Consider the following 72,089-nt stretch of genomic DNA (forward strand, 5'->3'; position numbering starts at 1 on the left):
ACCTTAGAATAATTTCTTGATTTTTAATGTCAGATAAATAAATTCTGGAATAAAAAGAGAAGTCAAATTAGAAATGTCAGCACTCTAGGCTATGTCTTTAAATTTGATGTTTCCAGCAAAGCTTCTTCATTTCCTTAGCAAAGAGAAAAGCTGCATATTTACACCAGAAATAAAATAGCAATTATTTTCACCCTCAAGAAGCAATGTAATATTTTGTAAAAATTTAATTAAGCTCTTGGCAATTCTTGTTGAAGTGCAACAGAGGAGTTTTAAGGTTTTTGAGATACAAATTGGGTTTGAACTACCCAATTTGATTTTTTAATATAAAATAATGTTTCTTTTCCTACATGGATCACTTTATTAAACTTACCATTGGAGTGCTGTGAAATAAACAACTCTTTATTGTTTGTATGGATCTTTAATTACTTGCTTCTTTCATTATAGCAATACACACTATGTGTTTCCGGAAAAACAGGAAATCAGCAAATCCCAGAAAATCATGAAATCTTGAAGAAAAACCCAGACTTACAATTAAAATGTATGTGATAATTAAAGGGTCAATAATGTCTCAGTGTGGAATTATCCAGGGTGGTGACAAAAGTTACTCCAAGAACCAGGCAAAATAGCAATATTAGATTTGTATCCTTGTTTCGTGAGCAAAGGAATTTATGCTTTCCTAAGATTCTTTTGAAAATGGACTGTGCAAGTGTAATTTGCACAGTCTTGATGCTGAAATTTATCAACTAGAATTATGTGATTGTGTCAATACAAAGCTTCCTAAGTACAATTTGAACTTATGGGCTTTCATTAGTAAAGTGGAAGAATGTTGAGATCTAATGTTCTGTAAATCAATGGCAAATCTTCTGTTAAATGTCATAGGTTTAATTACAAATTGCACATTTTTAGTACCACTTCAGGTTTTCTGATATTCACAAATGTAATGTCATGGCTTCTGTTCTTCTTGAATCATTTGGGAAAAATAGTGATGTTGGTTAATAAGGTGGAAAGATACTTTGTTCTCAGGGGGAAACTTTTTGTGCCCACCAAAGATAATTGCAAGTCATGCTATCAGAATTTATTGACTTGAAGTCCACAAAAAATACAGGTTTGAATTATCTCCGCTGAGAATTGCTTTAAAGGGATATTATTGTTATTAAAAGTTGACAGATTTAGTCTGAGTACTGTACCCAAACAGAAAATTGTAGAATTACAGTGTTCAGACCTGCTGAGGACTTTTCAATTGTGATGACACTGATTATTAGATCTTCCTGTTCCTTTTTCTATGGTAAACCGCACACACTAAATTATACTGCAGGAAATTTGTAATGTTTTTCAAGATAGCCAAAGTACTGTTAAAATTATATATAATTTGCTGTATGTATTATGGAGGTATCTTCCAAGATTACTTGCTTCTACTTCAGAATGAAAGTGTCTTGCTCATTTTTACTCCTGAAATCCCAAGTTTTAAATATTTTGGTTTTTAGTATAAAATTGCAGGCCTAAACCAATTAATTCTTTTTTAGAAAAGGAGACTAGATAGAGTAACTAGTAGCTATTTTTTTTCCTCAAAGTTAAATTCAGTTGAAAGCAACATATTTTTATGAAAAAGACAAAAATACAAAAAATAAATCCATCAGAAGCAATCAGCATGTTCTATTGTGCTACAACAATACTACATCAAGTTGCTTTGCAGACAAAAGCAAAATAAGTGTATTTGAAAAATGCTTCAAAAACAGTTAACCTGCAGAATTGCAAATATACACACTCCAGTTATTACTAATGAAAAATATGTCTCATTGCAAAGATAATAATTTATCTAAACTCAGTGTTCATTCAAAAAAAAAAGGGGATTGAGGATTCAGACTATATTTTTCATTAAGAGGGATACAGTTATAACTGTTACGTTGCTTCAAATTCAATCAGTACTTACAGACATTTCTCAGTTAATTGTAGTCATGTAGAAAGAGAGCAAAAATGAAATGATTCTCAGAAAGGAAAAAAATTGTTGTTGCTAAGAAGTGATGAAAAACCCTGCAACACCCCACAAGATTAAAAATAACAGATTTTTCACTTATACTGTGAAATTAGTCCTAGTTTTTCATATAGATCATCTGATCATAATAGCAAATGAAGTACTGTTTTGTGAGATTATTTGCTGAATAATTGATAGAATGCATTTTGTCAGAGAAATCTTCTCTTGCATATTAGAAAATGAAATTTTGTATGAAAATGGTGTATCCGAGGCCTCCAATTACCACAGAAAAACCAATGAAATAGAAGACTATAATGCCTCAATGTCCAGATGGAGATCAGTCACAATGCTGTCCCTCAGAGGTCTGTACTGAGGCCAGTACTGTTTAATATCTTCATCAGTGACACAGGCAATGGGAGCAAGTGCACCCTCACAAATTTGGAAGTGACTTCAAGCTGAGTTGTACAGCTGACACACCTGAGGAACTGGATGCTATCCAAAGAGATCTTGGCAAGTTCTAGAAACAGGCCTATATGGAAATCATATGGAAATCATGGGGTTCAACAACCCTGACTCCCATAGCCTTTACTCACCGGAGAGGTGCTCCAGACCTCTGATCATCTTCATAGTCCTCCTGTGGACTCACTCCAACAGGTCCATGTCATTCTCATGTTGGGGGCACACAGAGCTGGATGCAGCACTGCAGGTGGGGTCTCACCAGAGCAGAGCAGAGGGGCAGAATCCCCTTCCTGGCCCTGCTGCCCACGCTGCTTTGGATGCTGCCCAGGACACCTTTGGTTTCTGGGCTGTGAGTGCCCATGGCTGGGTCATGTCCAGCCTCTCATCCACCAGCAGCCCCAAGTCCTTCTCAGCAGGGCAGTTTTTGATTTATTACTCCTCCAGCCCCTCTTGATACCAGGGGTTTTCCCAACCCAGGTGTAGAACCTTGCACTTGGTCTGCTTAAACCTCACAAGAATCGCATGAACCCACTCATCAAGCTTGTTGAAATGTGGTTAGTAATAAGTAGGAAAAGCAGAACAAAACATGCCCTGTTAAGGGAAATTATGTATCTCTGGGAAATACTTAAAATTAAAAATACCACACAGGTATTTTTTAACATAAGTTTTACATGTGCTGGGGCTTTGCCTGAGGCACAGAAGAATCATTAATATATTAAATGAAAACTAACCCCCAGTATATTTAATCTTAAATATCAAGGTCACTGGTAATGCTTTTTGCTTCCCTTTGCACATCTGTTTTCTGTGTCATGGTTTCAGGACAGAATTTGAAGAGCACCTACAAGACCATGCTTTGGCCATATGCTTACTCTCAGTAGTCTATTTATGACTCATTAACATCATATATTGAAATTACTTAAGAAAGAACCGCAAGCAGTGGAAATTACAAAAAAAGACTGGCATATTTGCCATCATAAAACTGCTTATTGAACACTATCTTCACCAACTCATGTACAGCCCGCTGGATTTACCCTTGCTAGTACCCTTCAAGCAAGTAAGCATACTAAAACTTCTGAATTCCTGAAGCATATGTTTCAAAAAGTCCATAACCCAGAAAAAGTAGGAATTTTTCTCTTTGTTTAGAAGGAGCTGGTTATAATATAATATTTGTTTGTAATACTTCACATAAGGCTCATTGTTAACATCACATGCCTGTAAGAGCAAGACAAAAGGAACAGATAAAGATTTTTCATTTTTCTATGATAACCTGATATTTAACTTTATGTACCAAGTCTTTATTGGATGGAAATAAGCAGAGTCCTATTACAGTCTGTTGAATTACATGCCTTTCAGCAATTAAAAGTTTGAGACCATAACCCATAACTCTGAATTAAATGTTTTTGTCTTTCTCTCTTTACTTTCAGTTTCTTTTCTATTAATATTTTCTTCCAGGTGGAAAGTGTGCCACTCGACAATCAGTTTTCTTTTAAATCTTCACTTTCATTTTAATCTTGTATACCTTGTAGAAACTTATTTATTACATTGTATAAATGGAACCGAATCTTCAGGATTTCTCTTCCTCTCACTTTTAAATGTAGCAATAAAGCAAGTTTCTTATAGTGTGGTTAGACATTTGTATGTTTGCTACTTAGAATTATATTACACTCCCAAACTGTGATGTACACCTATTCTTCTCTTAGTTGTTGCAGTCATGCTGGCATGGTAGCATGGAGGATTGTTTTAGAAAGGCCTTGGGAATGGTAAACTGAGGAAAAGGATACATTCATGTATGCCCCATTGTATTAGAAAGGCCTTGGGAGTGGTAAACTGAGGTAAAAGATACATTTATGTATGCTCCACTGTTTCGGGAAAGTCCCGCTTCAGCATTCCTCTGTAGACCCCCTTCTCCCCACCCCTGAGCAGTTCCCATTGGACCTGGCCCCTGGGGTGGTTCTGATGTGCCTTAGCTGGACACTGTCTCTATTGTTTAATCCTTATCTCTTAATTTTGCTGTATAAAACTGTATCTGGGCAATAGCCCAGGGCCTTTGGTCACTGCAACGCTTCAGGCAATACAATCTCTCTGGACAAGCATACCATTGGTCTCTCTTGGTCTCTTTATCTCGAACCCTTGCGGCGACTGAGGCAGCGCCGCAGCTCGGACCGTGCTAACCCAGCCGCTGCCTGGTAAGTCCAGGGCAGCGGGACCGCGGAAAACCCCGGCCCCGGAGGGGACAGCTAGCCGGAGGGTCCCGGGGGGCCGGGGAGGGGCAGGGGACAGCGGCGAGAAACCCCCGAGAGCAAAGCGGCGGTCGAAAGAGAAGCAACATTAGTAATCTACTTTTCTGTTACTACAGTTCTTGTCGCAGTTAGTCATGTATTGTACTATTTTTTGATCATTGCCAATACTACCAAACCCAGAAAAAAGTGTATGCTAAAATCTCTAAGCAATATATTAAATTGCCATAGCTTTATTATTTTTAATGTTTTTATGTTTTATTTATGTTTTTGAGCAATTTGGTGAGCAATCAGCTACTTAACAGTAAAACTCTAAGCACTTCTACATGAATGTAGCAGTTGCTTGATTTAAAATTTTAATGCAGCACCTTAAAATTAATTCTCTGCCATGCTCAGATTTTAAAGTTTTTTAGAAGAGTGGATAAGGGCTTAATAGGTGTAAGATGATGATGAGTGTTTAGTAATCACCAGAACAGCAAGATGCTGGCAAGCCAAAATATGTTTTTATCGCCTGCAGCTTGTTTATTCCAAATTCTCTAGTTACACCTATATTAAGGAGGGTGTTGTAAAGACTGAATGTTTTCCTCTGGATTTTTTTTTCTGTCTGTATTGTCATACATAACTGATAGTCAGCTGTAGCATTTATTAAAATAAATTCTTATTCTTAGAAGAATAAGAATTGTTTCCTTTCCTGGAGTTTTGTGCATCTACTTACAGGCTTGATGATTTTTATTTTCCTCACGCAGAACTTTTAAAATGTAGATTGAGTTATAAAATTAAAATAGATTTTGTGGCTATGCACAGAAGTGGAAAAAGTACCCCTAGCAAAACCCAACACCCATACAATGTCTAATTTACTTATCCTTTTGCTGATGTCTGTTTTATTTCTGTGTCTGATGCAGAAAATACACATGGTATGTAATTTAACATTTTCTCTTAATCTAGAGATGGCACTTGCAACTTTTTGACTCAACATGTAAGAATAATTTCAGGAAAAAATATCCTTTTACTCAACTGAATTCAGAAGACAGCTCAGAACTGAGTTCATCCAAAGTGAAAAACACAGAGTTAATATCACTTAAGTTTTAATGCAGAGTACATCTTTGTCTGCCTACCTGTTTTGTTTACTTCTGTGCTACTCTAAGATTACTGGGTATAGGGAAGGAAAGGGACCCACCTAAACTCATTGCTCACATAGTAACAAATGCACTTGTGACTGATGAATGTTAATTCTAGAAGGTAAAAGAAAACTTGTACAGTCGTGTGCCAGTGCAGCAGCTGGTAATCTTGGTATTCCGGGGTGATGCATACATTTGGAATGGAAATGCCATTGTACTGCTGCCATATTGTGCTCCTACTCTAAGAAAGCAATAAGGATTTGTCACATGTGTCCTGAATTGTCCTGTTCAGAATTGAATTCTCAGTCCTAAACATGGATTTCATGTACCCAGTGTGATAGATAAAAATGTTTGGGTTTTTTTTGTTTGGTTTGTATTTTTTTGAGGTAGGAAATATTGCTGGGATTTAAATAAAAAAGCACTCCACAAATAACTAATACATGATATCTGAAAAAGTCTTGGAAAATAATATGACCAAGTTGTCTATCTTGTGTCTAAAGACAGCATTGAGCTAATAAAACCTAATCTTAAGAGAATTAAAAAAGGCACAGTAACTGTATATATACTTTTACCTGTGATTTTCAAGATTGGAACTCTATATAAGAGAAGTAATCAGTTATTCTATACTTTAATTGCTATATCTTGCAACAATGAAGTAAATCTGAGGATGCTAGCTAATAAACATAATTGATTTAGGAATTTTAAAACCAGAGAAAAAGCACTGCACAATGTTCCTCTATTCAGATGCTTCTTGTGAATACAATCAGGGAATAGTACAAAATTTTCACACCATGTCCTTTTCATCAGCCATTTTCTCACCTTTGTAAAAAAAAAAAAAAAAAAAACAACAAATACCAATTATGCAACAGAAGTATTCCATTTACATTCACAAGCTTCAACTAGTCCTGATTTATTGCTGGCAGATGTTTTTTAACAAGCAGGCTAAAATTGCAAACATTCCTCATTCTTATGGTATTATTTCCTTTTAAATTTTGCTTTTGGTACAGTATTGCCCCAATATATAAATTTTATATATTATCTCCAACAGATTACAAGACTGTGATCCCAAATGGAATTTAAATATGAATATTTGAAATAGAAAGTCTGATCAAGAGTGTGTTTGTTTCAAAATATTCTACACAGGGATAAAAGGAATTAATTTTTCCAGACACATGCAAGATGTCTGTGTTGCAATCATTGATGTTTGAAAATTTATGCTTTGTATTTCCTTATATAAGGTGAATGTGACTAAATGAATTGTAAAATGGGAGTAAATGAGCACATGGAAAATCACTTTTCTTAGCAACACAACCCTAAAGTAAAAGTCAGGCTCTTTAAAATTATTCTTATTCAAATTACCTTAATGACTCAAAATTAAAAACAAATATTAAATATTGTCTCATGTAGCATTTGAATCTTAAGTTTAATTAAAAGAAATATCATTACATTTTTGAAGTTGATGCCTTATGCAGGCTGACCTAGAACAGAGGCTAGATGGAGTTAAAGAATAAAGTAGGTATTTATTAGAAGACCTCAATGGATATACCCTGGGCAGTAGAAGAACTCAGCCAGGGCTATGCCCAAGATTAACCCAAAATGGCTTGACTGGCCATGGGGTCTCACAATTTTATAGGTTCTGGTTCATTTGCATATTGGAGCTAACTGAGCAATTATAGCTTTAACTTTGAACTCCCCTCCTTGTTTTTCTCTCTTCAGTGCACCATTATTTATGCTCTTGGGCCTGAAATTTGGATAATCTGTCCTTGTCCCCAGCTAGAGAAGGAATTGTTTTGTCTAGCTGCTCTGTGAAGCGAGCTTACCATCCCTTAATGGGAAGCTCAGAACCGCACACTAAAGCAGTACAGAATCTGAAAAATAGAAAAGCTACAATCTGAGGCATCACTACCACTACAAAGATGGAAGAGCATTTTCAGAGTAACTTAAAACTAAAAATAAAAATTCTCTGATTAATCTTTTTCATAAAGCATGATTTGTACTTTCTGAAGCAGGGAGGTCCTTTGTAATGCATTATTTTCAACAACCCTTTGAAATGACAGAGTACTCAGTCATTTTATTTTGGCAATTTTGCAGGTGATTTTATAGGGCAAAAATATTGACCTTTAATTAATGTTAACATTTCAAATTATTGATAGAGAGTCTTAAAATGTTCACTAACAGTGTTTCTTCTTTGGCTCATACAGCTGAAGGTAAAAAATTGCCTGGTTTGCCAATTAGAGGTGTTAATATAACAAAAAGAGATGAACAGAATGAAGACACTATAAATGTGATTATAGGTGGTAGATAACAGTGTCTGCAAATAAGGCTGTGAAATGCTTTCAAGTGTAGCCAAAATGGTTTGCCACTTTAAGGCTAAGTATACAAAAATTGTTCTCCTATTGTGAAAGTGCTGTCTTTTTTTAAGCACTGTTGCAGTCCAAGGAGAAACTTGAAACCCTGCCAGGATCTGGCCTTTGCATCTTTTGCTAACCTTGTAAAAGCACCATCATCATTAATCTAATTTGCAATGATAAACAGATCACCATTCTGAATGTCTTCCTGGACCTTAACAGTTTAAATATTGGACTGCTGTGTCCATACTGACCCTTAAAAAGAGTCCAGTGCTCTCTACTATTCTATGAGGTGACAGCAGGAAAACATTTCCTGAGACGAAAACCAGCAAATTATGAACCTCGGTGTTCAGATTGGGTTAACTGACCCAAATTAACCAGAAGCCAGATACTTCAGGTAATTTAGTGTTTCTCAATCTGTGACAGTCACTAAAGTGGCAGAAGGTATTTCCTAAAATGATTAGTATATTCTGGCACAAAGAAAAAAATAAACAAAAAACCCTTTACTTTGCTCACAATTAGTGACTTCAAAAATGGAAAGAAAATTAATGGAAAGGGAAACCTAATTTTATTTATTTATTTATTTGTAAGTAAAAGCATTTATAGCGACATCACAGAGGATTGCCCCTGCCCCTGCCTCAGTTCTTGAGAGGCATAGCAAGAGTTAGAACAAAAAAAAAAAGTTAATAAAATAAAAAAAAACCACTCCATAAGGCAATCCTTCCTGATATTTTAGCAACTGGCTAAGCCTAATTCAGATTGTACCAAGTCTGAACCTTAGAGCTGGGCATGGTCAGGACAGGACCCAGGAATGGAGGGAGGGAGTTGAGAAGTTCTGCAGTGTTCACCATGGGTATGTCATGATGGGGGGGTTCAGCTACTTAAAGTATCATCATCACAGGTATTGACAAAAAAAACAGGTCTTAGCATGAATTTTCAAAAGTGCAACTTTGTGACAGAACTAGATACTGAGGTTCACTCTATTAGTTACTACTTGGATGAACCATACTTAGGAAAATCAGATTAGAATCAATTTAGAATGATTTACACAGACATCAGAGATGTGAAAGGGCAAGGGTACAGAGGACACAGAACAAAAAGTTGAGGGTGCAAATGGGTTTAGTAGCACTTAATCATTGAAGAATTTAGTATTTATAATGTGATTCAATAAGATTTACTATATAGTGAGTTAATTTCAGATTCATGATTACAAAACTCACACCATTATCAATTCACACACACACACACACACACAGGAACAGAGATGTTCCAAAAATATGTAGATGTGTTGCTTAGGTTGCACAGGTTGACACAAATAAGCCTATTGATGTCTCCCACAGAAGGCATCTGCAAGAAGCAAAACCACAGTCCCAGAAGTGAGGAAATAAACCTTGCCTGTGAGGGAGAAGTGATTTACCTTCATTCTGCATGTGCCTGTGCGGGGTTTATAATTTTCTCTTCTTCCCCCTCCCCCCTTCCCACGCGTTCCCCCCCCGCTCCTGCAGTCTCTTGTCCCGACCCTTTGTTCCCTTGTCCTTCCTCCACGCCACGCGGTCTTGTCCCTGTCCCCTCCCTGCCTTTCCCATCGCTGTCCCCGGGGTTTCCCTGCCCCTCTCCCCTGCCCCCTGTCTGCATTGGCCACAGCTCATGTTCCCCCCCGCCCCGGCACGGGGTATAACCGACCTGCGGGTTGGTGTCCCGGTGTCTCGGGACATGCTCCCACAATAAACATGTGTCTTCACCCGAGCCCTGTGTCACCATTTCGTCTGTTCCCGCGCTAGAACTGAGCCTCGCAGAGTCGAAGGCGAAAAAGCGGCGCTGTCTCTCTCCCCCTCCTGCTGTGTCCCGCCGGTGCCTGCCCAGAGACAGTTGCGAACAGCAACAAATGGTAGCCGAGGATGGTTCTTCCCATCAATTTGTGAAAAGGGGGAGAGAGAAAGGAACTCTGCTGCTGCAAGAGCTCTGCAGATGCTATGAGGAGTTGACGCATGGGGTGGAAAAAAACCCTGAAGCTCCGAGACCGTCTTCTGTCCTTGCCAGCGTGCTCTCTAACCCACCTGGGAGCAGCCGAGCTGCAGGAGCAGCCAGACTGCAGGGGCCGGGAGCTGAGTAGACTTACCCGAGGAACAAAGAGGAGAGTTTGGCAGTGGCTCAATGGATGAGCTCGAAGAGTGGCCCGTCAGGGGATGGCATTTGAATGGAGACCAGAGGCTGACAGTGGCTGAACCCAAAGCTTCAGGGACGAGCTCTGGGTTAACGGGAACACCCAGGCTTCTGGGAGAACCAAACCGTGAAAGAATACATCCTCAGTTCAGCGTGATTTTCCACCACCGAGGAGAGAGATAGAAATTTCACTGCCCGAGCCCGGAGGGTAAGTTGGGTTGGAGCAGGGTGGGACCCTGGCAGGCAGCTGAACTACCTTTTTTCTTTTGAGTTTTAACCACCATCTGCATCCAGATGGGGGCTGTAGCCTTGCATGTCCCTGGCGACCGGGAGGCTTTTTCTTTTCCGAGGAGGACGCAGCCTCGCTCGGTCTTTTTTGGGGTAACTCATACTGGAAAGCTCCTTCTCTTTCTCGGAAAGCTGCCTTTTCTACCCTCTCCTCCCAATTCTGGGGTATGGGGCAGGGGGGGTCGAAAGGACACCAATGGGACAGAATTGTAAATGGCGACACGTTGGCTATGGGAGAATTGTTAACATCCTAAGAGAGGCCCTTCACATCCACGCATTTCGTCGGCTTCCAGCTGCGTCGGGCCCCTCTCCTGTAGATTTCCCCCTTGGCTTCTGTGAAGCTCCCCCTCCCCTTTTCTCCACGGACTTCCCTGAACCTCCTCTCTTGGGGATGGCAGCGGCTGAGCCTCCCCAAGCGCCTTGCTGGACACTGTTATCCTCCCTTAGGGGTGGCATTGGCCGTGCCTCCCCGGGTGAGATGCAGTGCACCCGGCACCCCCTCCCAAGATGGAGCTGGCCATGCTACAGGGATCCCGTTTTCCTGCCTTGATCCTTCTCTTTCGCCCACGTTTTCCTGCCAGCCCCACCCTTCCCCCAATGGCCCTGCACCATCCTGCAGCGAGCCAGCCCCTATTAGGGGGGAGGTGAGGATTAATCCCTCAGTCCTTCTTCTGGCTCCCCCTCTGATGGGAGGGATTGCCGGAGGGGCCCCTCCGTTAGAGGACCTCCCTTTGTAAGAGAGCTTTCCCCTTTGCTGTGGTGGGGGCCCCCTTTGAAGGGAGTGGAGCTGGAAGCCTGGACCAGAGCTCCACTGTTTTTTTTTCCCCTGAAACAGTGGTGCCCAGGTTCACCCTTTATCCCATCTTCTAAATGTACCTTGCCCAAAGTTCCCTTATTATTTCAATACAAGTTTTCCCCATTGCTTGTGATAATTTGGAAATAACTTCTTGGATTGAGTTATATCTTATAGAAGGAAAGATCATCCTCTCTAATTACTGCCCACAATGCTATGCCAACTTCTCAATCAAATAATCAAATTGGAGAAACCACATCGCTGTTTGCTGCCTGCCTCTGCTCTGCTAGAATTTGAAAACCACAAGCATCGCGTCATGAATCCTGCTTTCATCCTCAATACAGAATGTGTTTGTGATAATTTTGTACCCTTTATCTTAAATTGTAATGTGGAAAAGATTTTTGCCCCATTCAGTGCAACTGTGATTGGTGTATTACATTCTGATGTCTCTTTGTAACATTGCTAATTTGTTTTTACCTCAGAACTCCCTTTCCTTTATGTAAATTTAAAAGATTGAGCTGTGGGATTTGTAGTTTTCTCTTTTTCCACCCCCCATTCCCCCTCCCCCCTTCCCGTGCGTTCCCCCCTCCCTCCCGTGGTCTCTTGTCCCAACCCTTTGTTCCCTTGTCCTTCCCCCTTTCCACGCAGTCTTTCCCTGCTCCCCCCCCCCCACCTTTCCCATCGCTGTCCCCGGGGTTTCCCTGCCCCTCTCCCCTGCCTCCCGTCCCACTGGCCGCAGCTCATGTTCCCCCCGCCCCCGGCACGGGATATAACCAGCCCCCGGTCGGTGTCCCGGTGTCTCAGGAACACGCTCCCACAATAAACACGTGTCTGCACCCGAGCCCTGTGTCACCATTTCATCTGTCCCCGCGCTAGAACTGAGCCTCGCAGAGCCGAAGGGGAAAAGCGGCGCCGCCTCTCCCCTGCTCCCGCTGTGTCCTGCCAGCCCCTGCCTGGAGCTGGTCTTGCATGGCAACATGCCTGAGATTAGAATTTTTTGAGAATAATTATGGAAGCATGCCTAGCAAATTTGTAGGTATTTCTTAACCCTTTGCAAGTCCCTAGGACCATGGTTCCTCTTTTGCTAGGTTGATGTTCTGCTGTCTATAGGTTAATTATGCATCATTGAGGGATCAATAAAACACTTCACTTCTAATTTTGTTTAAGCTCCATGAACCAAACACTTTTCCCATAATCGGAATTTCTTATGTTTCTTCAGCAGTGGTCCAAAAGTCAAGTAGCAGCTTAGTTTGCACAGTGGCAAGGGTGGATGTTCCTAGAAAATGACATGGTTTTGTTGGAAGGTATTTTGATGTGAATCCATGGAATTACTTATTGTCAGCAGGTTTTCCTAAAATATGGTAAATAACAACAACAAATAAGAAGAAGATTAATCCAAATTACAAAGCCGAACACTAAAAAATTACCATACGATAAAAAAGCATTAGATAATACATTCTAAATATTAAAGTAATGATAAAGACTTAAGTAAAATAACAGAAAGTATTTTCAGCATTTTCTAATATATTGATCCTTATAACTTGATCCATTTCACTATTTTTGTTATGGGAGGAATTCTATTTCCTTTTGGCTATTAACTAGCATTTTATAAAATCTATCATAACATGAAATGAAATTTCCCTCTAAATAATAGTTAAACACAAGAACATTTGATGAAAGTCTAGTCAGCTCAGTGCCTTGAATCTATACTTCAATGTGATCACTCTTTGCAGTGAGCTAAATCAAGGCAAAGTCAATTAAAATCTTTCCCAAAACCATAGCTGAGAGAAAAAAAAATGTAAAAGAGAATTATTATGCCTCAGTATTTTTTCCAGTAATAATTTCTATTATAGTTGCAAAATATTTCCTAAGGAATCTATAGAGATTTGGTAGATCAGTGAAATATGGTGAACATCCTTCACATATATCAGTTTCTCGATAAGGTGTTTCAAGGGCAAAGGAATTTTGCACTTTTTTCTGATCATTTTATAGTATTCTCAAACTCTGTTTCTGTTCACTCTTGTTTGCTAAATTTTTGTTTTATTAGTTTAGGTTTTCTTTTTTCTGTGTTTTTTTTTTTTTTTTTTTAAATATCCTTTTTTAATAGTGTTTTCAACTATGTCCTTGTTGAACAACAAGAAAGGGAATAAGAAGAAGTATTTACTCAGCTGGTACATCTGAACCACACTCACTGGACTTCTTCAAACTTAAGCTGTCATGTCCAAAAGCATGTACTCCAAAAATCTTGTTAGCTTTTTTAGCATGCTTTGTGGTCTACTCATCTCTGAATTTACTTTGCTCATGGAGCCTCCAACATAACATTCCGCTTCAGGAGGCAATCTCTGAACCTGCTTCCAAATGACGATAATTTGAAACAGATATTTTTGCCTATGCTGTTTACAGAATTTAGCTATTTCTACTTCTCTTTATTTTTTCCTAACTTCTGCGGTTTATATAGGAATAAATACCTCACAGCTTCTTGTACGTCTAATGAAAATGTGACTTCCTCATCAATAGCCTCTTTTTATTCTGCACCTTCTTGCAATATGCTGATGAACATGATTAACATGATTGCGTCCTCAACAGCAGAGCTCATGAAGATGTTCCAAAGAAATTATTCTTATTAAGTCCAAGAATCAGTTGTTCAATAATCAAAGTCTAGAGAATATGCAAATGTAGCATGGTTTACATAATAAACTAAATCACAATTTTAAGTGCCAATAAAATTTGTTCTAATTTCTTGGGAGTAATAAAAGGGAAAAGTGAAGTAATAAACTAAGCATATGATGATTAAGCAACTTTGGACTGAACAATTTCTCTTTCTAATAACTTACATTATTCACATTTTGCTTTGTAGAATATTTATTTAAATTTTTATGACTGCATAATCATGCAAAATAAATTGAATTGCTGCATACACTTACGTGAATTCTAAGCTCAAGTACAAATATAATTACATAACTGACTGTTGTAATTATATGGTCATTATTTAATGAAGAAAATATTATACAACTTTAATAACTTTGATTTTATTTTTCTTTATTCAAGAACATTTAGGTAAACAGATTATGTGAGATACCCATACTGACATGAATTATATCACAGAAATATTGTTCTCACAATTTGACAGCAAGAACAGAAAATTAATCAAATTTGGTCATGATTCTGTTTAAAAAGATTAATTTTATTTGCTGACAGGTATTCCATGTAATGGTTAGAAAATTTCTAGTATTAATATTTCTTTTTCTCCACTTCATCTTTCTCCTATTCAATCTCATATCGCTACACATTGATACTTCCATTTTATAGTCAGGAAAAGAGCTGAAGAACCAAATTGCTATTATACTTCTGAAATAGCTAAATTTTGGGTTTAAAGAACGAAATTTTGATGATAAAATTGCTGCCCCTTCTTTTTTCAGGAAATAACAGATTATATATGAAACTTCAGTTCTCCCTTTCATTTTGAAAGTATAGGCTTATTTTTATTAATTAACCAAACAAACATTCAGTGCTAATGTAGAAATGGACTTCTGAAGGTAGGATCTGCTTCTCCTGTCTCTATCCCTACCATGAAAACTTGAAGTTTGTAAAATGATTGTTGACATCAAGCTCTCAAAGCTGTGATCTAAGGCCCAGATATTTGCATGGACTTGATCATGAATTGCTTGTCACAAATCAAAGTAAGCAACTAATTAAAACATAAACATACTGCAAACATGTTACTATAGATTCACATGCAAGTCCACATTTCTGTAACAATTCCTTAGAAAGATATTTTCCCTCTGAGTTCCTCTTAGTTGTTTTAAACGTTTTTTTTTCCACCTGCATAAGAATTTCCCCTCCATTCTATACTATGTAAGTGGAAAAATGGCTTAGCAGAGGTGTCTTTAAAACACATTATATTTAGTCAAGAGCTCTGAGTCTTGAAAATAACTCAAGTCCAAAGACATTTTCTCTTGTTTGTGTGAGCTCTTTCATGGCTTTGTGGAGGCAGAAAACTGGTTCATAAAAAGATGAATTCATGCGACAACAGCTCTAAAGGAAGCTTCATGGGGCATATAACTCAGATTCCTGCAAGTCTCATTTAGTGCAAGCACAGAGTAATAGGTTCAACATATAGTCACAGCAAGTGGAAAAATAACGGCTATAATAATTTCCCAAAATGAAGGATCATTTACTTTCCCCATAATTTTGAGTATTTACATTGTGAAGGACATTGCTACAAAACTTTTTTCCATGTCTTTGAAGATAATTTTCACAGTTTTTGATGTCTTACATCACATGATTTGTTTCACCTACACTATATTGTTTTTATATGAATATCTCATTGTTGTCAGACAAGAAAAGCTTAAAAACTGTTCTTTTAAGTAAAATTAAAATAGTATTTCATAATCTAATCAGGCTGGTAAGGACTAAAAAAGCTGTTATCTCCCATAATTTCAAGAACTCACCAAATCCTTTCACAACAAGATATACTCTTTCTAATGGTGCTTACATAATAATTTGATATAGCTATCTACATTCCTTTTGTGAGGTTCTATAAATTAAATATAGCCTTTTATATTTGAAGTCAAAGAACAAAGAAAGACAAAAAATAATTTCTAGTACTTTTAAACGCTGAAAGTAAAGATAAAATGTCATTAGAAAAAGTATTAACCAATTGCCACAATTCATAATTGAAAAATGAAGAGGAGGGAAATGAGGTAGTCTTTCCAACTTTTGTGTTCTGGATTCTATTATGCAATATTGATTCTCAATCACAAATATTCTCACCAAATATTATTTAAATGGCTCTTGCTATTAAACTAATTGGCAAAAAAATTAACAATTTTTTTACACAGTAACAATTGAAAAATTAAGCATTGGTTCATATACCTGAAATGTAAATTTTAAGGAATTTAGAGATTTTAGATGAGCTAAGATTTTAGTTAGAAATAAGCCTTACTAGAGTTAATTAAAATAATAATAATAAATGAGTAGGCCTAGATGAAGTTAGGAGTTAGTAGTTAACTAATAATTGATTGCTTGTCAGCACAATGTTTAGTTAGCTGGGTTTATAATGAAGAATATAGAAACTGACAAATAGCTTTTAGGAACATAAGACAATTGTGGGCCTCCTCTGTTCTGAAACCAATTGAAGACAAGGAATGGGAGTTCTACCAAGAGTTCATTTGTCATCTTTGCATTGAAAAGGTAGAAAGGTCAGAACGAGGAAGACTTCATTTACTTCCTCATTTTGGGACCCCTCCCCATGAAAGGGACCACCAACCCATTTAAAGGAACAATCTACACATGTTTAATAGCTTTTGGAGTAATTAGCATATGAAGTGGGGAATGGGATGTACCAAAATTATGAATATGTATTTGTATTTTGCGTATTCAATACTTGTATGGATAAAAAGACTCTGTAATCACCTGGAAGGCGCAGTGTGTATTTGGGAGCTATCCCACACGCTGCCCGGCATTGAATAAACATACGCTTTCTAACTTTAATCTGTTAGACAGTTTTTGTCTGTCACAGTTGGATATCGGTACTAAATCAATATCCATATTTTTTCAATAAATCATACCAAATGAAATGTTATACAGCAAGCAAGATGGCACAATGGAAAATACTTTTTGCCATTGCAGTACCTAATGATTTTCAAAAAAGCATTAGAACTGAAAAATGCAGGTCCATTTTGAAAATAATCCTTGATAATTGTTGAGCCATAGAATGGTTTGGGTTGGAAGAGACCTTAAAAAGTATCTAATTGCACACCTGCCATGTGCAGGGATATCTTCTGCTAGATCAGGTTACTCAGAGGCCCACCCAACCTGGCTTTGCGTTCTTCCAGAAATGGGGCATCCACAACCTCTCTGGGCAAGCTGTTCCAGTGCCTCATCATCCTCATAGTGAAGAATATACTTCAAATAGCTGATCTAAACCTATCTTCTTTGTGAATCCTGACCTTCATTTTTTTTCTGAGAAATTTAAGTATGGATATGTAAATCCTTGGTAAATGATAAAATTGCATATAACAAATACAAGACTAAAGGAGCAAATAGGGAGTGAGGTTGTTCAGAATAGGTCAGAAAGACAAGGGAATTAAAGATTGTTAGGCTCTTCACAGTGTGAAAGATGCTATTAAAAAGTACCAAGCAGTATGGCGATCTTTTATTCTTATTCTCAGTTATAATAGTGGGTTACAGCTAGGCCAAAATATTTCACACTCAAATAAGTAGGATCCATTAAATGAAAAAATTGACCTTGTAAATTTATGATAGAAGATACATATAACATAAGATTTGTGACACTTACTGTACAAATTAATATTCTGATCTCATAGAAATCAACCTACAGAGCATCATAAGCACAATAATCCCTAAATTAAAAATGAAAATGAATCTATTCTCAAGAATTGAAAACAGTTAAAAGTTGTTATCTGATACTAATTCAGGGAGTTTTGAGAAATCAGTTTTCTCTGTAGCTTTCTAATTATACATAGAGGTGCAAGAAAAATATTAGGATATGAGTTAAGATGTGTGCACAAAGGGAGGACAGTTTCTGTCAAACAGAAGTTGCTAAAATACAACTTCCAAGTCTCCATGTTAGACCAAAGCAAGTTTCTTTAAAAAACGTAGCTTGCTTGTTGTTGCAAAAAGATAACTGGCCTTGTCCAAAACCAGATATTGAAATATAATTATCTAATAAAATTTATAATTTTAAGTCCAAGTGACCTGTAGAGTGGCACAAAAGTCCCATGTATGTGTCCTAACTATCTTAGTATCAATTCCACAACACATTTCAATATGACTATAAAGATATATTTTAAATGTTTAAAAGTTTTTAATAAATAATTGCCTTCCTTCTTACTCATTAAAGAACAAATATAAACTATTTAAAAGCAGCATGGAACAATGCTGGCTCTGGAAGACGTTGTATTGGTTTTACAACTTTGCTTTTCAGAAGATGCTTGAATTCTTGTTTTTAGGAAATTCTCTGCTGCTCTTCTCTGATATCACAATTTCCCTATGTGTACAGCTTATTTCACTGTCTAAGGCAAAACAACCAAGGAGTTCCTGGGGTGGGCAAGTTCTGATGCAGGCAAAGGATGGCTGATGGAACCTTAGAAGTACAGACAGCATGGACATGAGTGTCACCATGATTTACAGCAGGCTCTGCTCTTTCACCCATTGCCCATTCACAGGCTAGAAAAGGAGAGTTAATCATTCCTGGGAACAGTCCTTATCATATACTGAACATTTTAATCCATCACTGATACAAGAACAAAAGTCGTCAGGTTTCTTTACGTGTAGATTGATTGCCCAGGGGACATCTGAGCAGCTGTTTTCTGGTGGACCAGCACTGCGCAGTGACACATGAAACTGAAAATGTTGGGATGGCTCCAGTGCATAAACCCACAGTTCAAGTAGATGGTCCGCTACAGATAGACACAACTATCCCTTGTCAGCCTGACCTGCCCCATAAAACTTTGAATGCGATACAATGGGAGTGAAGGACTTCTACAGTCCTGGGTCAGAAACAGCCTCCACAAGATCCCAGACAATGGAAAGCCTTCTTCATATCTCAGGAACCTGAGGTTAATCCTTTTCCTCCTTTCCCCATAGGTCTCACAAGTTCCATGGAGGATGCCCTCTCAGGGCACAGCACTAGCCTGGGCAGAGCTCTTTCATCTCATTTTAGTTTTGTTTGTTTGAGGATGGGAGGAATTATGAGCAGTGCTTTGGGACAGCGGTCACCCCCTGTCAGCCAGAAGAACAGCTCCAGAAAGCCGTGGTTTGATGGAGAGAAATTTCCAGGGTCACTTGTCCCCTCCCACTTCCACTTCAAATGATGGATTAAGACCACTAGCAAAATATTCTTTCTTGGCATGCAAAAGGTTTCATTATAACATATATCTTGATTCCTATTGAATCAAGATATATGTTAAGTATGAAATACATTTTGAATTGAACATTCAAAATGTATTTCACACTTTCTCATTTCCTAAAAGAGCAAATCACTCATGTCAGTGACTTAGGTGGAAAGTACACATGACCATCTCTTTTGCAACTTAAATGAGACAACAGGACTAACAATTTTCCGGTATCTCTGTAGTTGTAAAGATGTATTTATTTTTCTTGGAAACCAGTATTTGAGTGTTTTAAACAAAATAGAATCATAACCTTTTTGATGATTTTTCTTTTATGGATGTGTCATCACCCAAAATAACAGAATAATATCATGCTTCAACAGTCTTTTTTCCCAGAAGACCATTAGATGAATTTGATTTCCACAGCTCCTTAAAGAAAGTTGCCCTAAAACAAATAAATCTTGTTATAAAAATCCATTGCTGAACACTGCCACTTTTATAACTAGGATATGATTATGTAGCTGAGTCACTTATTCCTAATGTGTTTTTTTGCATGTCATTTTTTCTAGATAGAATTTTTTTGTGAAATCAGATATTCTATACAGTATCTATTGGCAGTGAACATAGTGTCAGAATCAGTCACTTCTCCACACACAGCTTCTTATATGTAACAGACATGAGGATGGCTTTCTCAGAAGAGAGGGGCCAGAGCTCTGGCACAGCTGAGAACATGGGTCTGTAGGGGAGGGGTGAAACCTGCTGCCCCTCTCTATCCTCCTCCACAACTTCCAAGCCAAACTCACTGACCAAAATGACTGTATATTCTGATAAATAGGCCAGGAATCACATGCAGAAAAAGACAGTCTGAATTATTTCAGGAACAGCTTTAGCCTCATTAACAACAAGTCCCCACTGGTTTGAAATGTGCTGTACATTGCCTTAGGCTTTGCCTTTTGTGTTATAAGGGTCTTCTATCTGCCCATCCATGGGCTGCTTCCCAGGTGCAGCTCCATAACCCTCCACCCAAGCTTCCTCTTCACCAAGAGGAGTTTTTCCCTTGCTTCCTCATGCAATTGCTCTGGTGTTGTTACTCCTCTGATCTTGCACCTGCTGACTCCAACAGTGCTGCTGTAAGAGATCTCCTTGTCAGCAGCTGTAGCATGCAGAACCTACCTTTGATTTGATCGTGCTCCAAGCAGCAGTAACAACATCTCCCTCCTCTCTCTCTCCTTACCGTCTCACCCAGTTCTTGTTTTTAGTTTTCCTTCAACATAACTTTCCTGTTTATAAATCTTCAGGTATGTGAACTTGTCTCAAGCCACTTTGCTTAACTATGAGTCAACATCATGTGTCTAAACAGCATTAAACTGAAATTTGCTAACTCACCATATCTTGATGAAAGCAAGAAATTTGAGTACAGACATGGTAAATTGTTTTAGATGTTTTGTGGTATTCCAAATGATAACAGTCGACAATTTATCACATCAACACTTGAATTAAAGTCAGAATATTTATTGTAATTTTTAAATTTTTGTAGGAGTAGATTATGCCATATAATACAAATAGACATCAAATAATGTTACTGGGCATTTCAAGAATAACTATGCATATTATACTTCAAATAATATTTTATAATATTATATAAATTATATTCATATATATACTTTTACCTGCCAATACTGACATTTTAGTTACACATATAGAAAGTTATAAAAGTATAGAGAAGCTTATATATTTAAATACTTTGCTGTTTCAGAACCAAAATAAATTTAAGATACTACTTTAAATAGAAAATAAAACAAGTTCTCAGTTAATGGTATAATTAAGCAATAAATCTTATAATGTTAATTTGTTCGATTAGTGTGCAGAGAAGGTAAATAAACTTAGTTGACTGTATATTTTTAAGATATTTTTGAGCTTAATATGTGTTGATTTACATTGTGTGGTATTTGGAAAGAGGGATTGTCACCCTGATTCTTAAGACTTCCTAAAGCCTTCTGAGTTTACATTCCTTTGGAGAACTTTCCCACACAATTTCTGTAAACAACGTATTGTTTACATTCTTTTATGGGGGTGGAGAACACTTGATGTACTGGTGGTTTGTCCAATGTCTTTGGAGAGGTGGCCCATTCACTCTCCAATCCAATGTCACCCTTGGGAAGGTATAAAAGACAGAGTCAGATAATAAACGTTCCTTTTTTACCTTGCAAGCAGCAGGTGGTCTGCGTTGTGCTTTCACGTGTCCCACAGCGACATCTGGTGATCGCCGACGTGTATTGCAGCTTAGGCTGAAAGCACGCGGGTGAGGTTCTCTCTCTCTGTCCAGCGCTCTGCCTGTCGCTATTGTTGGTAATGGAGAGTTTTGAGAGCATCAGGGAGGAGTCAGTGGCTTTCAGTGTTTGGAGGGAGGTGTTGAAGCGGAAACGCGTTCTTTTTTATTGGGATGATTTTGAGAGGCTGTTTTTATGGGCAAGGGAACAGGGATTCTTTCCCAGTCTTGCCGAGGCTCTGTCCTGGGAGAATTGGGCTCCTGTAGGAGAACGCCTCATGGATGCCCTGCTTGATAATCGTTTTGAAGGCATTGGGCCGCTGATGATGTTGTGGAAGAGATTGGATGCCATCTGGCAGGGCTCTGACACTGGTGGCTCTCGTGATTCTCTGAGAAATTTTTCTACCTCTGATGTTGGGGAGGCCGAGTCCCTGGGGCGTGGCCCAGATTCCCCTTGTGCCCAGGAGAGTGAGTCGGAGGACGGCTTCTCCTCTGGGGAGCCCCGGGCTCCCAGCCCGCTGGCTCCGAGCGTCCGGTCGGTGGAGCGGGTCCGACCGCCCCGCCCTGCCCCGCGCCGCCGGCGTGGTGGGACGAAGGGGAAAGCACTTCCTCTTTGTGCCTTCCCGGCGCTCGGGGGAGAACGGGGGCTTGTGGACCAGCCCTCGCCTCGGGTTGCATCTGGCTCAGTGAAGGTGAATTGCCCGAATTGCGGGGTCACGTTCCCCCTGAAAGCGACCCAGGCGGATTTGCCCGGATCGGTTTCGGGTTCATCTTCCGAGGATGAGTCAGCTCCAATCCCTGAGCCTGCGCAGCCTGCTGGGCGTGCGCAGGCAGTGGGCGTCGCCAAGGATGGGGCGTTGGTCTCTGTTCCGTCGGGCTCCGCCCCAGCAGGCGGGCAGCCTGTCCGGTCCCGCCTGATGGGGGCGGTGCCCGCCGGGTGGTTGCGGCTTGTGGGTCCGAAACTCCTTGGGGGCGTGCCGGCCTCCGTTGTGTCGTCCCACAGTGACATGTCTCCGCGCTCCGCGTCTCCCTCTACATCCCGCCTTTCCCCCGCCCCGGGGGACAGGAGTGCTGAGCTGGGGTTGCGGTCCGCGCCGCCGCCTGCGTCCGCCGCAGTGTCCTCTGCTGATGGTGCGGAGGGCACTGCTGGGACGCCGGCTGGGTCGGCTCCATCTTCCCCGCCTGCCGCGGGGGCCGGGACTGCTGACGCGGCTGGCGGGAGAGCGGTGACTCCCCGTGGCTGTGGATCCTCCCCGTCGTCCTTGTGGACCCTCCCCCCTTGCCAGGTGACCGTGCGCCCGAGAAACTAAGGGCGGTTCTGGCAGGAGGTCCTCAATAAGGCTGAGGAGATGTGTGACCTTGGTCCCTCGCAGAGCCTGCCGGATCATGGGGAAGGCTCCTCTGGCTCTGCTGATGCTGCAGGGGGTGTGGTGTCCAGTGATGTCGCACTGCCTCGCAGCCCAGGAGCTTCCACTGTCCCAGAGTCCACGGGACATGAAACAGTGGACGATGCAGCCTTGCCAGGGGGTCTTCAGGCTTTCCCTGTGCTCAGGGGTGTTACTCACAACACTCATCAGCCCTTTTCGTTTAAGGTGTTGAAGGAAATCCGAGACACTGTGGCACAATATGGTCTTGGGTCTGATGAGGTTATGCACACGATTCGGCTACTTGTTACTGACCTGCTGACGCCTTTTGATATTCGCGCTGTGGCACCGGCTCTTTTTAACCCTGTGCAGTTTGACCTGTTTGAGGACAAATGGGTTAGTCTAGTGGCTAGTGCAGTGTGGAAGAATGCTACACGGGGGCAGCAGGATCCCAGGCGTGTTGTTAACGCTGACATGTTGATGGGCACAGGAAATTATGTTGATCCTCGGGGGCAGGCTGGATACGATCCTCTTGTGCTTGATCAATGCCGGACGTTAGGCTTGGCAGCTATAATCCAGGCCCTAGAAATGGCTGCTCCAATGGAGCCCTTTCTGACTGTTGTTCAAAGGGCTGACGAGCCTTTCATAGACTTTGCATCGAGGTTGACTGCCTCTGTAGAGCGGCAGGTGGTAGAACCTGAGCTGAGGCGAATGGTCCTTGCAAGATTTGCTAGGATCCATTGTAACGCAGAATGCAAAAGAGTCATACAGGCTCTTCCTGAAGGGGCTACCATTTCACAGATGGCAGCAGCCTGTGTAGACATAGGCCCGTCGGTTCGGAAGGTGGATTCTTGGGCTGCTGCCGCACAGCCAGTCTGGAAGCAGCCGCAAGGGGCTGCTCAGACAAGCACCAAACGAGGGAAGAAAACACAGAAGGGAAAATTTCCTTTGTATGTGTGTGGCCGGTGCGGAAGGCCAGGCCATCTATCAGATGTTTGCAAGGCGACTGTTCATGCAAGTGGCCAGGCAATCCCGAGCTTGGGAAATGGGAAGCGGAGCGCGAAAGGGGGGCGCGCTCAGACACAAGTTCCTCTCCAGACCCCGGAGCCCATGGAGGTCTGCTCAGCCAGCTCGTAGCCAGCACCTGCGGGTCAGCAGGTGTGGATGTCTGCACAGCAGCAACAGTTGTTTTAGACTCTTGCAAGGTGCACAAGGTTCCCCTGGACGCCTTTGGTCCTTTGGGTGAGGGCATGAGTGCCTTCCTTATGGGGAGGACTAGTGCCACCCTTCAGGGCATCATTGTGCATCTGGGTCTTATAGATGCAGACTTCACAGGGCAGATCTGTGCAATAATCTCCACGCCCACCCCCCCTGTTACAATCCCAAAAGGGACACGGCTTGCTCAACTTGTGCCTTTTAAGTCTTCTGTTCGCAGGACGGCTGACCAGTCACGAGGGGATGGCGGTTTTGGATCCACTGGACCGCCTCAAATTCACTGGACCGCTGTCCTGACTAAAGACCGTCCCGAGATGCTGTGTACCCTGTCCATCCCTGGTGCGACGCCGTCAGAGATCCGCCTGCGTGGGCTCCTTGACAGCGGCGCTGATGTCACGGTTCTCTCCCTTGCCGCCTGGCCTCCAGATTGGCCCCTGGATCCAGCGGAGACATCTGTTGCGGGCCTGGGAGGAACAGCGCGATGTTATGTGAGCCAGCGGCCCGTGCTGGTCACAAACCCAGAGGGACAGACGGCTTGGATCAGGCCTCAGTTACTTCTTCTCCTGCTAACCTCTGGGGGAGGGATGTTTTGTCTGCATGGGGGGTGCGCATCGGGATGGGTTTTTGATGGGGGCCACTGCAGCAAAGGGCGAGGAGTGTCCTACGCCTCCTATACGGTGGCTGGTGGATACACCTGTTTGGGAAAACCAGTGGCCCCTCCCTCAAGATAAACTGACCGCCCTTCAAAATTTAGTGCAGGAACAGTTGAACCAGGGTCGTCTGGAGCCTTCCAGGAGCCCCTGGAACACCCCTGTTTTCTGCATCAAAAAGAAGCCTGGGAAATGGAGGTTGTTACAGGACCTCCGGAAGGTCAATGCTGTCATGGAAGGCATGGGAACATTACAGGCGGGCATGCCATCGCCTACCATGCTTCCTGCAGGCTGGCCGATCTTCATCGTGGATTTGAAGGATTGCTTCTTTACAATTCCTTTGCATCCCGATGACAGACCAAAATTTGCCTTCACAGTGCCAGCAGTTGACAATGATGAGCCCGCACAGCGATATCAATGGAGAGTTCTGCCACAGGGGATGCACAATTCCCCGGTTATATGCCAATGGTATGTGGCTCGTGCCTTGTCTGGAGTTCGCAAGCAGTTCCCTGATGCACATCTGTATCATTATATGGACGACATCCTGGTGGCTGCATCCACTCAGGAGGAGCTGCTGAGGATTCAGCCTCGGTTGCTCGATGCTTTGCATGCTCATGGGTTGCAGGTGGCTCCAGAAAAGGTTCAGCAACAACCTCCTTGGAAGTATTTGGGGGTCAAAATTCTGGAACGGACAATCCAACACCAGGAGGTGCAATTGGTGCATTCGGTGATGTTCAAAAACTGATGGGTGTCATCACCTGGTTACGTCCATACTTGGGACTAACCGACGCACAACTGTCTCCTGTGTATGATCTGTTGAAAGGAGACCCTGATTTAAAATCACCTCGCACATTGACCCCTGAGGCACGTCAGGTGCTGGAGGAGGTTCAGCAGGCTGTTTCTGCCCGTCAGGTTTATCGCATTGATCTTTCCGTTGATGTCACTGTGTTCGTTACCACTCCAGATTCGCATCCCACAGGTATCATTGGTCAATGGAGTGACAAATGGTCTGATCCCTTGCACATTTTGGAATGGGTTTTCCTGCCCCATCAGCTGCAGAAGACGGCAACGACATTGGCTGAGTTGATTGCTCGGTTGATAATCAAATGCCGGCAACGGTGTTTGCAATTGATGGGTGCGGATCCTGCAAAGATCGTACTCCCAATATCCCGGGAGGACTTTGACTGGAGCTTTGCACACTGTGTGTCCATGCAATGTGCTCTGGAAAATTTTTCAGGGCAAATCACTTATCATTTGCCCAGCCACAAGCTACTGCAGGTGGCGAAATCTACGCAGATCTCTTTGCGGCCCAAAAATAGTCAGGAACCCGTGCAAGGACCCACCGTCTTTACTGATGGTTCAGGGAAAACAGGAAAGGCCATTGTTACTTGGAAGGACGGATCTGAGTGGCAGGTTCTGAAAGCTCATCAGGAGGGGTCGGCCCAATTGGTTGAGTTGAGGGCTGCTGTTATGGCATTTGAGAGATTTTCCCAGGAACCTTTCAATTTGGTCACGGATTCTGCCTATGTGGCTGACATCGCACAGCGGTTGGGTCATTCAGTTTTGAAGGAGGTCAGTAACCCTGCCTTGTTTCATTTACTGAAGACCTTGTGGTGTGCTATTCAGGCCCGGGTTCATCCGTTTTACGTTCTGCATGTGAGAAGTCACACCAATTTACCAGGGTTTGTGGCGGAAGGTAACGCGAGGGCTGACAGCTTGGCTAATCCAGCGTGGGTAGCACCTCAGCCTGATACACTCACGCAGGCCAAGGCATCGCATGGGTTTTTCCATCAGAATGCACATACTCTGCAGAAGCAGTTTCAGCTGACACCGACAGAGGCTCGTGGCATTGTTGAGTCCTGTGACGACTGCCATGCACTTGCTCCACCTCTACCAGCAGGGGTAAACCCTAGAAGCCTTAGGGCCCTGGAGCTTTGGCAGACCGATGTCACCCAGATTGCTGAGTTTGGCCGGCTCAAGTATGTGCATGTCACGGTGGACACGTTCTCCTCTGCAATGTGGGCTTCCGCTCACACTGGAGAAAACGCCCGCGATGTCATTGCCCACTGGAGGCAGGCCTTTGCCGTTCTAGGCATACCTTCTGCTGTGAAAACCGACAATGGTCCTGCTTACGCATCGCAGCAGGTGCGGCAGTTCCTGCAGTTGTGGGGGGTGTCACACAAGTTTGGTATCGCCCACTCTCCAACTGGCCAAGCTATTGTAGAACGTGCTCATGGTACTCTGAAGCGGGTTCTTCAAAAACAAAAACGGGGAATGCAGGGTGAGACCCCACACAGTCGGTTGGAGAAAGCATTGTACACCATCAATCATCTTACGGTGCAGCAGAATTCAAATAACCCTGTCATTTTAAATCATCATCTCTTGTTGCAAGCTTCAGACGAGGCACATCAGCCTCGAGCAAAAGTTCGAGTGCGGAATTTAGTCACCAAACAATGGGAAGGTCCCTATGACCTTATCGCTTCGGGGCGCGGGTATGCTTGTGTGTCCACAGATACTGGGGTGCGCTGGGTACCTTCGAAGTGTGTTCGTCCTGATCTGCAACCGCAGAGACAGAACCCGATCAACGGGCAACATGGAAATCGTGACCAAACTGAAAGGCATCCAATGGATGGATCGTCGAGTGATGACTCAGTTGAGGATGATGGTGGGTGATCACTCTGACGATTCCTCTGTGAATGGACATTGAACCTTATTTATTTATTTATTTATTTATTTATTTATTTATTTATTTTTCTTTCTTTTCTTTTAAACTAAAAAGGCTGAGATGTCACCCTGATTCTTAAGACTTCCTAAAGCCTTCTGAGTTTACATTCCTTTGGAGAACTTTCCCACACAATTTCTGTAAACAACGTATTGTTTACATTCTTTTATGGGGGTGGAGAACACTTGATGTACTGGTGGTTTGTCCAATGTCTTTGGAGAGGTGGCCCATTCACTCTCCAATCCAATGTCACCCTTGGGAAGGTATAAAAGACAGAGTCAGATAATAAACGTCCCTTTTTTACCTTGCAAGCAGCAGGTGGTCTGCGTTGTGCTTTCACGTGTCCCACAGCGACAAGGGATTAATGCCACCTTCATTTCACTAGCTCTTAAGTTTCTAAATGTTGTTTAAGTTGTTAGAAAGAATTTCAAATATATTGTGTGACACGTTATATCATTTATTTAAAATGTGGGCATGAAAACAAAATTCAGTCTATGTATCCACTTCTTTGAAAAAGAATCTGACATGCCAGCTTATTCTTGCCAAAGTAATGAGCGGTGAGTTTGATATGTACATATGGCATATGGTAGATGATATAAAAAATAAACATTTAGCTGGAAAATTTTCACCTAGCAATCAACATTTCAAACACCAGTCACATTAGCTTTCATGAAAGCCTAAGCACACCATACTTAGTTGATCCAAACACATTTTATAGACTAAAAGTCATATTTAGGAAATTCTACTCCTTCAGGTATTCATTAAGAGCTAATAAATAGTTTTCTACCATCAAGTCAAATATATACCTGTAAAAGTAAATGAAAAAACCCTGTTTTTCTAAAAATGTAAATGATTTTGAAGTTTCTTATAATTTTTACTTATAGTAGTAATATAGCATGAATAATAATATGTCTATTAGTAACAATTAATTTAGAAACTATTGTAATTTGATAATATTTTATAATAATTTTACTATTCCTTTGAAACAGCCTATCAAAGGCATTTCTAGAAAGAAGAAAGCAATATTCTGGTAGTATAAGAATGATAATTGTTAGTAGAGTAATTTATATTTTGATACCTATTATAGATGTCTCTATTAAAATGTCACCTGTTACAAAATTTTTCCATCAGAAGTCTTTTTGTCATTTGCTTAATCAATTCTCATTTATATTCCCAATACCATTATTTTATTCACAGCATTATAAATCCTAGAAATAAGTTGAATTATTTCTTTTTTAAAGAATGCTAGTAACCAGAGGGGTTTTTTTCTCCAAAACTAATTTTCTAGCAGATTTTTGTGTTTTATTTCATACGTCATTTACAGCATGCTTCATTTCAACCCCAAAGGCAGAGTGTAGGTTATAAAGAAAAAAATGTAATTGAAAAGCAAGGTCCTTTTATAACTGTGGTCATGGTTTTGTTAAGAATGACACAGGTTATATAATAAAAATGATTATTTTCTGTCTTAAAATAATATCTAGGATTTTAGTAGGGTGTTTCACAATGGAATTGTTATTCTGTGAACAGCTCACTGATATACATCAGAAAAGGAAAGAAATGTACAAGCTGACATCCTAATTTAATATTACATGTTGTTACATTGAAGACACACAAAGCTCACAAGAATACAGACACAATACCTGTGGAGAGGTCAGTTAAGAATCAAAGCAGTGTCTTGGTAACAAGAAAGGATGTTTGCAGTAGTGTGAGAAGGACTTAACTCCTTTAAAGATAAAATACTCCTCTATCATCTCTGTGACTGACATTGTTTCTTAAATTGTATAATACCTGATGTCAAAAGTCAGGAAATGCATTGAATTATGTTAGCCCAATGGTATGTCAAAAGATTTCTTGAAGGAATTTCTTTTTATACTTCATAAATACATACACACATACATTTGTGTTTACACATCTGAAGATCAAATTTATACTGAATTCCAAATACCAGGTATTCCATAACTCCTCAACAGAACTTCTGTTCTTACTAGTTTATGTAAACTAATGGTTAAGCACAATTTTACCTAATACTTCTCATCATTTTATCAGTTTGGGTTTGGGTTTGGGTGGACACTGTATTTCCTTGCAAATTCAGCCTGGTTGCAAGTACAAGACAGAGAGAACTGGCTGTCACTTTGGTTGTTGTCTGCTATAGGGTTCATTTTTTTAATGTAGTTACAGTCAGCTATAAACAATATTTTGTCATTCAAATAATTTTAACATAAAATATCATAAATGGTTAAAAATTCCTTCATTGTTAATGATGGGTACTGACACACACACTGATATTTTCAGTTTATTCCTACTGAATACCATATTGCTAACTAGCTAAGAACCCACAAAAAATATTTCAGGATTTTTTAAACTGAAAAAAATTGGGTGAATTAATGATCTGAAGACATTGGATAAAATGTTATTCTGTACCTTTAGATGTGGTTAGTCTTTGCTTTTGATACTGATTAAATATAGATGAGATATTTTTACTAGGAATTCAGCTTTATGGGCCTAGAATAAACCAACTGTGCTCTTGCCAATATTTGCTGGTAATGTACAGTTCAACAGCTTCTGTGCATCCTATCCTCAGTCAAGAGACAAAATTGCTGGAAAGAAATGTCTTTGAACAAGGATGCATTATGCTGTTGCATCTGTTTGTCTCTGCTGGGGTAGTAAACCACATTCTTCTGCACAGGTAATAGTTGAATTTAAAATAGTGGGAGCAGCTGGTAAAATTTTAGGTGTTTTGATGATACTCTTATTGTAAAGTCAAAATCATCACTCATGACTTAATTAGGCATTAAAAACAAACAAGAAAAGAAGAAAGCTGAATAAATACATTTCCTTTTTGCCACCTTATAAATAAATATGGAAGTCTTTGAAAAGCAGATCCTAGGAAAGGTAACATCATGATGGATTATTTAATGCAACTTTGGGTAGTCAAACACTTTTACACAAGTAATGAGAAATGGCAATTTACCAGCCTTGAAAGAAATGTCTTGTGAAGAGGATGCATGCTAAAAACAGCCATTGTTATTTGAGGTAACCTTCATCATACATGAGTGGAAAAAAAGGTGTACCGTACCAAAAGTGTAAAGTACCATTACCAAAATCCTAGTAGAGGCACAGAGAAGTAAACAGTAAATGTCAAAAATTTAGAGGAAAAAACTGTCTTTGTAATCCCAGTTAAGAAGTTTATGGTAGAGATATTATTCAACAGTACATTATAACAGAAGCTTTATGAAGTGGAAAAGTATGCAGATAATCATAGTAATATGCAACCTGCCCTATAATTTCAGGTTTTTTTCTGTGTGATGCTCATTTGCTAATGTGTTCATGGCCTACTACCATTTATATTGTAAACAATAGCTCTGATGCAATCACTTCTTTGCACCCTGATCCACATTATTTTTTTCTGATACCTCTTATGTTTTGCCTAAAAAACCCCTTGCTTTCTCTCCTATGAATGAAGCTAATTTCCATTCAAACACTTTTATTTCTCCTTCTCTGATCTATTCCAAATCCCTTGTGCTGACTGAGCTTTCCACTTTCCTTTCCTTCTAAACACTTCTGTTGCTCTCACATTGACCTTTGGAATAAAACACTCTATATTCTCCATTTGCTTTCATACAAATCCCTCATTAGTTAACAATTCCTACCTAAAACAAACTGAAGGATAGAATGCAAACTCACTCATCACTGCAGCTCCCTCCCACTATTGAAGAAGTGACTACAGTTTTTCAGTTCATCCTGTATTTCTTATACTGGTTGGTTTTCAAAATAGGAAAAGTGCCATTCTGAGCAAAATGAAGAAACCTCTTGTAGTGTGGAAAACCATAAAGTAAATAAAGCTTAACATAAACTAAATGGTAAAATTCACTCAAAGTAACAATTACTGTGCATTGTGATTTAAGAATGCTACTCCCCTATTTAGTTCTCCCACTTAGACTTTCCAAACCACACTGCCACTCTTGCTCCCTTTTCTGCCTCTTCTGCCCCCTTTCCCCCACCAGGAGGGTGACCAGACAGAATTGTTGGCACAAAGGCATAGATCAGAGGGAAGAACAATTTACTGGAAACATCAGTGAGATAAGAAAATTAACAGTAGCAACAACAGTATTAATAACAAGAATATACAAGAAAATAGAACATTTTACATGCAAAAATGCTCACCAAAAAGTCCAACAAAATGAACAATGATCAACAGGTTTCTCACCCTACCATGCTTTTATTCCACCACAAAAAGACACGCCTCCATCACAGAAAAGAGAGATAGAGTCCCTTTTCCCTGCCTCTGGGCGTGACATAAAGCAATACTGAATAACAAAGTATCTTCCCACACTCCCTCCTGATGATATGGGCCATAATCAGGCCCTGGTTACCTGCTGCAGTTACTACAGGTTTTGAATATTTAGCTTGTAGCAGTGTCATACCCACAAAAAATATAAAATCATTTCATACTGAGTTGTTTGCCTACCACATTTAAAAAAAAATATTTCTAAGTGGTTTTCCAATGCATTTATTTAAAGAACTGTTCTGTTGAAAAGAGGATTGCTGTGTACATACATTCCCTGTATGTATACTTCTCATGCAACAAGACTCTTATAAGGGAATTTGTGTTACTCATCCTCAAATAAATAAAAAAATAAAAACCAACCTAAATTTTCATAAATTTAAGTATTCATGAGGTTGTAAATTATTTAAGGATTCAAATGTATGCTATGTGATTCTCATTCAAATAATTTAAGGAACTGTTGAAAATCCCCAGCATGTAATTCAAATCAGGATGCCAGTGTAGATGATCTTTCAAAATAAGGATTCTGTTTCAAACAATTTCCCTTCTGAATATACACCAACAGACCAAAATGAACTCATCTGCTTATAAACCATCACTTTTACTTCATCAGGGGCTGAGACACTGATACAGAAAAACTTTATATAAAGGTAAACAACTGTCTTGGTTAGACAAGACAGGAGTCTGTGAAAGAGGGCAAAGCCTCCTGTACAATGGAGAACGGCAAACCCCCCTCCCCCTGAATTACCAGGATCTTTAAATTAAAAGGCTCTCAGGCAAAGATATGGGAGTGGGAGTAACAATTCTTTACTAGGAGAAAACTGGACAACAATTTAAAAAAAGGCAAATGCAATCGGTACCAACAAAACCAGTGAAAGAAAAAAAGTCTAGAACCTGAGGATTGCCAGTATCAGGTTTGCTGGGACAATTGCTTTCCCTTGCAATAGTTGATGAGTTGCAGCTGAAGTGGTGATCTTTAGAAGGGTATAATTTTCCTCTGAAGATCTGGTGGCAGTGGGGGCCGGTCTTCCTCTGCGCCGGGGTTGCCTCTGAGCTCCGCTGCCGTCGCCTCTGCGCGCCGGCTGCTTCGCTGCGAGTGCCGCCGAAGAGAGAGAGAGCGAGAGAGCTGCTTTCCCCGGGAATCCCACGCAGAGAGAGAGAGAGCTGCTTCTCTCGGAGTCCCGCGAAGAAGAGAGCGAGCTGCTTCCCCCCTCTGGGTGGGACCCCTCACGGTGTTACATTTTTTCAGCTCTTCATTGAATCAGTCAAAGGTGTATACACAAACCATTGTCTCTGAGAGAGATAACAAAAAAACCTGTCCAACCGGTTCGCCTTCGACAGATGGCAAATGGAATACAAGCTTATCTTACAACCCAGGACATTATCCACCCCTTATTCTATTTCCATCTGCACACCATGAAATCTTACACCCAGTTCTCTCTTAAGACTAAGTTTCCCTGTGGTACACAGCGGGTCTCCCCATCTTCCTGCATTACCCACCAAGTGTAACCAGGTCCTTGAGCAAAGACAATCCCACGAATGGGTTGGTCTTTGCCTGAGGTGGGATTAATCCAAACAGTTTTCCCTAAAATACCTTTCATATGTACTACAGGGACCTTATCTCCATCTACTGCGTGTAAGGGTTCTGACTGAGCAGGGCCAGCTCGATTGACAGACCCCCGGGTGTTGACCATCCAGGTTGCTTTTGCCAGGTTAATTTCCCAGTTTCTAAATGTTCCCCCACCGAGTGCCTTCAGGGTAGTCTTAAGGAGTCCGTTGCACCGTTCAACTTTGCCGGCAGCTGGAGCATGATAGGGAATATGATATATCCATTCGATACCATGTTCTCTGGCCCAGGTGTTGATAAGGCTGTTCTTGAAATGGGTGCCGTTGTCAGACTCAATTCTCTCAGGGGTGCCGTGTCTCCACAGGACTTGTTTTTCCAAGCCTAAGATGGTGTTCCGGGCAGTGGCATGAGGTACAGGGAAAGTCTCCAGCCATCCAGTGGTGGCTTCTACCATGGTCAGCACGTAGCGCTTGCCTTGGCGTGTCTGGGGCAGTGTGATGTAGTCAATCTGCCAGGCCTCCCCATACTTGTACTTGGACCACCGCCCACCATACCATAGGGGCTTCACTCTCTTGGCCTGTTTGATGGCAGCACACGTCTCACAGTCATGGATAACCTGGGAAACACTGTCCATGGTTAGATCCACCCCTCGGTCTCGTGCCCACTTGTAGGTGGCATCTCTGCCCTGATGACCTGAGGCATCATGAGCCCATCGAGCCAGGAACAACTCCCCCTTATGGTGCCAATCTAAGTCTATCTTTGACACCTCTATTTTTGCTGCCTGATCTACCTGCTCGTTGTTCCGGTGCTCCTCATTAGCCCGACTTTTGGGGACATGGGCATCTACATGACGGACTTTCACCGTCAGCTTTTCCACCCGAGAGGCAATGTCTTTCCATATATCAGCAGCCCAGATTGGCTTTCCTCTACGTTGCCAGTTGGCCTTCCTCCACCTTCCCAGCCAGCCCCACAGAGCATTGGCTACCATCCATGAATCAGTATAAAGGTAGAGCTTTGGCCACTTTTCCCTTTCAGCAATGTCCAGAGCCAGCTGAACGGCCTTGAGTTCAGCGAGTTGGCTCGATCCACCTTCTCCTTCGGTAGCTTGTGCAACTTGGCGTGTGGGGCTCCATACGGCTGCTTTCCACTTCCGGTTCATCCCTACGATGCGACAGGAACCGTCAGTGAAAAGAGCGTAGCAGGTCTCCTCTGCTGGTAGTTGGTTGTATGGTGGAGCTTCTTCAGCCCTTGCCACTTGTACCTGCTCCTCATCATCAGTGAGACCAAAGTTTTCACCTTCTGGCCAGTTCGTAATTATCTCCAAAATCCCAGGGCGATTCAGGTTTCCAATACGGGCGCGTTGAGTGATGAGGGCAATCCATTTGCTCCATGTGGCGTCAGTGGCATGGTGGGTAGTAGGAACCTTTCCTTTAAACATCCACCCCAGCACCGGTAGTCGGGGTGCCAGGAGGAGTTGTGTTTCTGTGCCAATTACTTCCGAGGCTGCTTGAACTCCTTCAAAGGCAGCCAAGATTTCCTTCTCTGTGGGAGTGTAGTTGGCTTCAGACCCTCTGTAACTTCGGCTCCAGAATCCCAGTGGTCGGCCTCGAGTCTCCCCAGGCACTTTCTGCCAAAGGCTCCAAGACAACCCATGGTTCCCGGCTGCAGAGTAGAGCACATTCTTGACCTCTGGTCCCGTTCTGACTGGGCCAAGGGCTACAGCATGAGCGATCTCCTGCTTGATCTGGGTGAAGGCTTGTTGCTGCTCAGGGCCCCAGTGGAAATCATTCTTCTTTCGGGTAACCAGATAAAGAGGGCTCACAATCTGGCTATACTCAGGAATGTGCATTCTCCAGAAACCTATGGCACCCAGGAAAGCTTGTGTTTCCTTTTTGCTGGTTGGTGGGGACATAGCTGTGATCTTGTTGATGACCTCAGTGGGAATCTGGCGCCGTCCATCTTGCCATTTCACTCCCAGGAACTGGATCTCTCGGGCAGGTCCCTTGACTTTGCTCTTCTTGATGGCAAAGCCAGCTTCTAGTAGTATCTGGATGATCCTCTCACCTTTCTCAAACACTTCTGCCGCTGTGCTCCCCCACACAATGATGTCATCAATGTATTGCAGGTGTTCTGGAGCCTCACCCTTTTCTAGTGCAGCCTGGATCAGTCCATGGCAGATGGTGGGGCTGTGTTTCCACCCCTGGGGCAGTCGGTTCCAGGTGTACTGCACGCCCCTCCAGGTGAAAGCGAACTGAGGCCTGCATTCTGCTGCCAGAGGAATGGAGAAAAACGCATTAGCAATATCAATGGTGGCATACCACTTTGCTGCCTTGGACTCCAGCTCGTACTGGAGTTCCAGCATGTCCGGCACAGCAGCGCTCAGCGGTGGAGTCACTTCATTTAAGCCACGATAGTCCACAGTCAATCTCCATTCTTTGTCAGATTTGCGCACAGGCCAGATGGGGCTGTTGAAGGGTGAGTGGGTTTTGCTGACCACCCCTTGGCTCTCCAGCTCCCGAATCATTTTGTGGATGGGGATCACGGCATCTCGATCCGTCCGATACTGCCGGCGGTGCACTGTCGAGGTCGCAATTGGCACGCGTTGTTCTTCCACCCTTAGGAGTCCTACTGCAGAGGGGTTTTCTGACAGTCCAGGCAAGGTGTTCAATTGCTTAATGTCTTCTGCCTCTACAGCGGCTATTCCAAAAGCCCACCTGAGTCCCTTTGGGTCTTTGTAATATCCGTTCCGGAGGAAGTCTATGCCTAGGATACACGGAGCATCTGGGCCAGTCACTATAGGGTGTTTCTTCCACTCCTTCCCAGTCAGGCTCACCTCGGCTTCCACCAGAGTCAATTGTTGTGATCCCCCTGTCACACCAGCAATGGAAACAGGCTCTGCCCCCACATGTCCCGATGGTATCAGAGTACACTGTGCACCAGTATCAACTAAAGCATCATATTTTTGTGGCTCTGATGTGCCAGGCCATCGGATCCACACTGTCCAGAAGATCCGGTTTTCCCGTGCCTCTCCCTGGCTAGAGACAGGGCCCCTCTAACACTGGTTATCATTCCTTCCCTGGGCATACATACTAGAGGTCCCTTCAAGGGGGTCTGACAGATCGTACCCACAAGCTTGGTCACGGGAGGTTGAGGCTACCTTCACTTTGGTGGAACTCCCCCGGTTAGAGTTTCCCTCCTTGAGTTGACGGACCCGTGCTGCCAGGACAGAAGTGGGTTTCCCATCCCACCTCCCCATGTCTTCCCCATGGTCACGCAGGAAGAACCACAGATTAGCCCTTGGGGTGTACCCTCTCTCTCTAGCTGGGGATTGTTGGGTGCTGATTCTGGGGCCTGTGACTCTCACGGGTGCTGTATTAACCTTCCTTATCTCCTCCCTCATCTCCTCTTTAAACTCCTTAATCACAGCTGAGATATGAGCCTGCATTGGGCCATTAATCATACTCTCATAATTCCTAAGTTTGTTGGCAACAGAACCTATTGTCTCCCGGTGGGTGTCAGCATTGATCGTTGCAATGAAGGTGGCGTATTGAGATGGCCCAAGATTTGCCAGACTCCACAGCATTTGTCCCGTACACCTGACCTTGTCAGGATCATTATTGTGTCGTCCATCCCTCCCAAAGAGTACCTCCAATACTGCCACTTCTCTCAGCTGTTGGATCCCTTCCTCGAGGGTCTTCCAGCGCATTCTATGATGGTGCTCTTGCATTCTCTCTCTGTGGATAAACCTCTCCCTGACACTCATTAAGAGCCGCTCCCAGAGAGAAAGGGACCCTGGTTCCCTTACAAAAACCTGATTTATACCCGAGTCCTGGGTCAAGGGTCCCAAGTTCCTTGCCTCACCACCGTCCAGCTGCACGCCTGTACCCATAAGATCCCAAACCCGGAGTAGCCAGGTAGCATAAGCCTCACGCCCTCGTCGCACAATGTCTTTATGCAGATTGCGAAGACTTTCGTACGTCAGGGACTCGGTGATGATAGCAATCTCTGGCTCCCCTGTGGGTTGTGAGGTTCCTCCATTCCTGTCCCTATCTGCAGGGTGCTCTGCTTTCACCTTAGACTTCCTTGTTTCTATCGGGGCCACTGCTGCTGACCGTGACTGCCCTTGTGGTTCAGCTGGAACCTGGACAGTTGTAACATTAGTGGGTTCCACAGCTGTACTATTAGACTGTCCCTCCTCAAGGCAAAGGGCCGGTTTCTCACCAGCTGGGGAAATGCACTCCTTCAGCATCTCTCGTATCTCCTTAACCAGAACCCTCACCCAATCTGGGCGGTTCATTTCTGAGGTGGGCTGTGGGGCAGGGTCAGGCTCTGGAGCAGCAGCATCTCGAGTCTGTGGTGTAGGTGTGAGGGTAGTTATCCAGGTTAATCTTCCCTTATCTCTGAATGCTAAATATAACAGGACTATCAGCAACACCACCCATTGTATGGTATCATTAGCACTTATAAAGGATCTTAACCCTTTGAGAACTGGTGGAGCAGACCCAAAAAGATGGTTAAAAGGTTGAGAGAAAGTTTGCCCAGGTGCTATTTCCTCGCAGTAGGTACCGTTATTAAAGTAACCCCAAAAACATACAGTTAACGTGTGATAGCTATGAATCCATGTACCTGCCTTCCAGAGGAAATTAAAGATCCATGAATTCCTCACCCAATTAACCCAGAAGCCAAACTTGATAACAGACACCGTAGCCTTAGTTATAGGACCCATTTTTAGATAAGGGTCTGCAAATGGGAAAAGTATAGCTACGATCACATGCCACCCAAACCAAGGTAAACTAGACCACATGGTGATGCTGAAGATGTTTTTACACACAACAAAACCAAATTACTTAAGAACTGTTAATCCTTTTTCCCTCTCAATGCCCTCGGGCCTCACGTTGATGCGCCAAATTCTGTCTTGGTTAGACAAGACAGGAGTCTGTGAAAGAGGGCAAAGCCTCCTGTACAATGGAGAACGGCAAACCCCCCTCCCCCTGAATTACCAGGATCTTTAAATTAAAAGGCTCTCAGGCAAAGATATGGGAGTGGGAGTAACAATTCTTTACTAGGAGAAAACTGGACAACAATTTAAAAAAAGGCAAATGCAATCGGTACCAACAAAACCAGTGAAAGAAAAAAAGTCTAGAACCTGAGGATTGCCAGTATCAGGTTTGCTGGGACAATTGCTTTCCCTTGCAATAGTTGATGAGTTGCAGCTGAAGTGGTGATCTTTAGAAGGGTATAATTTTCCTCTGAAGATCTGGTGGCAGTGGGGGCCGGTCTTCCTCTGCGCCGGGGTTGCCTCTGAGCTCCGCTGCCGTCGCCTCTGCGCGCCGGCTGCTTCGCTGCGAGTGCCGCCGAAGAGAGAGAGAGCGAGAGAGCTGCTTTCCCCGGGAATCCCACGCAGAGAGAGAGAGAGCTGCTTCTCTCGGAGTCCCGCGAAGAAGAGAGCGAGCTGCTTCCCCCCTCTGGGTGGGACCCCTCACGGTGTTACATTTTTTCAGCTCTTCATTGAATCAGTCAAAGGTGTATACACAAACCATTGTCTCTGAGAGAGATAACAAAAAAACCTGTCCAACCGGTTCGCCTTCGACAGATGGCAAATGGAATACAAGCTTATCTTACAACCCAGGACAACAACATTCAGTGTTTTGCTGGATTGGTGCATACACAGAAATATTCCAGTTAGAAACCTTTATGCTTCTATTTCTTTCCCCAGCCAATTTATGGAAGCTTAATCTTGTCATGGTTTGACACTGGCACAATGCCAGTGCCTTCATGAAAATGTGATCTTTCCCTTGAATGCTGTGAAGTGGAATTTAGAATAGAGCAAAGCAGGCTTAAGCTTAATAACAGGGAAAAAAAACTTTATTAAACTATTACTACTAAAGAAAAGAGAAAACTAAAGAAGGGAAAAAAAACTACATAAAGATCAAATGAAAACTTTGCAAAACATTCCTCCCCCCACCACCCAACTCTAACAAACTACAGTGAGACACAATCTGGACCCCAATCAGGTTTCCACCCTCCAAACAACCGATACTCAGTCTATCGAGGGAACAGAGTCTCTCCTGTGCCACAGACCCCCCAAGAAAACACAGCTCCACATCCTGTGTTTCCATGTCACACATGGCACCGCCCGGAGAAAAAGTTTGCCATGGTGACCCTTCTCCTTTCCATGCACAGTGCTCTCAGCACTAAATGCATGGATGGACAGACTGCTTTTAGGATTTTTCCTTTCAAGGATGCCCTGCCAAGAGGGGAGAAAACAACAGTTCAGTTTTTCATTGTTTGGGACCACAGTCCCCCCCATTTTCCCCTGGGGCTGAGGGCTCAAGAACAGGGATCTTCTTCTCTTCTCTTTCCTTTTTAGGGCAAGGGGTCGCCACCACAAACCCCCTAACCTTTTCTCTGTTCACTCTAATTTTGTCTTTTTCCCAGCTGAAGCAGGTCTCTTGACTTACTGGCATCCTCCTAAAACACAGTCTCTCTCAGAGGAGAAGATTGGTTCAGGTTGTGGCTAACACGGAAAAGTCCAGCCAAAAGCCACTCCTTGTCCTCCTCCCATCTAGAATTCCTCCTTCTAACATCGCAGGGTCTAAGGTGTCCCTCTTCTTCTTTTTCAAACTGAGGAGGGGAAAGGAAAATTTACAAAGCTTTCATTTCTCAAGGAAGGGTTAAAAGTCCGAACTCCCAGGGATGGCTCGATGCCCGGACATCCAGCAACTCCCACGCAACTGGGCACCTTGCAGCTCCCTCCCCAGCTCCTCCTTCCTTGCGGCTTTCTCTCTCCCTCTCAGGAGAGAAACTCTGGGGGGGGGGGGGAAATGGAGACATCCCAGGTTTCTTCCACCCTTCCATCTGCAGGGGCCAGCCTGGTTCCAGTCCTTCCACCACCCTTGGGGCCTTCGGCCTACCTTTCTCAGGCCATGGGGGCTTCCCCTCCCCCACCCAGCTTGTGGCTGGGCGGGGGAAGGTCTGCACTGCATGCTGACCAGAACCAAAAGAGAGCGAGTTCCCCTGGGAATTCTGCTTTCAACCCCTCTGTGTTCTCAGAGGCGTGTCTACTTTCAATTGGTCAATATTTAAATTGACCTCTTCCTTCCCAAAAAAATTCTCTTTCCGTGTCAAACCACGACAAGTAAAGTCAATATTAGGTCAATACACATGAGTCAATGAGTCATTTTAATGCTGTATTTGCAATTGCTCTTTGGAGGCATTACCGCATTCTGAATTGTAGATTTCAAAACTTGGGTTTTTGTTTATTCAGTCACTGTGAACAGCTCTGCATTCATTATGATCAAAAAAATCTCTTCTTGGTCTACTTTTCTCTGTTGTAATATTACCAGAATCTTTTGTATGTTGCTGCATTTTTTTTTTTCTCTTGTAGCTCATCTACCATTATGAGTCTACCTAGACAATCCACAAATCATAGTTAATTTAATCTGATATAAAGCAATAACAGTCAGACAACACTTAAGGACTTTTTTTCAGAATCTTCACAATTTTGTTGGTCAAAAAACCCAGCAGGAAGTTGCAACCAGCATGAAGTACAATTGCTTGAAGAGTAACAGATGATGCCTCATCACAGTACATGAAGCTGTATGGTAAATCATCTGGAAACATGTCATGCAACCCAGCAGGAAAACCACTGAACTAAAACTTTTTAGTCTGCCAAAGGCTGTTGCATAGACAAATGGACACAAATACACCAGAGGGATTCAGTTACGGTGTTCAGAGGAACTCAATTCCATCAAATGCAAAGCAGCAGGTGAAAGTCAATTGCTTGCTTGTATTATTAAACAAGGGGAATGAAGAGAAGTTTAAGTTTATAAGTTTTCTTCCTGAAAGGATTGTGGCATGGATGAAGAGGTGGTGGTGTATGCCTGTGTGGTAAGGAGTGATTTAATTGTCTCAAGCTTAATGATGGTGATGACAGGGTTGAGCATTTATGGGTAAGAATCAGGGGGAAGACCAACAAAGTGGGAGTCTGGTATAGATCACTGAACCAAAATAAAGAGGTAGATGTTCTATAAGCATGATGTTTGCTGCAAATACAACACAACAGAGAGGAAACTGCCTAGGAGGGCCCTGGAGTGTGTGGGAGATAACTTCCTGATGTGGCTGCTGAACAAGCCAGCTAGGGAAGGTGGCCCACTGCACCTGTTTCTGTGCATGGAGGACTTGTGGATGATGTCGAGGTCAGAGAATATCTTGGGCACAGTGATTGCTAAATGGTAGAGCTTTTGATTCTCAGAGGAGTAAGGAGAGAGGTCAATAGAACTGCTACTCTAGACTTATGGAGGGAGGAGACAGCTGTTTAGGAGACAGGTTGGCAGAGTCCTTTGGAAGGCAGTCCTGAATGGCAAAGGATTCCAGGAAGCCTGGATATTCCTCAGGAAACAAATCTTGAAGGGGTGGGAACAGGGTGTCTGCATGTGTTGAAAGATATGTCAGTGTGGAGGAAGATCAGCCAGGCTGTGCAAAGAGCTGTGACCAGAGATCATGAAAAAAGATGGTGAGTTTATGGCCATTAGAAGACACTGGCAACTCAGGAGGACTAAAAGTGTCTAGTGGGGCTGTGCAGGGAGTAATCAGGGCTAAATCTCTGTCTCAGTTTTTAATGGTAAGACCAGTTTTCCCCAGGCCCTGAGCTAGAAGTACAGGGAGTAGCATGAAGCCCCCACAGGCCAAATGGAAATGGTCAGTGACTGACCACCACTAACACACACAGGTCTATAGGGCCAGAGGGGATCCACTCAGGGTACTGAGAGAGCTGCCAGAAGGGCTCAGCAAGACACTTTCCATCATTTACCAACAGTCTTGTCTAACTGAGGATGTCCCAGATGACTGGACATTATCAAACATGATGACTATCTGCAAAAAAGGCCAGGGGGTTATGGGGAACTACAGGCTGTCAGCCTAACCTTGGTGCAGGGAAATGTCATGGAGCCGGGCACCTTGAGTGCCATCACATGGCACATACAGGACAGCCAGGTATTCAGGCTGAGTGGGGCTGACCCTTTAATCCTTAGTAAAAAGTATTAAGTAGCAGCATTGAGCTCTGATGTTAGGTATCCTCTTTCAGATAAGAGTTAAGCTTGCCAAATTCATAAGACAGTAATTTCTTTCAAGAAGTTTCTGAACAAGAGATGAATCACTGATCTCTTCGTGATGAACAAAAATTTTCTACATCACAGCAGGTTGTTGAAGGACCAAAAAGGACAACTATGGACAGGTCTTTCTTTTTAAGTCTTACTTTTAGTAATTCTTGCCCTATTTTCTATAAATTTCAATATTAGCATTAGAGAATTATTTAGGCCATTTCTAAAAGCATTTTTAAAATAATTTTTCTATTTAGATATCAGACATAAATGAATTACATAGATCTACTTTATCTTGAATTTCAAAATATCTGTTTCAATAAAATTAGCTTCTCATGGAAGAATGAAGTATTAATTTATTAACAAGAAGAAAAGGGGAGGAGATAGAAAGGAAGGAGAGGGGTGGGAAAGGAGAGGAAAGGAGAGAACAAGATAGGAGAGAAAGGTATAGATAAGAATTTTTGGTTCTAGCCAAGCACTTGGAAGAATTTGGAAGAAAAATTGCCAGTCAGTACCTGTTCCTTTTCCAAAGTCAGCTTAGTCTTGTGCACCAAATAGTAGAATAGTGAATATAAATGTCAAATGCTATATGTAATTCATATATATACATAATTATATACACATGAATAACTAGAATTATTTATATAGACACTGTAATGTAAGAAATACTAACTAAATTGCTATCAGATTTCAGGTTAAATATTGTCCAGTAAGGTTAAAAATACAATTACATGGCCAACCTGAATTTGATTTTCAGAAAGTCCATTGCCATCTATGCCAAAAAATATAATTTTTTGTGAAGGTACAGGTCCTACACATTCAGAAGCTCCCACTCCTATGACCATGCACATATGGGCAAAACAGAGTTCATCTATACTTGGAAACGGACAAATCTCTCTGCTAAAATGTGGCATTGCTCAGTGAGGACAATCTCTCCTCATTTGTGGTATTTCTCACTCAATATTAATTTCCATTGCATGGTCAGGAGCAGATATTCTGTTCAGAACATATTGGGTTTCCTAATACCTGTCGAGAAATCATCCTTGTCAGAAGAAACAGAAATGAACAAAGCATATAGTAGTGGCAGCAGCAGAAAATTAATGAGTTGCTAGTCTTCCTAAAATTATGTTTCACTCAAATGGTTTGAAGTTTTTAGTATTTATTCACTGTATTGCAAAAATGAAAAACTGTTATCTGCCATATTTTTGCCTAACACACAATATTCCAATCTGTTCTAGAGTGTGTGTTAGTTTTCTCAAAGCCAGTTTTATAATGCAATTAGCAATCATGACAACCTTCATAAAAAAAGCAGGGAGTAAACCCCAACAGCACCTGGTTAAAAGAAAGAGAAAATTGGGCTAGAACAATTAACAATTATTTCCCTGAGTACATAAAGGTAGAACAACAACGGGTAAGGACATAGTTTCTTTCTACAATTAAAAAATATAACAAATATACAATGTACTGCAAAACCAGGAAGCTAAATACATTTGTATGTTGCTTGCAGGCTTTTTACCCACCACAATGTTATTTAAATTCAGAAGTCTGTCTAATATACTATTTTCACTAATGATCTTCAACATTTCAGGAATCAATAGAACTATTTAGCAAACAATCCACTGTATCCCACTGCTTTCAGTGAGACTTGGATCAAGCTGAAAGCGAAGTACTACACAATGTGAACATCAGAACCTGGGGTAGGTAATGATTTGCCTTGTGATATTTAATTATTATTTTTGTTCTATCTTAATTTGTAGATTAATTAAATAAAAAGGGAGACATTGTATGAGTAAACATTTTCAATAAGGCAAAAAGATGACAGCTGAGATCACCCTATGTGCATTCTAATGCATCTAAGTGCATCTCTTTTATTTATGTCAAAGGAAGTTTGTTTTAATACAGTAAAATTGATATGGATTACTCAGGAGTAGACTTTCAAATTTTACACGCAGATTAAACAGCATTTTTTCATATTTGCGAGGTATTTTTTAATTTGCACAATACAGAATGGTCCAGTGAGTGTTGTTTTGAGGCTGCACAGAAGACCAATACCTTCATCTGTCATTGCCTTTCCATATAGCCTTAGAGATTAAGGCAAATCTAATATCTCAAATACCTAAGTCAACAGCAAACCATGGTAATGAGCATAGTCCACTAAGTAAATAATTTCTCATTTAAAATGTGAACACTACTCTTCATTATAATTCCCTGCTAATTCTAAAACAGGACATGAGGCAATTAAAATTTTGTATTAGAATGTAACAAAATATCTAAAGTTAGAGAGATTTTTTCCTTCTTCCCTTAGTGAGGAAAATCAAACTTTTCCATTTTGAGAGACTGCACAAGATCTTCTGGCTATTTGCTGTTGCCATGTCAACTACTTTGCTCTTAGTTATTGCTATGTCCTTGCATTCTTGTGCTGGAAATTTAGTTGGAGACATATGAAGATAGTCTTTTCATGGCCTGTATTATCAGCAAAGAGAGGGAGAGAGCTTGAGTTCTTGTGCAAATGCATATGATAGCAATAATTAAAGAGGAAGACAGAATATAAATTCCTTGCATTTATATATTTGTATTTAGTTATCTCTTTCCTGTTCACTTCTTTTCTGTCTTTTGGAAGCAAATTATTTCTTTCCTGTAAGGCAGGAGCCTAGGAATTAAGTCTTTTTGTATTGGTTTAGCTGTGTTAGAGGTGGTTTTCTTCATGGAAACTTGTATGGGGAAATGTTTTGGATTTGTGATATAAACAGCATCGAAATTACAGGGATGTTTTAGTCACTGCTGAGAAGCACTTATGCAGAGAAAAGCTCTTTCCTGCTCCTTACCCCATTCACCAATGAGGGGCCTGGGTCTGCACAAGGAACTGGGAAGGGACACAGCTGGGATACCTCTCACCAACTGAACATGTCCCACACCATATAATAAATATATAATATGTAATATATAATATATTACATATAATATGTAATATATAATATGTAATATATAATATGTAATATATAATATGTAATATGTAATATAGAATATAGAATATAGAATATAGAATATAGAATATAGAATATAGAATATTATGTTATCTATATTATCTATATTATCTACATTATATGTTATATGTTATATGTTATATGTTATATGTTATATGTTATATATTATATATTATATATTATATATTATATGCTATATATTCTATATTCTATATTATATTTTCTATTATTCTATATTATATATTATGTATTATATATTCTATATTATATATTATGTATTATATATTAATTATATAATATATATTATATATTATACATTATACATTATACATTATATATTATACATTATATATTATACATTATACATTATATATTATACTTATATAATAAATATACAATATATCATATATCAATAATATATAATATATCATATGATATATGATATCATATATCCCCTCCCCTCCCTTGCTCCATTATTTTACCTTGGACAAATATGTAACATGATAGTTAAGGCAAAAACTCAGAACACAAGATGGAAAATATAGTAACCTACAGCTGGATCATGTAATCTTGTTTCTGTACACCTAACGTCAAGTCTTATAAAAACTGCTAGCAAGCATCTGTTCTCGCTTGTCTTTATTCCGTAAAATTTGCTAGGAGGCATTAAAGAAGAGGTTTCACACATATTTTAATATATACTTTTATATTGCTATTAATACACATTCATGTTATGCTTATTATGCATATTCTTACGTTTCAGGTTTCAAAGCAGCAGCCTATGTTGCCTAGCTTAAACTTTACTTTTTGCTCCTGCAATTAGTTCAAGACTTTGGCTATCTAGTTTCTGAAGATGAAAATCTGGTGCATTATGCTTTCTTAGTATCCCAGGGAAAAAGTATAAAGGGTAAAAATATGAAGAAAATTTGAACACATATTTTCTCAGTCTTTTACTGTTAAAAACTTTCTGGATGAGAACAGTACAAAAAAGAACCAGGGTCCTGTGGTGCTTATGTGGTTCTTAGTCAAAGATAAAGCACAGAGGTTTAGTTGTGCAGCCTGGGATCTGATGGCATTATGTTTAGAAATGCTGTCTATCTCTACCAGATTCCTACTTATCTGCATATGCCACAACATTTTCTAAAGATTCTCTAAAAATCTTTAGAAATCTTTAGTATTGAGTGTCTTATTATTCCCACTTCAAAGGCAAAAGGACAAGTGGGAAGAGAGAAATGAAAAGACCACCGCTAAGATTAAGTGTCAGGCAAGTTGTAAAACTAAAAACGAAGTTATCAAGTCCACAACCAGATCACTTCTGATTGGTAAATACCATGAATTTTCTAAGTCTTACAATTATTAGACACCTCTTCATTCACTGGAAACATTTTCAACAAAAGAATAAAGGCGGGACAAAGGAAAAATAAACAGCACACTTTCTTTTTTATATCAACATTTTAATAAGAGCAGTGTAGAAATAAAATTCTAAAGAAAGCAAAAGAAAACAAATTTAATAAAATAATCACTCTTTGGTGGCAAACTAGGGGTTAATTTAATTAATTGAACTTTCAAATCACCTTCTCTCCAGGATATCTAAATCCAATCCACAATAATCAATTCCAGGTTGAACGCCTCATATTTCAGACCATTAAGATGCAGCACAATACCATGTTTCTTATCTTTTGAAGAAATAGAGCAGTTATATTCATCAATATACATCTCCAAGGGCAAAAAGTTTTCATGTTGGCTTAAGCAACAGGTCTTTCATAAAATTTTTGAGATGAAGATGAAAAATGATGTTTTATAGTCATTGTGTGATATGGTATTAAAACAGAAATATCTTTATAAAATTTTTCTTTAGTTATCTAGATTTATATTTTCCTATTTATAAAGCTCTTTAAAACATGTAAATTTGAAGGCTTGACAATTAAAAAAATAAACATTTCATAATATCATGACAATACCTAAAATCTTGAATAATAACTGTGAAAGCAGTTATTCCAGCTTTCAGTTGGTTAGACTGAGTCAAGGAGTCACTAAAAAAGATGCATTTGAGGAATATTACTCAATATCCTTTCTCTTAACCTTTCTCTAGGTAATAAAAATAATTTGTTGTTTCTAAGAAATATTTCCATCCAGGCTCTTTGTGAAACACTGGTTAAAAATCTCTCTGCTAACTGTATACACATAAATTGATGTGGCAAGGCATTTATTTTCTAGCCCTGGCTTCCTCACTCTGCTGATTAACCAGAGCAACATCTTCACAGATGCCTCAAGGCCATCTTCAAAGGTGGTGTACTGCAGGCAGCAAAAATAATTCAGAAATATTTCAGCGGTACAGCCTTTGTAGGCAAAGTCAGAAGTGACAGAGTTGAGTAACTGAAGGTGCCTTTCTCCCTTCCCTTACATGACAATATCAGCTGAGTCATTCTGCAGACTGCCTCAGGGGTTCAGTCCTACCACAGACTGAAGGGCTATTTTCCCCACAGGGCAAACAACAATCTAAACACAAATTGTGGTGTTTAATTCCTTTGGTCACAAACATTCTTTGAAAGGGCAGCCATTGTCTTTCTTTTCTCATTTATTTCTCAATTATTTTACATTCTACTTTTCTGCATTTTACACTGTCTGTATGATTTTCTTTTCCTTTCGAAAAGAACGTTTATTTTTTCTCTCACTAGGTGGAATCAAAAGAAGAGTCTATGTGTATTCAAAGCAGTTGACAGTGCAAGCCAGTTTTGCAAAACTCCATCTAGCTGCTTAAATAATATATGCTTCCTTCTCAGAATGCCTCAATTTCTGCTACAAAAGTATTAACAATGAGCATGGCAGGTACAGTCCATCTTCAATATAGATTTAGAAAGAGCAAAAATCCCTCCAGTGAGACCTTTTTGCTTCAGGGGACATCAGTTGAGCTGTCTTCTGCAATTATGGCAGGTCAAAGCAATGCAGTTTCTAGAAAGTGAGAAACTAATGTAGCTTGGAAGACAGAAAAGGCATGATACAAGCTGGAAACTTTTTTTTTACTGAAGTGAATGCATACTACAATGCTTGGAGACCCCTGGTTTTCCAGTTTTAGTATTTAACATTAATAAGCAACTGTTACTCCACAAAATCTGAACCAGTAGGAGCAGAAGACTCCCTTTCTATCAAGAACAGAAGAAAATATTAAGGGTCTTGAAGGTGAGACTGCCTGAATTTAACTTTTACACTTTCAGCTGTCTTATTGCTATGATACTGTGAAAGAAGATAGTTGGTAAGAGTGGGCTGTGGGAATATTAGGAGAACATTTGGAAAAGTTTGGCAGTTCTTTTGTCCACAAATGTTCACATTCTGGTCCCACTATAGTTCAAGTCCTCTCACCATCTTTTTTAGTAATTGAATCTTTAAGAAAAGCCAGCTTTTTTTTATACTTTTCCATCTGAGTCTTCTTCCTTATTAAAAAGTTCCTTTGTAATTTCCAAGTTACTGTTGGACGATATTTAGTTGACTTTAGCATAATCTATTTAGGCTAAATGCCCTCCAGGCAGTCTTATGAACTGATATATACAAACAGACCTGCAAAATTTACACTCACATTTTTTACTTCTGATCTCATCATGCAAAAAATTATCTTCTTCGATTTTTTTTGACTTTCTTTAAAGAATTGCCACAAATTTTTGTTTGAATTTCAGTGACAATTTATCAATAAAGGGAGGGGTAAGTTCTAGTTATTTTTTAGTAAAGCAAATTGCACTAAGCCTAATGCATCAAAATAACTGGAATATTTTCAAAGGGCTTCACAATTCAGATTCGCACTGTTTCTGGAACACATAAGGCCTTATTCTCAAAAACTATGAGCAACCTTACTGTCTCAATATGGACACCAAAATTTAAAGAATTCTAAAAGTTGAACTCTGGTTCAACTTCTAAAGTAATAACTCTAGTTTCTTCTGAGTCACATCAGGGACCAAATCAGAAAATAAAAAAATTAGTTTTAACCTATACTTCCTACTTCTCCCCTAGAGCACATAGGTTTTCCTTGTTCTTCTTCCTACTCTCATCCTTGTCACTTAAAATTTGTGTTTCAGCTTCCTCTTCCACAAGAAAATATTTCTGGGACAATTTTCTTTTATCTGAGTATGTTTCAAATCCATATCCTGATAGTGGAGAAAACACACTGTTGTACTGATAGAAAATAGGTAAGGTTTGCCATTATCAAGTTTAAGACAGACTTTACATGTATATTGCTGCAGGAAAAGCTGTGCTTAGCAAATGAAAATAAAAGTAGATTTGTGTTCCAACATGTAAAGTTATACATTTCTTCTCTTAATTTGGAAGCGCGTGAATAATATCTACATTATAGGTTACATCATAACTCAGATTTAATTTAAAATAATGAAGCTCCTTTTTTATGTGAAAATTCCACAGTTTTAGAGAGACTTTTTTGAGTATCATGGTGTTAAAAAACAACAAAAGTGGCAGAAATATTAAAAAGCTCTTAGAATATAATTAACCTTTATGAGAAGATGCTTAAAAATGTCAGTAACAATGATATGGATATAGCTGTAAATATTCTCAGATAATTAAGCCACAATCTATTTTACCAAGAGGAAAAAACATAATTAAAAACTTCAAGAAGATTTAAAAAAAATACATTATTTTCACACTGGTTTTGATACTTAAAATATATATTTTGGACATAAAGGTATATTCCTAACTTTCATAGACATTATAGGGAGATTTTTATCTACCTCTAGCATACCATTGATTAAAATGAGAGATTTCTTCATATCCAAAACTTAAAAAGATACTTTTTGCAATCTTAGGCCCACTGGTACTATTGACAACCACAAATAGATCAACACAGAGTCAGTTTAGTGCTATTAAAACACACAAAAATATATTGTCAGTGGTAGTAAATTTGGTCATGATGTTTTGGGACTGAAAATATGTGACAAGAAAGCAGAAACACTATTAACAGCCTGTAGAGGTGGGATACTCTCTGATGTGTGCTTAGAAACAAATCTCTTAGTTATAAGCACTCTAATAGATCTAAACTGTCTCTAGGTTGCTCCTGGGGTTAAAAAAAAAAACGTGCAAAAATGATTGTTAGTCTTTGAGTATAATATGTAAAGGAAACTAAATTACCTGCTTTAAATCCCATGGAAGTCTTCATTGTGAACCTAGGGTACATGCAGGAAAACATTAATTTTAGACCTTTTATTTGAAAAAGAGTATTTAATCTTTTAAAGCCAAAGCTATTCTAGAAATATGTTTTCTATGCTATATATCATAATTTGATAAAACTAGTTGTTTCTGACATAAACCTTTGTAATAGTTCCGATGATAATGCTACACATAACCACATCTATATAAAACTACCAAAGTAGCAATTTTGCAGTAATGGGACCTTAAAAAGAATTTTTAAAACACAGAATTCTTAGGGTGTAAATCTGAATTTTCTTTAAGTGCAGCTACACTGCCATTTTAAACAATAGTGAGAGAAAAATTTATATAATGATGTTTCCTGATGAATAACAATGAAGATTAATTTCTTCCCTGTCTCTCGGAAAAAGAGGAATCAAAACCAGAGTTCCTCAAAGAGAAATCTATGCTTTTATAATATCAGGGTTTTTTTGTAAAAATTTCCTTAGAAAAAAAAATTAAAAATTTTGGTTTTTTTGTCTTTGGGATATTTAAACAGTTTGTCTTGTTTTGAGAAGATAAAGTACTTTTCTCTCTTTAAAATGTATTTTTGTGCACAGACTGGGATACTTACTGAGTTTTATTGATCTTTTGTAATGATTCAAAAAATATTCCTCTTTTTCTTTAAAAATAATTGATTAGAAACCAATCAGAGGGCACGAAATCATCTTAACTTCAAAAATTATTATCATGTAAATGTAGATGTCATTCAGCTCAACAGTTATACAATAGGTATTTCTTGTCATTTAAATCAGCAGGTGATGTGGCTGTACAAAACCTAGCATCAGATCCCTAACTTTTTGAAAAGGCTTAATCTTTATTAAATACAAACTGCAAGCACTAGTATGAAGTTAAAAGGCATCATTTATGATTCATAACAGCACAACTAAAACAGGACAAAAATCACAGGGAGTGTAAAGTAAAGAATCACAGAATCACAGAATCAACTAGATTGGAAAAAGTCTTTAATGTGGTTGAACACAACCTATGACCAAACAGCGCCCTTGCCAATTAGACCATGGCTCTGAGTGCCACAATTCAGCCTTTTCTTAAAAACTCCCAGTGACTCCACCACTTTCCTGGGCAACCCATCCCAAAGCCTAGTCATCCTTGCTGTGATGAAATTTGTCCTAATGCCCAATCTAAAAGGACCCAATTGAACATACATCCCTTGCCAAGGTGATCATCTCTGGTGCAGGTGCATTCCACCTGTGGAGGTTTGCAGTGTACAGGGTGTGCAGGAAGCTCCGAGTCCTGCCAGGAGCTGGCAACATGAGGCTGATGAAGCACGGACTGGGTAAGGAATAATGGTGGCCAACCTGCCCCACACAATAGGAGCACCCTGTGGCAGTGAGAATGACCAGAAGCAGCACAATCAGGGTGGGCAAACAGGGTGTTGGGAGCTTTCTGTGACCACTAGCATGAATGTATTCTCTTACATCAAACTTTTAACTGTATGATAATATTACACTGAAATTCACTTGACACTAGGGAAAATACTTGTGAAAAATGTATATAAACTTGCAAAGATTAAGGAGATACCTTGATTTTACAATTCCTTCAAGCCTTTAAAATTTTAGAAACAATGTTTGAGCTCCAGTATTCCAGAAAAAGCTTGCATTTGACTTTTCAAAATCTTTTAAAACCAAAGTATTTCCAAACTGCCAAGATTAAAATTCTCATTGTACAAGCTCATGGTGAGCCATCTTTTGTATTTGGAATGGTAGTTTAAAAAATATTGAAATCTGCTATCACAACTTTAAAAAATACTGATTTTGTTTTTTGCCCTTAGCTTCTTTGATTCATATTATTTACTTTTTAAAGCAACATTTTGTTAGTGTATAAAATGTTGTCTGTCTCTGTAATATGAAAAAGTTTGTATTAAATAATTTTATTTATGTTACAATAAATTGCAGAATACCATAATGCCAATTTTAAACTAGATAAAATATATTAAGTAACCACAAAAACATTTGCTAGTCAATTAGAACAAATGCTCAAATTTATATAAATCATTGGCCAACTTGTAAACTCCTACTGTTTTTCCCTATGTTAGACTTCAGCAGTGGTTGTTTTAACATCATGTCTCACAGAGAAATTAAATTCAACTAAAAATATAAACATAACATGGTGAAAACCAAATACATATTTGACAGGTTGTTAAAAACAAATTGTCACTGGTGTTATTTATGTAAGATAATCAATAAGGAAAACAGTTTGAAAATAACATGGAAACTTATTGCAATGATTTAAAGAATAATTGGTTTTAATTTGTAGACAAACTTCGGGCAGTAGTTTTCAAGTGGCTTCTAAAAAAAGTCAATAAAAATAAGTGGCAAAGCTATGTTTATAGCCCAGCAATTCTGCTGTCATTGTTCTATTCATTCCTTCCTGCTGTTCAATAATTCATGCCTTTTTACCTTAAATATTCAGGAGCACGCTGGCCAAGGGTATGAAACATCAGGAATCACAAAACTATTACACTAGACATGTTGGTATTTCTCTTTCAGAACAGACACAGCTAAAGAGGACTCAGTTCCTTTCAGTGTTCATCAAATCAATTGAGGCTAAGGTGTTAAAATCTATATAATTCCTAAACATACCAGTTTCATTTCCTGCTCCTTGTCATGATGATTGTTCACATATAATTTACAATATTATGTAAATTTCAATCTATCAGGTTGATAGATTGAAGGTAATCAAGTATCAGTTTGAAGTTTTTGAGGCTATTAGGACCAGCTGCAAAAAAGTTCTTCCTATGATAAACTAGATTTTAAATTTCCTCCTATTACTACATCAAGGCTTTTGCCTCAAACAATTCTGATTTATGTTAAAAAGAAACCCCCAAGAAATTATGATTTTCAGATCTAATTATCATGCCAGAAGTCTGTCCATTTCACCTTTATTTTTCCTTCAACTGTGTTATGAGAAGCACTTAATTTGCATTGTAGCTAAAAAAAGAGTTAGAATATTCTATCTGAGATGTCTCAAATTATTTGACTAAAATTGACAGTTCCTCTGAAGGAAAGATAAATTTACTGAGATGGCTAGCTCTAATACATAAATTTTACAGGCAAATCACTATCAGGCAAATCACTATCTTCTTTCTTTCCTGAGGGGAAAATGCTTCCATCTGGGTTTCTTTGTGATTTGTTATTGATATATATGGATCTAAAGATAGAAGAGGTCAATGTACAGCCTACTTAACACTACTAAGTTGTTTTTCAGGGAGCTTTTATTTGCAAATGTGATTACTGCCAATGGCAAAAGCAATCGAAAGTCCTTGCAAGTTCAATATTCACTAGCCTAGAAGGTGCAGGGAAAGGCACTCATTTCTTCTTTTCCCCCATTCCCACAAACAGATATATATACTATATATGCCAAGCAAATGTAGTACATAGAATGGGTATAAATTAAATATCTATGGGAAAATATTTTTAAAATTTAATAGAAGGGAAGGAATGAATGAGGGCAGGGAAAGAGGGAGGGAGAGTGGAGGAAAGTGAGCAACTGAAAAAGAAAGGAAAGGAGAAAGGAGAGAGAGAGAGGGAGTGAAATGGCTAAAGTTATAAAAAAGTAATGATATAATGTAGAATAGGATATAGATACTAGTAGTTAAAATAAAAATCCCATGTATCTGTGAGCTGCAGTCAGAGCCTTTAAAGTCAATGCAGAAACAAAAAACACTGTTGACTTATAGCTTGATCTTTCTAATTAGCTGTCCAGAACACAAATAAGATTTTCTGTAATTATTTTATTTTCAGTAATTAATTTTAATTCTATAGTGGTTGCCTTCTGAGAAAAAGTTATTGGTCTTTCTTCCTTATAGACATATAAATATTAATGGAAATTGAAGAACTCGACATTTTCAGATATTGCAACAGCTCCGTCTAACTTAAACAGCGTTTATCACCTCAGGAGGAATTCTCTGTCAGCCAGCATGACTACCCTCATGGTATGAAAGTTCAATTAAGTACTTATCCTATCCAGACCTAGCTAACAGCACATTTTAATTGTTTAACCTATTTTTGTGTAGCAAACATGCCCATGCAATATCTCTGAAATTAGTTTCATGATCTTCCTAATAACAAATAAAAGTAAAAAAGTCACAGAACCACCTCACCTGTACCACCTTATTCCAGTTAGATTTGAGAGAGAGGTAGCTTTTATATGTTTGGTTTTGGTGTTTTGGTTTTTCGTTTTTTTTTTTTTTTTTTTTGTTTTGTTTTGTTTTGTTTTTGCTTTTTTTTTGTTTTGTTTTGTTTTGTTTTGTTTTTTTTTTTAATGGGGAAGTGAGGCTAAGAACAATGAAGATGATAAAGTTGAAGGTGATGGAAAGTGAAGGACTTGGTTATGAACAATTCCAGAAGGAGTTCCAACAACAGAACAGAGCATCCCCAGCTGCCAGAGGCATGAGGACAGTGCACCTAAAAGTGATTATTGCTGGTGTTTCCACTAGGTCAAATATGCTTCAGATGTATGGCTCAAACCTTTACTCTTTCCACCCCATCAAATTCTCAGCATGGTTCTCAGGTTGGGTGATATAGTTCATATACAGGAAAGGCTGAGATCCTGGCTGGTGTCACAAGGAAATGGAAAAGCTTAGCAATGGTGTCAAATGCAGCACAGTATTTAATAGAAGAGAGACACTGGACTTGTGAAAAAGTAAAAATATAGATAATGGATGGTTAAAAAATCCATATAAAATATTGTTCTATGTAGATCATAAATGATCTATATCCCTTAGCACAAAAGTAAATTTATGTAGGAAAATGTTCTACCAAGCTGTGCATAAATTTCGAACAGATAAAGGTGTTAACAATAAGAAAAATTTGGTGACATGAATTGAAAATGAGAGAAATGGTGTGGTATATATAGAAAGAAGATATCAACTATGCACATTTCTCTCTTACCTATGAAAAGCAAATGTAGAAATACAAAGAATAATGACTCCTTGGAAAGTGTCACATATTCACAGCTTCAAGAAGTAGCAAATAATAAGAAAAGGTATCATAGATTTTGCTTGTTTCAACACACATATTCTTTGATTTATTTTTTTTTTTTTCTGTTTTCAGGGTCTGGTACTTCAAACTATGTTTATAAGGTACTAGAGCCTCAGTATGTATTCTATTTTCAAAGTCCTCACTTCCAGGACCTCTTTTGTCTTTAAAGATCTAGAACTCACCTATTTTACAACTGAAACCTCATATGTATCTATTTTTCTTTCTATATCTGTCTATTCAAAGTGAGTGGGTTAGTTTGAAGAAAAGCTACAAATAATTAAAGTTTGGAATTTTTAGTACTGTACTACCTTGAGCTAGAAATATTGTGGGTTCACTATGCTTTGGACACAGAAGATATACACAAGCAGGCATATTTAGCTGATCATATGTTGGCTAAATAGGAGATTACACCCCTCAAGCTCTTGTCTTGCCAGATAAGACATCAGTTTCAATAGAGGGGGAGGATATGTACCTTAGAACCCTGGAGGTGGAATACTTAAATCCTGATGGAGGGTTAAACTGGCAAATCTCTATTTTAGAGAAGTGAATGGCAGCTTAATAGTATAAACACATGTAATGGAAACCTATGTGTAGTGGAATGGCAGAAATCAACACTACTGTGATTAACTCAATTTTTTATGTAATATGTTATGAAAGCACTTCACTATATAGATGCTTGGGTTTGAATTTTTTATTTTTTTGTTTTCTAGAAGAAACAGATGAAAGCCTTAATTCATTGTAGCAGGATTTTCTGCACAACACCTGACACAATGCAGACTGCAGTAAACAAGAAACCTTTTTTTAGCATTTTATATATTATTAATCTAATATTCAATGGCAAAACTAGCAGAGACAGCTTCAGTCACTGCAAGCACCAACTTTTATTTTGATTGCTCTCATGGCAATTGCAATTTCCCACAGTCAACAGACAGGAACTTGTGTGCTGGCTCCAGGCAGTCACAGCTCACCAGTGCAGCTGGTTCTGCTACATCAAGGCAACAGGCTGGGAGCTGCAGAGGCCATGGCTCAAGTCTCAGTTATGTCTTGGCAACTCGGGCAGACAGCCAAGTCAGCCAGCTAATAGCAGTAATATCTTAAGTCACTGAATTCAGACTTCCTGTATCATACCAGTAAATTATCTGCAAGGTTAAAAGAACAGCTGGTAATTAGGGGACTGCTACATGAGTTTGTTAGTTAGTATGTGCCAGACTGATAGTAGCAATTCAGATTCACAAAAGAAAAGACACCCAAAGAAATATGTTACCCTAGTATGCTTTTAAATCAAAAGCAAAATTTATGGGGGAAAGTCCATCGGTTGAGAATGGCCAAACGACCAAGATTTTCTTTTTCAGTATATGATATTTCGTGAGCAGTATGTCTAGGCAAGGCAGCAATATAGATGTTTAGAAACAGAAAATTTCAGCAGAATTAGAGGAAGAATTATTAGAGTGCAGCTATATTGCTAAAAAGCACCGTACTCAAACACAGTTTAATGAGTAATGCCAAATAGTTCATTTTAGAAGTGATGTTTATTAACTCCTTTAAGCAATAGCAATACATCTGTCTTGTGCATTGCACCCCAGTGCTGGACTGTTGTGTTTGTGTTTAAATATAGTGGTATAATATGTGCTTTCATTCTATTTTGTAGCTCCTGTGAAGCACTAGCAAAGATCCATTTCAAAAAGAATTTAGTTTCTTTATCATGTTTCTTAGCAGGGTATGTACATATACAAACTCAGGAGAAGCAGACTCCTGTAAGTGTATCCAAACCATGCGTGGCAAGCAAGCCTGAGCCTTTGAGAAATCTGAGGTTAATAGCAGAGTATAATTTCCAAGATGCAATAAATCTATAAAGAAACATTACTTACAGGTAGTTAGTGTGAGATTCTACAGACAGATCATGCATTTCTACAGTAGTTCTAACTGTGTCTTGATGCTTGAGAGATGAAAAATTTTGCTGCAGACAAAATAGCCAAGTGTACTGTGTTCTATTGCTCTGTGGATGTGTATATGGCTTACATGGACTGTCCTTTCTGTCTCCTTCTAAAAGAAAAATCAAATGTGTAAAGAAACACAGAGGCGAAGAAAGACTGGGCTGGAAGACTAATTTGTGTGCAGATTCACTGCATTTGAGAAAGCATTTCTTTATTGTCTGAATTCTTGTATTCTTTGCAGTTACATTACCATAAAGGGTCTAGCTGAGAATCTTGAATTCTTGTTTTAATGGACCATGATTATAGCCATATAGTTTTTAAGTGGAACAGAGCCTTCAGAAATGTTGGTGAGAAAACAGTCCACAAACATTTTCAGGATCCAGATGCTGGGCATGGTAAAAATAAAAGCTCCAGTAGGATGCTCCCTGACTATCCATTGGAATTTTGTGGGGCTTTTACAGTTTCACAGATAATGTGGATACAGCTGAGTATTGTCTTGGAGATCACCAAAGGCAGAAAACTGAGCTTCTATGCTTCCTTATTGGGAATCACATGGCCAAAGAGCTATCTTAAAATGCCTGCACCTGTAGAAATAAACCAAAATTGTCTTTTTGATTTTCAGTAAGAAGTGCTGCATCACACCTAAAAGAATGAGATGTAGAGAAATAAACAGAAAGATTAATTTATTTCTTAATCCAGCAACGAGCCAGGATGAAAGTCTGATATTGCCTAAGGAGAAATTGGAAGTGACTATTGAAGCAGTCTGTTGAGTGAAAACCCCAAGGACCTAGCTCTCCCCTAATTGTCCAAGTGATGGTAAATTCCCTCTTCAAAAACCAGAAGGAAACAAGGACAAGAGGTATCCAGGGAAAGTTTGTTGAATACCAAAAACTGCTGTTTTAATGTAGTAATAATAATAGTTGTAATAATAGCTGCCCAAGAAAAAGAATATACATCAGTTCCATAGTATCTATTTCTGTAGCTGTCATCATCAGAAGAAGCAGCACCAGAGGGAACAGCCAGGCATAAAATAATTTGGTATAACTGGACATGTTGATCTGCACCCACACATATTGATCTATGTCAGGTATCATCAAATATTGTGGCTCCAGATAGGTCCCACTGGTAGACAAGAGAGTACTGGATGAGACCAACTAATATGTATCTATTAAGTTATAACAACATTTATGTTTTTCAAACAGAAGACAGACTAGAGATCCTGACAGGGTTTTGAAATATCCTATTCATGCAATTGCATCCACCTTCTTTTTGAGTCCAGAAAGAAGATGCATCATCCACGGAGAACTTGTCCTTAAAGTCCTTTAGGATGACCTAAGAAACTCAAGTAAAAGAACTGTGCTGATTGCTGATCACATGTCCAAAGGCCCTTTAACTTGGCTGCAGGACCCTGACCCCTGTACCCAAAAGAACCAAAGAGAGAAAGAGGGAGGCCAGATGCACCACAGGACCTTTAAGAAAAGGCAGATTGTTGCTGTCATGCTGGCATGGTAGCGTGGAGGAAGGTTTTAGAAAGGCCTTGGGAATGGTAAACTGAGGAAAAGGATACATTCATGTATGCCCCATTGTATTAGAAAGGCCTTGGGAATGGTAAACTGAGGTAAAAGATACATTTATGTATGCTCCACTGTTTCGGGAAAGTCCCGCTTCAGCATTCCTCTGTAAACCCCCTTCTCCCCACCCCTGAGCAGTTCCCATTGGACCTGGCCCCTGGGGTGGTTCTGATGTGCCTTAGCTGAACACTGTCTCTATTGTTTAAGACCTTATCTCTTAATTTTGCTGTATAAAACTGTATCTGGGCAATAGCCCAGGGCCTTTGGTCACTGCAATGCTTCAGGCAATACAATCTATCTGGACAAGCATACCATTGGTCTCTCTTGGTCTCTTTATCTCGAATCCTAGCGGCGACTGAGGCAGCGCCGCAGCTCGGACCGTGCTAACCCAGCCGCTGCCTGGTAAGCCCAGAGCAGCGGGACCGCGGAAAACCCCGGCCCCGGAGGGGACAGCTAGCCGGAGGGTCCCGGGGGGCCGGGGAGGGACGGGGGACAGCGGCGAGAAACCCCCGAGAGCAAAGTGGCGGTCGAAAGAGAAGCAACAGCAGATGGTTTCTTGGCCTCTGGATGGTGATGCTGATTTCTGGTTGCACATCATTATAAGAAGCTGGAAAACAAGATACCCTCTAGGGTTGTCACAGATTGTCACAGATTTAAATACATGATCCAGCAAAGAGACAAAATCAGATATTCTTTGATAATGTCAAATATCATCCTAAGATAGTAGATTTATTCATGCCAACTTCTGTAGAGATGTGAGCCCTGGTGATGCTGCCTCATAATGATAGTGTCATAAGTTTTGCTGATTAAAGCAACTCAGGCAAGAGGAAAAGAAGTCTTTAAAACCGGACAACATGCTGACCCTTTTCTTCAATTCTCAGGGCTTTCTCTTTCCTCTGTCTTCCTCATAAGAGCTCTTCTAGGGCATCACATGACTGGGACTGAACTTTATAATGACATATTTCCTTTTATTCACTTTTTTGTAAGCTTTTTAAAATTTGTGGATATGCATATCCCATATTGCGGGGGTTTGTAATTTTCCCTTCTTCCCCCCCCTTCCCCCTCCCCCCTTCCCATGTGTTCCCCCTCCCTCCCGTGGTCCTTTGTCCCATTCCTGCATTCCCTTGTCCTTCCCCCTCACCATGTGGTCTGGTCCCTGCACCCCCCCGCCTTCCCCCTTCGCCACGTGGTCTGTCCCTGTCCCCTCCCTGCCTTTCCCATCGCTGTCCCCGGGATTTCCCTGCCCTTCTCCCCTGCCCTGTCCCATCGGCCGCAGCTCAGGTTCCCCCTGCCCCCGGCACGGGGTATAACCGACCTGCGGGTTGGTGTCCCGGTGTCTCGGGAACACGCTCCCACAATAAACACGTGTCTTCACCTGAGCCCCATGTCGCCCTTTCGTCTGTTCCCGTGCTAGAACTGAGACTTGCAGAGCTGAAGGGGAAAAGCGGTGCTGTCTCTCTCCCCCTCCCATTGTGTCCCGCCGGCGCCCGCCCAGAGACGGTCATGAACACCAACAAATGGTAGCCGAGGATGGTTCTTCCCATCAATTTGTGTAAAGAGGGAGAGAGAAAGGAACTCTGCAGCCACAAGAGCTCTGCAGATGCAAAGAGGAGTTGACGTGCCAGGCGGAAAATAAACCCGAAGCTCTGGGACCCTCTTCGTCCTCGCCAGTGTGCTCTCTAACCTGCGCGGGAGCGGCCGCGCTGTGGAAGCAGCTAGACTGCAGAGGCCAGGAGCTGGGTAGAGTTACCCGAGGACAAAGAGGAGAGTTTGGCAGAGGCTCAATGGACTGAGCTCGAAGAGTGGCCTGTCAGAGGACGGCATTTGAATGGAGACCAGAGGCTGACAGTGGCCAAACTCAGAGATTCAGGGGACAAGCTCTGGGTTAACGGGAACATCCAAGTCTCTGTGAGAGCCACACTAAGAAAGAATACGTCCTCAGTTTAGCGCGATTTTCCACCACTGAGGAGAGAGAGAGATATTTCACCGCCTGAGCCAGGAGGGTAAGTTGGGTCAGAGCAGGGTGTGGGACTCTGGTGGGTGGCTGGGCTACCTTTTTTCTTTTCTGAGTTTTAACCACCAACCGCATCCAGACGGGGCCTGTAGCCTTGCATGTCCCTGGCGGCCGGGAGGCTTTTTCTTTTCCGAGGAGGACACAGCCTTGCTTGGTCTTTTCTGGGGTAACTCATACTGGAAAGCTCCTTCTCTTTCTCGGAAAGCTGCCTTTTCTACCCTCTCCTCCCAATTCTGGGGTATGGGGCAGGGGGGGTTGAAAGGACACCAATGGGACAGAATTGTAAATGGCGACATGTCGGCTATGGGAGAATTGTTAACATCCTAAGAGAGGCCCTTCACATCCACGCATTTCGTCGGCTTCCAGCTGCGTCGGGCCCCTCTCCTGTAGTTTTCCCCCTCGGCTTCTGTGAAGCTCCCCATTCCCTTTTCCCCATGGACTTCCCCGAACCTCCTCCCTTGGGGATGGCAGCGGCTGAGCCGCCCCAAGTGCCCTGCCGGACACTGTTATCCTCCCTTAGGGGTGGCATTGGCCGTGCCTGCCAGGGCGAGTTGCAGTGCACCCACACTCCCTCCCAAGATGGAGCTGGCCACGCTACTTGGAACCTATTTTCCCACTTTGACCCTTCTTTTCCGCCCCTGGTTTCCCGCCAGCCCCATCCCTCCCCCAAGGACCCTGCACCACCCCTACACGAGGCTAGTCCCTGTTGGGGGAGGCAGGATTGGATATTCCCCAATCCTTCTTCTGGCTCTTCCTCCGGGGGGAAGGATCAGGAGGGACCTTCTCCCGAGGAAATGGAGTCGAAACCCAGGACTGGGAATCCGTCATTTTGTTTTCCTGCTAAGATGGTGGCATTCTGGTCCACTCCTTACTGATTCCCTTTATTATTCATGACAATCACTAATTAAGTGATTGTCTGATGTTCCTATCCTATTCCTTAATGTATCCTACCCAATGTTCCCTTTTATTTTGCTACAAATTCTTCTTATTGCTTTTGATTATTTTTGGAATAATCTGTTTGTTGAGTTATATCCTATAGAAGGAAAGATCATCCTCTGTAATTACTGCTCACAATTCTATGCCAACTTCACAACCAAATAATCAAATTGGAGAAACCACATCACTATTTGCTGCCTGCTTCTGCTCTGCTAGAATTTGAAGACCACAAGCATCGCATCATGAATCCTGCTTTCATCCTCAATACAGAATGTGTTTATGATAATTTTGTACCCTTTATCTTCAGTTGTAATGTAGAAAAGATTTTTGCCCCATTCATTGTAACTATGATTGGTGTATTATTTTCTGATGTCTCTTTGCAACATTGCTAATTTGTTTTTTCCTCAGAACTCCCTTTCCTTTATGTTAATAAAAAGAGTGAGCTGCAGGGGTTTGTAATTTTCCCTTCTTCCCCCATTCCCCCTCCCCCCTTCCCGCACGTTCCCCCCTCCCTCCCGTGGTCCTTTGTCCCATTCCTGCGTTCCCTTGTCCTTCCCCCTCGCCACGCGGTCTGTCCCTGCCCCCCGCCACCTTTCCCATCGCTGTCCCCGGGGTTTCCCTGCCCCTGTCCCCTGCCTCCCATCCCATTGGCCACAGCTCATGTTCCCCCTGCCCCTGGCACGGGGTATAACCGACCTGCGGGGTCGGTGTCCCGGTGTCTCAGGAACACGCTTCCACAATAAACACGTGTTTGCACCCGAGTCCCTTGTCGCCCTTTCATCTGTTCCCGCGCTAGAACTGAGCCTCGCAGAGCCGAAGGGGAAAGCGGCCGCCGCCTCTCTCCCACTCCTGCTGTGTCCCACCGACGCCTGCCTGGAGCTGGTAGTGCACAGCAACACCCTATTACACAGAAGAATCAGAAAAATACTAACACAGATTTCTAACAAAGCATCTGTAAAAGTTCCTAAGAATTTTTTTCTGGTTATAAAAAGTATATAAATTAGCATATAATTTTTAGATTCTAGGATTCATTTATTGCAATAATTGTGGATTCAAAGTAAAACACTTGGCTTTACTAGTAACTTATATTATATATTAATAATTACAAACCCACTACTACTTATCATAATTGTAGACTCTGAATTAGTATAGGTTAATCTGGAATTTATGCTTATATATATGTTTTATACAAAGCAACAAGATGTTTCCCTTAGAAGAGACTTTTGCAACAAACAGAATTTCCTATATAATCAGTTGCTGAAACAATTCTTAAATTTCTGATGTGAGGAACCGTCAAAAGGTTGCTTTGCTCTCAATGCCTTTGGGCTGGATGCAAGGAGAAGAAACCATATCAACATCTCTATGAATGTTGATTATTTAAGTAAAATAAATAAAGATGGAAATCAATTGAACAATAACTACAAATGAAAAATACAATAAGGTAAATTGACAAACCAGTTAAAATATACAGGGCTAATTGAAATATTGGCTGCTATAAAAGTTTTGCTTTAATTCACTTTGAATATACACCAGTGAGGAAAGACATTGCTTTTCTCAGAAATCCATATGTTTCACAATGTTTTGTAGATAAATAGAGTAGGTTGCAAAATACAAATTTTTATTTTTGCAATAAAGTTGATTTTAATTTTGTGTTAGATACTTCCTGATGAAGGGTATATTTTGTTAAGGTTAATTCAGTTAGAATTCAGTTCTGGCATTGTTTTCAGGACTAATATTCCTTCTCATCAGCTGAGAAAAAAAAATTACCCTAGATATTTTTAATAATTGTCATGATTAACATCACTAAGTAGTTAAACACCACACTGTTGTTTGCTCACTACCCCCCAACAGGTTGGGCAGAGAATTAGACGGGTAAAAGTGAGAAAACTTGTGGGTTGAGACAAGGACACTTTAATATGGAAAACAAAAGCTTTTCCACAAGTGCAAAGTAGAACAAGGAATTAATTCACATCTTCCCATGGGCAGACAGTTGTTCAGCCATCCCCAGGAAACCAAGGCTTCATTACACATAATGATGTCTTAGATGGCAAACACCATCACCCTGAACATCCTCCCTTCCTTTTTCTTCCCCCAGATTTTTATGCTGAACATAATGCCATATGGTATGGGATGTTCCTTTGTTCCGCAGGGGTCATCTGTTCTGGCTGTATCCCCTCCCAACCCTTTATACACCCTTAGCCTTCTTGCTGGTGGGGTGATGTGAGAAGATAAAAATGTCTTGGTGCTCTATAACCACTGCTCAGCTGTGACTTAAACAGCTCTGAGTTATCAACACTGTTTCCAGCACAAATCCAAAACATTGCCCATATGAGATTCTGTGAAGAGAATTAACTCTATCTAAGCCCAAACCAGTCCAATAATATTCTTCTATCTCAGTTAACATCCTACGTGTCTCATGCACCACCCAGGTTTAACATTGGACAGAAAAGGAGATATACAGACTGATTAATCTGCAAATTGGTGGATACTTTTTGGAAAGGGACAAAACTGATTCTGTCCTCAAAGCACTCTGTGCATGTAGAACATAATTACTTCTTCCCTTTTGGTGTACTGAGATATAAAATATGAGTACACTTACAAGGACATGCTTCTAGGCAAGGGATGACTGCACCCTCCATCAGTTTGCAAATGGAACCAAGTTGAGTATGAGTGTTGATCTGCAGGAGGGCAGGCAGGCTCTATACAGACTGATCTGGATAGGTTGAATGGCTGGATGAGCTGAGTACAGTTGCCTGAAGTTCAACAAGACAATTGGCAAGTCCTTCATTTTTGTCACACTAACCCCATGCAATGCTACAGGCTGAAGGAAGAACAGCTGGAAGGTTGCCAAGTGGAAAAGGACCTGGGGTGCTGCTCAACAGCAGCTGAATGTGAGACAGCGTGTGCCCAGGTGGCCAAGAAGGCCAATGACAACCTTGGCCTGTATCAGCAATGATGTGGTCAGCAGGACCAGGCCACTGGGTGAGGCCGCACCTAAAGTCTTGTAGTGAAGTGGGGGCAGTGTCTTCTACCATGCCTGCAGCAAGAGTAAATGGCCTGAAGCTGAGGCAGAGGAGATCCATAATAGATATTAGGAGAAAAAATTCACTGTTAGGGTGGTCAGGCATTGATAAAAGTTATCCAGGGCTATGGTGAGGTGACCATCCCTGAAGGTATTTTAGAGGCAACTGGTTCTGGTGCTGGGTGACATGGTTTAGTAGGGGTAGCAGTGGTAGTGCTAGGTGGATGATTGGACTGAATGATCTCAGAGGTCTCTTCCAACGTTGAGGATTCTGCGATTCAGTTTTGGGTCCCTCACTACAAGAAAGACATGGAGGTGCTGAAGTGAGAAAATCAACAGAGCTGGTGAAGGGTCTAGAGCACAATTCTGATGAAGAGCACCTGAGGGATCTTGTGGGGTTGATTAGCCTCAAAAAAAGGAGGCTTGGGGGACCTTTTTGCTCTCTACAACTACCTGTAAGGAGGTTGCAGCTGGATAGTGGGGGTTGGTCTCTTCTGATAGGTCTCAAGGGAAAGAACAAGATTAAATTGCCTCAGGTCTAAACAGGGGAGATTTAGTTTGGATATTAGGAACAATTTTTTCATGGGAAGGGTTGTCAAACATTTCAAAGGCTGTGAAGGGAAGTTGTGGAATCACCATCCCTGGGGGAATTTAAAAGACCTGTAGATGCAACACTTGGAGGCATGGTTAGTGGTGGACTGGGCAGTGCTGAGTTAAAGGTTGGACCTTACAGTCTTATAGGTCTTTTCCAATATAAATGATTCCATTGTTCTGTGAAAAATCCAGAAGAAACAGAAGACTCAGAAAAAGACATGTTGTCCATGTGAATAAATTATTCCATCACTGAGTCTCATCAAAATAGAAATAAAAGCCAGTGTAGTTGTTGACACGATGGTTTTCTGTTCAAGTGACCAAGGTCAATACAGTTAGTTGGGCCAGGGAGTTCTTTCTCAGTATTGAAAATACGAAGTATTTGTTCCAATTAACTTCTGTCTTTTACTACAGACTTGGACAAAAGGGGGAGGAAAGGCAGCAATGAAGAGATGAACAGTCTATCAGAAATTATTGCTACTAGTGTATGGTCCATGCCAACAGCCATCTCTCCTGCCTCCTTTTCAACTTCTTTGGGATACAAGTATGCTGTCACATGCACTGTCACACAAGTGCTAATCTCTGTGTTAAAGAGTTGAGACAAATCAATGAACTTTGTCACTGTACCACTTCTAGAACACAGTGACTGACATAAATGACTGACATAAACTACTTCACTTGACATGAAACAGCTGCTTTCCTGCAAAATGCAGGCCACTCTCCAGAATACCCACATGTTAATGGAAATTGCTGGCGGTCACCAACTTGTCATCTAAGGAAAACCAGTAACATCTCCCATCTGCGGCTGTCTTGGTTCGACAAGACAGGAGTCTGTGAAAGAGGGCAAAGCCTCCTGTGCAATGGAGAACGGCAAACCCCCCTCCCTCTGAATTACCAGGATCTTTAAATTAAAAGGCTCTCAGGCAAAGATATGGGAATGGGAGTAACAATTCTTTACTAGGAGAAAACTAGACAACAATTTAAAAAGGCAAATGCAATCGGTACAAACAAAACCAGTGAAAAAAGTCCAGAACCTGAGGATTCGGGGTGCCAGTATCAGTCCTGCTGGGACGATTGCTCCCCTTGCAGTGATTGATGAACTGCAGCTGCAGTGGTGATCTTTTGAAGGGTATAGTTTTCCTCTGAAGATCTGGCGGCAGTGGGGCCGGTCTTCCTCTGCGCCGGGGTTGCCTCCGAGCTCCGCCGCCGTCGCCTCAGCGCGCTCCGGCTGCTTCGCTGCGAGTGCCGCCAAAGAGAGCTGCTTCTCCGGGAATCCCGTGAAGAGAGAGAGCCAGCTGCCTCTCTCCCCAAAAGCTACCCCTTTATACAGTAATAGAGTGCTTGGCTTCCCCCTCTGGGTGGGACCCCTCACAATGGGAGGTGTTACATTTACCAGCCTGGCAGTGAGTCAGTCAATAGTGTATAAACAAACCATTGCCTCTACGGGGCAAAACATTGTCTTTGGGAGAGATAACAAAACCTGCCCAACAGGTTTGCCTTCAACAGATGGCAAATAGAATACAAGCTTATCTTACAACCCAGGACAGCGGCAGAAAGATGCAACATCACTTTAAGGAGGGCTTGTGAAAGGCAACCATATTCCCAAATGTGCATGTGGTAAAAGGAGTTCACCTGCATCTTCAGGTGGAGATACATACCTCTACCATTGAAATCCTGATTGGTAGAAATAATTAGGAGTTAAACCCCTGCATATTTGAAATGAACCCTTCTACATGATTAGTAGGATATGAACCTTTCAACTGTGTTAATAAGACACTGATTTCTTGTTGGGACACAATGACCAGAGCCCAGCACTCTCTGACACAAAGCAGCTGATGCTTAATTGTACTCTCAGGGCCTTGACACAAATAAGCCATACAGAAATAGGGCCTCAAATTGCAGGAACAATCCATCATTAATTTTGTGGCCTCAATCACTCTATTTAGGTAAAAATAAATCTACTTCAATTACTCAGGAGAGTCTTTTCTAAAACATAATGACATAATTTCTTATTTCTTATAAAAACATAATTAATTTCTTTACATTTTACAGCTTGATGACATTTATGCATCCTTCTGAGGACGTCTTCTCACCTTCTGAGACAGTGATTTAAATGCCAGGCTTACTACTATCATAAATACATGCTCAAGTCTCAATAGCCATGTTGAAGATGGCTTAACTAGTGACTGGGAAACAAAAATGAATAAAAATTATAATGGCCACATAGTCTGATAGTGAAAGCAATGCTTTGGCAGCCAAGGAAACCTATGTTCCTCTATACCACCAAATATTTTTATTTTGCACAAATATTCCAATCACCAAGCTACTCAATGAAAGCAGATAATGCAAACCACAACATTTATGGTTCTAAAAAGGTGTTAGATCTCTCAGGTGAGAAGAATTTCTAGTCATAGTTGGGAATTTGTGTTTTAATGTTGCGATAATTTTAACTCAGGTCAGGCATCAGCTGAACAGATTTTCTGTCAATCCAGCTTTTAGGCTCAGACATCTAGACAAATAGATGTATATATAGACCATTTTAAGGACCCAAAGGACAGAAAAGAAAGGTATTTAGAAGGTCTAGAGGTTTGTATGAAACAAAATGTGAGATACTATATTAGTTTTAAGACCTGAAGAAGTCAAAGACCATTAACAGTGGCAAAAATAGGTAAAGGACCAAATAGCAGCAATAAAATGCTTTAATTCATGCCATGTTGAAGAAGTACAGATTTTCAGAATTGAAACTTCTGCTTCAATCAGTTCCTTGACTTGCTGTTTCTTGTTTCCTCACTCCTTATCTACACTGTACGACATGAAGTGACAATGACAGGGCATTCCTACTGTTTACTGTAGAGGATCACAGCAAGCTCTGACTCTTCCTCTGCATACAATACACCTTTTGAACCTTTCCTCTTGAAATCTCATTCAACTCATGTCACTCAATAGACTTCTCTCTAGAGAGAATAAAAAAATAGATTTATGATATTGTGCCAAAATGTTGAAGAGTAAGAGGTTCCAGAGCCACTGTTCTTGCAGTTATTATTTCTCAGATAATGTCTGATATTAAAAAAAAAGTTATTGCATACAATTGAAATAATAATCTGAAGCAGAATTGTCACTTTATGTTGTTAACAGCAATAGTAATGATTAAAGATGAGTGACAGGTCATCTGTCATCATATAAAAATTCATTAAATTTCTTATTCACTTCATACCCCTGAAAAAGAAATAAGGAAAAATGCTCTCCGAGAAACTACCTAGGAATCCAAATACAAATCTAACACCATTTCTCTGTAATTTATAAACATGGGAAAAGTTATGGATAGTTCTTAAAAATAAACACAGATCTGAAAAATAAAAAATTCATATTGAGCAGTATTATTTACATTAGCTTGTCCTAGAATGACACTATAGAATGAATTGTACAATTAAGGTGCTTGTGTACAATTGTAAGGAGTTCACAAGGTAATTGAACTTCACATTGAGAAAAAAAAATTATCCATTCTCCTGTTTATTTCACACAATGTTCAGAATGAAGCACATGAATAACAAGTAGAACTGATTGGAAGAGATGTATTAGATCATGTTGTGGTAGGGTACATCTGAAGTTTCTTGACATTAAAAAGGAGTTTAGGTCACAAAATCCACTACCTATTCAGTGTATGTATTCTTCAGTATTAATTTCTGTCTCAGTTGCTGTGAGATGCAGATCCAAGCTAAATGTCATTTGCACTCACTAAGCAATCACCAGGATTAGCAAAATGGGTGATAGGCTTCAGTACTGTTCTGCAGCTGTTGGAGACTCTGTTGGCATAGGATTGATGAGGCTGGGAATAATTTAAGTATATTAACACAATAATATAGCAGCTGCTATAAAACCTTGACATAATCATTTCCCCCAGTCTATTGCTCTGGACTGTCATCCCAGAAGCTTACTCCATAGCCCTAAATCCCAGATCACCTCATATCTACTCTCAGGGAAATTCACATTTACTAATGTTTTTTAAATTTTGATTGCAAAAAATTACTTGAAATATTAATTTTCTACATCTGTTTTAATTTCTGTGACTGGTTGAAATATTCCTTCTAGTTTACTGAAAATGTTGAAAAAATTCTTCTTTTGGTTTGTTTGAAATCAAAGATAGAGTCCCCAGCTTTCACATGAATTTCTAAATTTGGGTTTTGTCTGCTTTGAGTTGCTAGACACTTCAGCTGTAGTTCTGAGAGAAGTGGGAAGCATGTGATTACAGAAACTAATTTCAGGCAGCAACAAACCTTCAAAATCAAAATGAGATTGACATATTTGGATGTTTTCTTCTGTGTAAATCCTATGAATCTTAAGTAGGCGTGAGGCATAATAAGTTTAGTAGAGGCCATAATTTCATATCAAGGTTTCTTTGTCATTTCACATACTTTTTGCAGAGTCCTTCAGAACACCTTTAAACTGGGAGAGCAGTTTTTATAACATGGTTTTTATACCTTTACCACAACCCAGTTTATTAGTAGTGTAAGTTTTGACATTCACACAGGCAGTCTTTTAAACAGAAGACTACTTATTATAATTTATTTTTGAACTAGTTAAAAAAAGTGCTGTCTTGAGAGTATTGTAGCAAGACTCTTCATTGGTTTTTTGTTAATGAAGAAAAATACTCTATTTTTATATATATTGCTAGGTTAATTCTTAAGCTACTTCATAAGGTGTCATTAAAGCTCCACAGGTTTTGTCTAAGTTCTTCTGTAAATCTGACATAGTTCAGCTTGAGATTTTTGGGGATTTTTTTGATATTTCAGTATGAGCTAGAGATATATATTAAATTACAACATGTTTTATATGACTCAGAGGACATAACTCTTTCTTTTAGAATTTCTGCCAAGTAAGAAATGGCAATAACTGAAATAAGATTCTGCAATATACTTCATCATTTTACCTCAGTTAGGTTTTCTGTAAACTAACTCGGGCAGTTAAAGATAAAATAATAGTAGAAGTGCATTGGATCTATCATTATCCACAAGTATATTCAGTTGTGATCCATCATTCACATTTTTGTGCATTGTCTAAATAACTAGTTTTAGGCTTTGAAAGTTTCAACTTACCATGTTCCACCTATTTAGAGGATCTGAGACAAATAATAATAAATGCTTAGGTCTTCTATAAAATTGATGCCTCAAAAAAATCCTGCAAAATCACTGCTGATTTCCAGCAATAGGACACTGAAATCTGTGGTGTACTTGGATATGTTGAAAATGTGAAAGAACAAGTTTGATCTTGTGCTTTGAACTCACATGTAAAGTATTGCAGTGGAACTTGAGACACTAAAAAGTTTCCACTTTTAACTTCCACAGACTGCTGCTGTATGATCTTTCCCCAGTTTTCTTGGCAGAAGAAAAGTCATTACCCTAGAGAAGAAAGAGAATGATCTTTCTTCATTATAGTGTGCTGTTGTGCAGCAAAAGAGTGGAGGTAGGCACTGCTCAGGTCATTCTGGAAAAACAAACACCAGAGAGGAAGGGAAGGTAAGCTGCCATGCTGGATAGCAAAGACCTGGAAACTGGATGTGTACAAATGCATTTTCACAGATTCTGGATATTGGAGGGAGGGGTTTGGGGGGATATGGATATGGGGTTGGGGGGAAACCCCAATAATAACTGTGTGCCTGTTCTTATCCATAAATCCACACTTATGGATAACACCAAGAACAAGTGAAATGCTTTCTTTGGAGCCTAATACTACAGGTCTAGGCTGACTAAACCCTAAGTGGATCAGCCCTTTTTAAGTTCAAACTAGGTCTTCTCTGAGTTCCTTTGACCACTTAAAACCTTAATTTTTTACTATTTTAAAAGAATTATTATTGTATTTCAATAGCAAAATGATTAATGATAAAATACTGAGGGATTTACATAAAATGCAAGATATTATGTTATTATATGCCTAAATGTGTAGGAATGCTGGGTTCCAGGACAGCCTAGATGAATGGAGGCAAGAGATCTCTGAAATCTGCTCTTAGAATATAAGTTTTATTGGGGATGGTGAAAGGTCTTGCTTGGAGCTGCCAGACACAGCATGTGGCAAGGCTTGAGGGGATGGGGGAGGGGAGAGACAAGGGGTAGAGAGGACGCTCCAGGAGAGGGGGGAAGTTCTAAGAGGGGGGAAGATCTAAGAGGGCGTCTGGCCTCTCGGAGACCCCTTATCAGGGGGCTTCAAGGTGGGCTGGAACAAGACTTAGGCCAATGGGGTCACAGACACCTGATGCTTCAGGGGAAGGTTACAGGTGTGGGATGAACCATACATTTTGGGGGTTGAGATGGAACAGTCCATTTGACTTTTGGACCTATCTGTAGGTAAGGGCATTGTCCAACCAGTAGGGGGGATTGTTTTCATCCTGGCTGTACTATTGTGAATAATTATATTTATCCATCCTTCCCAACATAAATGCATGTCAAATATTT

General features: G+C 40.4%; 1 protein-coding gene across 1 annotated transcript; it reads left to right on the forward strand.

Moving 5' to 3' along the window:
* Positions 1–22,852: 22,852 nt before the first annotated feature.
* Positions 22,853–24,004, forward strand: LOC146768321 (endogenous retrovirus group K member 9 Gag polyprotein-like). Its single transcript, XM_085561447.1, has one exon. The coding sequence runs from the start codon at positions 22,853–22,855 to the stop codon at positions 24,002–24,004; it is 1,152 nt and encodes a 383-aa protein (XP_085417573.1).
* Positions 24,005–72,089: the final 48,085 nt, after the last annotated feature.

Source organism: Lonchura striata, chromosome 2 (genome assembly GCF_050655825.1).
Source record: "Lonchura striata isolate lonStrDom1 chromosome 2, ASM5065582v1, whole genome shotgun sequence".
Lineage (NCBI taxonomy): Eukaryota > Metazoa > Chordata > Aves > Passeriformes > Estrildidae > Lonchura > Lonchura striata.

Coding starts and splice junctions, on each gene's coding strand:
- LOC146768321 (XM_085561447.1), top strand. CDS start 22,853: ATGTGTGACCTTGGTCCCTCGCAGAGCCTGCCGGATCATGGGGAAGGC.